The sequence below is a fragment of the Triturus cristatus genome, chromosome 12, assembly GCF_964204655.1.
Source record: "Triturus cristatus chromosome 12, aTriCri1.1, whole genome shotgun sequence".
Classification (NCBI taxonomy): Eukaryota; Metazoa; Chordata; class Amphibia; order Caudata; family Salamandridae; genus Triturus; species Triturus cristatus.
Genome location: NC_140595.1, coordinates 398,344,774 through 398,416,862, shown reverse-complemented (window position 1 = coordinate 398,416,862; position 72,089 = coordinate 398,344,774). Strand labels below are relative to the sequence as shown.

The 72,089-nt window shown below is 44.0% G+C and overlaps 1 long non-coding RNA gene across 1 annotated transcript; it reads left to right on the top strand.

Moving 5' to 3' along the window:
* Positions 1–16,368: 16,368 nt before the first annotated feature.
* Positions 16,369–68,046, top strand: LOC146776011 (uncharacterized). Its single transcript, XR_014972155.1, has 3 exons — positions 16,369–17,700; positions 59,439–59,529; positions 67,911–68,046. It is a non-coding gene; the product is annotated as an uncharacterized LOC146776011 (long non-coding RNA).
* Positions 68,047–72,089: the final 4,043 nt, after the last annotated feature.

Genomic DNA, 72,089 nt, shown 5'->3' with positions numbered 1-72,089 from the left:
GGTCCAAATGGCGCATTTCTGCCACCGACCTGCGGCCTTGATCACATAAATATATATATATATATATATTCACTGAAAAAACCATAGGTTTTACAGACGTTATAGTTAGGAATTAGCATTTAAAAAACCTTAGAAATTCACAAAAAAAACATAGGTTTCAGGGACATTATAGTTACTTGGACATTAGACTCATATAAAACCAGAGAAATTCGCCTGTTATAGTTAGTTGAGCTAACTATAACTCGCGCGCCCGCAATGCACTGGTGATGACGTCACATATTACATCACTCATGACATGGTCAGTGACATCACTCATGACATCACTGATGACATCTCAAATGACATCACTGATGACATCATCCACGTGATAGTCTGACACACCTCCTCACAGTTTAATATAACCTTTAAAACAAGTACTCTAAAATACAGACTACTATTTTCGAAACCATAGACACATCAATAGCAGATACTATATACCCATCCACTGATTCCTATCTATATATTGTGAGCTAGACATACTCTGAGGTAATTCAGTTTTCCGATCCCGTTCATATTTAGCCACCATTTTGTGTCTTTCCGCCATTTTGTGTTGCCCTCACTCAGGCAGCACGGTGAACGAGGTGTTGTTTTCCCTCTTCCTACTGCAACGTGTCAAATAACCTCCTGCCTCTGTTTAAAGCTGGTGTCAGGGTCCGGCCGACTCCACTAATCCTCGTCTGGTTGACTGATCCCTGTTTCAACTATCTGTTGGTTCACACCATTCTTTCCTGACTTTATCTTATCCTCTGGCCTTCGCTATTCTTTACCTGTATTCTCTTATTTCACAACTGTCCCCTAGGGCATACAAATGTGTCCTGCCACCTGCAAGTCGACTTTTAAACACTACCACTGATTAACTTATGGGGAAGGATGACAAACACAGTTGGAAGAGAGGCTTATTTGAGTTACTTAATATCTTGTTTTCACATTCTTCTCATTGGTTAACCCTGTATGCATTGGGAGTGTTCTTTGTGAATATGTGTGTTATAAAAGATTGTGCGCCACAAAGTAAAGTGGCAGTCGCCTAAGAACATACAGAGTGTACTTCTGGGACAACTGTACTTAGCTGCAGCTAATAAACCTTATCTTCTACGTCTAACAGAGTGTCCCGTGTCTCTGTTCGACAAAGCAGGTGAACTCAGGAGATTAAGGCGTACCCTGCGCCGCCAGGCCCATAAGGTCTTGGTTCTTCAATTGGCACCCTAACGTGGGCCGGCTTCAGAGGTAGCAGTTCTGCCCGAGGATTGTGAGGAGCCCCGCAAGAAAATTCTGGAGGAATCGCGAACCACGTGAAGCAACCCCTGTATGTCGAAGTGGTTCGAAGGTCTTTTGCAGCGCGGTTTCTCCTTTCTGACGGCTGCTGACGACTGCTGCCCTGACTGCCGCCCTGCTTTGGTCCCTTTGATGATGTTTGGTATCGCGAGACATTAGACGGGCCTCTGTTGGCGTAAGAAGACACTTACTTAAGTATTGGTGGGTAGCTCCCACTATTTTGTTTTGATTTGGGTCTTTGATTCGGCTATTGCAAAAGCCGAAGCCGAGGGGTGAGTACGTTTGTGCTGTATTATTTGATTTAACCCCTTGATGTTTGTGAACAGTCCAGTGAAATAACGATGCCTGGTCTGAGTAAGTTTAGGAAGTTCTGTTGCCTTGGTTGTAATAGGCATTCCCGGCTGGAGGACTCTTGTCCGATTCCTCCGGTTGGAACTCCCACCTATGAGCTTTATTCAAAACATGGTGTCGGCCCCATTGCCTTTAATAAGGCATGGATCCGATACACGAAGAACGATGGCGTTCTACAGTGGCCACAAAATGGTAGTTTTGAGCCTGACATATTAGACAATTTGGAAGCGATAATGTTCAAAAGACAAGCCCGGCCGGCAATGTTTGACTCTTTCCGCCTCTGGCGTAAGGAAGCCAAACAGAAAGAAATTAAACAGGCAAAACGAGATAAGAAAGCACAAAATGTGACAATTATACAGGCTGCCCAGCAGTTTAAAGATAATGAGATTGATAATGCAATGGAAATTTCAGAGAGACAGCATCGTATGGCAATAGATAGATGCTATCCGGTGTTGCCTAATTCCCCTTCTGATAAAAGTAAGGATCTAGAGGAAGACCCTTTGATGTCTCACCTATTGAGATTGCCTCCACCCTATGTACAAGGTGCTAATGCACCCCCGATGTTACAACCTGTTCAGTTGCCTGTTGTCCCCCCACCTGTCCAGTTCTTCCACATTTGCCCCTTCCGGTATTGCCACTTCCACCTCCTGTGCCACCGATTCCTTTGTCTCCATCTCCTGAACACCAATCTCCTTTGCCTTTGGCTCCCCTTATAACTGCCAGTTCCTCTCCTGTATCGCCTAATACCTTGTCCCCTGTCCTTATGTCTAATTCTCCTATTGTGCGCAAACGAATAACAGATACTGTCTCTGGTTTCTTTTCCCCTTTCTTTGGGACTCTAAACATGTCTCCGGCTTTTTCTCGAAGACAGTCTCGTATTCAACTTCCAGGTTCTGACAAACGGGTAGTGTTGGACTCTCTCGCTCGCAAATGGATCAAGAAGGGTCCCCAGTATAGTGTGAGAGATATCATGATCACCTTTCATCAGTGGGATGCGCCCACGCAGAGATATGTATTTAATGTTATGTGTGACACTCTTGCTAAAGGATGGGAGGATATGGATTTGGGTTTACTTCCCCAGGGTCTGCTGGATGTTCAGGCTAATTTCGATAAAGGACTCATTGTGGATTCTAAGGTTGAGGACGCCGTAAGGACACTTGTTACTTTTAGGTCCTTATTTTCTTCACAAACTTTTCTTGATTCTGATCCTGCTGTTCGGCAGACATTGAAACATTACCCAATGAGAGAGGTTCCTCCGATATGGAGGGAAGAGGTTGCGCAAGCAGGTAATAATCCAGCTATTCCCGCTCACTTCCAGCGTATATGGGTACATGTCCCCTGGAAGAGATCTGATGTTTTGGCCCTCAAACAATCTTTACCGGATCCCCGTAAAAACCCTGCTGGTTACTATAAAGAATTGTCCCAGACTGTTGATGCCTGTATTATGAATTTAGTCGATATTGACATGTTAATGGGAAATGTAGTCCCACAAGCGTTATGGGCTCGGATTCGTAGAGAGGATCACGTTCAAGAATTGGGTGGTACATGGGATGCTATAACTGCCTCGGATAGAGCACAAGTGGGTGGTGCTAAGCCTGATGTTTTGATCACAGAACTCCCTGGTAGGATTATTACTTTAATGAAAACAATGATGCCCGCCTTATGAGTTAATTGGGATAAATTAGCTGCGTGTAAACAGAAGAAAGATGAGAGTGTCTCCGATTTCTTCACTCGTTTTGAGGAGACGTTTATTGATCACAGTGGTCAGGATATGACTACGGAGGGTGGACAGCGATTATTTGTAGATAAATTCGTATTTAATTTGCTCCCCGAGTTGTCACATAAATTAAAAGACTCTGAAAGTTCATGGGCTGTTTCTTCTTCTGCTCAGATATTGGCTACTGCACAATATTACGAGAACAGGGACAAAGAGGAAAAAGATAAGCAAGAGAAAAAGACTAAAGAATTAAAAACAAAGGTTCTTCTGCAACAAGCTTATCCTCCTCGCTCTGCTCAGCGCCAGTTTCAACAGCCTCCCCAGTTTCAGAGGGTGTTTCAAAAGCCTGAGCCCTATATTCCGTGGCCTTTGTTAGGTCCTAACCAATGCGCCTATTGTAGGGAGGACGGTCATTTTAAGAATGGCTGCCCGGTTTTATTACAGCGTAATGGAGGACTATCTACTCCACGAGGTCGTGGTGGTTCCCAGTTAGCGCCCAGGGGTAGAGATTGAGGTATGTCGCCCCATACACAGCGTTCCCTTCCACCTCCACATTCTATGAACTACTTTGACCAGCAAAATACTCAGTCTACACAGTATTACAATGATGATTACTATGTTGAAGGTGAGAATGACGGTCTTCACGCTAACTAGGACAACCATAGACAAAGTGAGGGAGTTGTATCGATTCCAGTAGATCAGAATGGGCCTTATGTTAATGTCACTACAATGGGTGTTTCAGAGCCATTTCTTTTAGATACTGGTGCGATGAGAAGTTCTATTATTCACTCCAAACTCCCTGGGGCACCTTTGTCTGGCTTAACAAACGTATCCGTAGGATTTTCTGGCGCCCCAGTTCATAGCCCGGTCTCTTGTCCTCTGCCTATTTCAATTGGTTCTCATGATTTGGAAGCTCCGCTTCTTTTAACGACAGTTGCGGCGAAAATCTGCTGGGTTTGGATTTATTGAAAAGATTGCATGCAACGATATATTGTTCTCCTTCTGGTGTACATCTCGTTTTGGGGCAGAAACTGACTTCTCCAATGTATTTGTCTAAAGATCAATTTCCACCTGAATTGCTCTCTCTCCCCGCAACACTTTGGGCTACGGGTCCAAATGATGTTGGTTGTCTTGAGATCCCACCCTATGTCGTTACCCTCAAGCCCAATGCTAAATTGCCACGCATCCCTCAATACAAAATTCCCAATGATGGTGAAAGAGCACTTTTTGCTATTATTTATGATTTAGTTCAGAAGGGTGTGGTCGAGGAGACGAGGGGAAATGTATGCAATAGTCCTGTTCTCCTGGTTCTTAAACGCTGTGATCCTTCTCAGCCTCCTGTTTATCGCTTTGTTGTTGATCTCTGGGAGGTTGATAAAATTGTTGTACCACAGTTTCCTATTGTTCCAGATATTACTGCCCTGTTAACTATGATACCTGCCTCGGCAGCTTGGTTTTCTGATATTGATCTGAAAAATGCTTTCTTCAGCATCCCCATTGCTGAAGAGAGTAGGGATATTTTTGGCTTCTCTTTAGGAGGCCGAAGTTTCCGGTTCAAGTGCGCACCCCAAGGCTATTGTGAAAGTCCCTCCATCTATAGCCAAGCTCTGAAATGCCAGCTTGATGCTTTTCCTTTGCCGCCAGGTGCTACCCTTATTCAGTATGTGGATGATTTATTGATTGCTGCTGATTCAGAGGATATTTGCAAGAACGTGACTATTGCACTATTGCGTCACTTGTCTGACCTTCACCATAAGGTTTCACCTTCTAAATTACAATATGCCCGCCAAGAGGTTACCTATCTAGGTCATCTCTTGTCGAAGGAGGGAAGGCGACTGACCCCAGAACGTATTCAAGCAATTGCACAAATGTCTGTGCCATCCACACAAAGAGAAGTGCGTGCCTTTCTGGGCATTACCTCTTATTGTAGACAGTGGATTACAAATTTTTCTTTGTTGGCTAAACCTTTGTTGGCACTCACTTTGAAAGACACACCCCAACCCCTTCCTTGGACTGACAAATGTCAGAAGAGTTTTTCTGATTTACGTACTGCTCTGTGCTCTGCTCCTGTGTTGGGTACTCCGGATTACAGTAAGCCCTTCACGCTCTATGTCCATGAAAGAGAGGGTTGGGCGTTGTCAGTCTTAACACAACGATTTGGAGACAAGCAGCGGCCATGTGCCTACTTTTCGGCTACATTAGATCCAGTAGCCAAGGCATTGCCTAGTTGTCTTAAAGCTACAGCAGCAGCAGCAATCTCTATTCGTCAGTCTGCTGGAGTGGTGCTAGATAACACTCTTATTGTTATGGTACCACATGCTGTGGATACCTTGCTAAATAGGACAAAAACGTAACATCTTACAAGCGCTCGCTTGTCTGGGTATGAGCTGACGCTCTTGGCTAGTCATGTGCACATCAAACGATGTAACACTTTAAATCCAGCGAACATTGTTACCTCTTCCAGAAGAGAAAGGTATTCAGGAACAACATGATTGTTTTCTCCGTACTGAGGAGGAGACAAAAGGTAGGATTGACTTGAAAGATACACCACTAATGAACCCGGATGGGATCCTATGGGTGGATGGTTCTTGTTTTAAACTCCCTAATGGTGAAACAAACTTCAGCTTATGCTGTTACCACCTTGCATACAATCGTGGAGACAGCACGCATCAGACATAGTTCAGCTCAGGCAGCTGAACTGATAGCTTTGACCAGAGCGTGTGTGTTATCTAAGGGGAAGAGAGTGAATGTATATACCGACAGCCAGTATGCGTTTGGTGTGGCACATAGTTTTGGTCGTTTGTGGAAGGAAAGAGGATTCTTTACCTCCCACGGTACTAAAATACAGCATGGTCAGTTGGTAACTGATCTTCTTGAGTTACTTGCTTTGCCTACCCAGATAGCAATCATAAAGTGTAGTGCACATAAGAGGATTACTGATGATGTTGGTCGCGGGAATGCTTTTGTGGATGAGGTAGCGAAAGAAACAGCCAGAGATGCTATAAGTCGCATGTATGTTGCGGGCCCTGCAAATTGGGTCAAGGAAAAAGGAATGTGTGAGGATACAATAGAAAGTGTGAGATCGATTCAAGGAGAGGCTACAGAGAAAGAGTTGAGTAAGTGGAAAGAGTACAGGAATGTTAGACGCGAAGGGATGTTGGATAGAATTGTCAGAACATCAGCGTTGGCTGTTACCAGATGCCTATGTACTGCCTGTAGTTGCTATGGCACATGGCCCAGCCCACATCAGTGCTAAAGGAATATGCAAGCTTCTGGCTCCAATGTGGCTGAACGAAGGGATTCCAAAATGTGCAGATAATTTAGTAAAGCATTGTATCGTTTGCTTGATGCATAATCCAGGAAAGGGAACCCCAACTCCAGCAGGTCATTTTGCTCCCCAACATATCCTTTTGAGGTGTTGCAAATTGATTATATTCACATGGAACGATGCAACAATCTCAAATATGTTTTGGTGGTGGTGTGTGCCTTCTCTAGATGGATAGAGGACTACCCCCTGAAAGACAACACTGCTTTGTCCACTGCCAAAGTTCTACTGAAAGAGTTCTTCCCTAGGTTTGGTTTGCCACGTATTGTCTGGAGTGACAATGGAAGTGAATTTGTGGGCCAAATTATGAAAAAGGTGTGTGCCGGTCTTGGTATCAGGCAGAAAATCCATGCGGCAAACCATCCCCAATCAGCGGGTTTGGTAGAGTGCTACAACGGCACTCTCAAACTTAAGCTTGCAAAGGTACAGGCTAGCACGGGACTTGCCTGGCCCGATGCTTTACCTTTGGCTCTCCTATCCACTAGAACAGCTGTACATTCTCGTTTGGGACTCAGCCCATACGAGGTTGTTTTTGGGCGCCCGGCTAATGTTTGGGGAGTCCCTCGCCCTAAAAAGTATTCTGACATACAGTATCCAATGCTGATTGACTACTTACATGACCTCACCACTAAATTACGTGTTCTCCACCAACAGGTTCAAAACGCTTTACCAGAGGCCTCCACAGACCCAGGTCATTCTATCCAACCGGGAGACTGGGTCTGTGTGAAAATTTTTCAGAGGACAAGGAATTTGGAACCTCGTTGGAAGGCGCCTCGTAAAGTTCTTCTGGTGACACGTACAGCAGTGAAAGTCGAAGGGAAAAAGAACTGGATCCATGGCGTGCACTGCAAAAAGGTGCCCTTGCCCTTGCCTTTTGACCGGTGGGTCCATAAGGGTGTAGGTGATTTTGAAGGCGAAAGGGTCCCCCGATTTGTACCTTTCAGTAGTGCACACCTATAAGGAGCTCGGTCGGAGAAAGAAGATGACGACGTTTTACAAAAAGCCGTACCGCCACATCTTCAATTGAACACTACAGATCCACAGACACTATTTCAGGACCAAACTGTACTGAACAGAACTCAATATAATTTAAGGCCTAGACTGGTCAAGGACACCTGAGATTTTCTTCTCTTTCGTGACATGTATCATCTGTCCAGGTTGCAGGGTCACGGTAGGAGTCTTGATTTGTGACCTGTATAGTGGCTAGGCCCCCAGGACTTGCAGTGTCATAGGACGGCTAATAATCACAGCCAAGTGAGTAAGGAAGATTGCCGTGAGCAACAATTTTAGAGGATGGATGTCAAATTAGGAAGGAATAACAAGAAGGAAGAGATGAAAAAAAAATATTGTAAATTAGTGTACAGTCAATGTGGCATAACATTGTGTGTTCTTATGTTTTTTAGTACCTTATTGGCTTGTGTAGGTTGGATTGTTCATGCTATGCAGCACAAATCTGTCCCTACTTCTATTTCCTTGCCTCTTCATTCTACTATCTCCCCACATCAATTATATACGCTTCCCCAACACGAACTAACCAGGAGAACAGAATATTTTAACAATTCATTTGTCCAGTTGCTGCATCAACACCATTTGGTAGTCAACACAACCGACTGTTGGGTGTGTGGACTTATGCCTCATACCACAGACAAAAGGATGCCATATTTAGCCCTCCCATTTTCTTATGAAGGTTCCGCTTGGGCCTATTTTGTGATGTTTTCAAATGCATATCAGAACCGATTTAGACGTCCAGCTGGTTCATATGGTAGTGGACAAGATTTTAGTCATAGTTCTCTGATAAAAGGTATAGTGGCTATGGCTAGAATTGTGGAGAATAGTAGGGTTCCTGTTGATGAGAAACGGGCATACGATGGTTGGAACGTGACTCGTTACGCTACGAGCCTTACAGATAGAGTTAAGCAGGGAAAATCTCCACCAATTTGGACTGTGCCTCATCGAGGTAACTTTTGCTTACAAATGAATGGCCAGACTACTGACACTGGACAAGGAAAGAGTTTTTGTTCCCATACATACATTGACACATCTCAGAATTCACCACCGTTAGTGCCATCCCAGGGAACGTATTTTGTCTGCCACGATAGAGCCTACACGTGGCTACCGATGGATTTTTCAGGAACATGCTTTATAGCCTTTCTTCTCCCTCCTACATACACTGCTCCTTCGGGACATCACAGAAACAGATATGGCAGAGGGATTATTGATTCTAAAGACACGGCAGGACAAGAGGGAGGTGATTTCCTTAAAGGATTTCTCCCTTTCTGGGGCCCAATGGCCAACAGTAGAAACATGAGACAATTGGTTCGTGTTGTTGAGACTACCATAGATGTCACTGTGGGAGCCTTGAGTAATCTCACAGCTGAACTTCAGGCGGATCGTCTCATGACATTGCAGAACCAGATTGCTTTGGATGTTATTCTTGCGGATCGTGGTGGAGTTTGTAAATTGATCGGATCTAGCTGTTGCATTTATATACCTGACGACGCCCCTACGGTATACCAAGCCATCTCCAAATTACATGTGATCTCCGAGTCGATTCATCAGGATGAAGGAGATTGGTCCTTATTGGAGTGGTTTTGGGGATTACTGTCCAAATGGGGATGGAAGGTATTAACATTCCTTGGAGTGGTTTTGGCCATCATTTTTTCCTGTTGTCTCTGTATGCAGTGTGGCCCCGCCATCTGTGGTCTTTGTACCACTATATGTGTCCCAAGGCCTGTGCCACGGAAGACGGAGAGCATTAAAATGTTGTTGCAGCAACAGCTTGATGACCTCATGGCCATTGACGTCGACTCAGATTAAAATGAGTCTGCGTGTCTTGCCTGAGTAATGGCAAAAGGAGGGTCTGAGGTAATTCAGTTTTCCGATCCCGTTCATATTTAGCCACCATTTTGTGTCTTTCCACCATTTTGTGTTGCCCTCACTCAGGCAGCACGGTGAACGAGGTGTTGTTTTCCCTCTTCCTACTGCAACGTGTCAAATAACCTCCTGCCTCTGTTTAAAGCTGGTGTCAGGGTCCGGCCGACTCCACTAATCCTCGTCTGGTTGACTGATCCCTGTTTCAACTATCTGTTGGTTCACACACCATTCTTTCCTGACTTTATCTTTTCTTCTGGCCTTCGCTATTCTTTACCTGTATTCTCTTATTTCACAACTGTCCTCCGGGGCATACAAATGTGTCCTGCCACCTGCAAGTCGACTTATAAACACTACCACTGATTAACTTGTGGGGAAGGATGACAAACACAGTTGGAAGAGAGGCTTATTTGAGTTAATTAATATCTTGTTTTCACATTCTTCTCATTGGTTAACCCTGTATGCATTGGGAGTGTTCTTTGTGAATATGTGTGTTATAAAAGATTGTGCGCCACAAAGTAAAGTGGCAGTCTCCTAAGAACATACCAAGTGTACTTCTGGGACAACTGTACTTAGCTGCAGCTAATAAACCTTATCTTCTATGTCTAACGGAGTGTCCCGTGTCTCTGTTCGACAAAGCAGGTGAACTCAGGAGATTAAGGCGTACCCTGTGCCACCAGGCCCTAAAGGTCTTGGTTCCTCAACACTCATACAGTCACTCATACATGCTGTCACTCATCATTACATCAGTATAATATCCACTCATACACATATACATACATTAACACAGTGCTACTGATCCATAGAGTAACTCACACATCTACTCAGTCATGCCAAAAATCAATCATACACCCATGTACTCACTTATGCAGATATATACACACCACATGACTTATTTATACACACACCACTTCCCTTATTTATATAGATGCTAACACATACTTACTCTCTTATACAATCACTAATACAAGTACACATTCATGTATGTAGACACTCTTGCAATCTCTCTCTCATGTATAGTCAATTATACACCCCAACGCTCACATACTCTGTCTAAAAACATATGTAGTTACTCACATATATACAACTGAGATATCAATTCACTAATCAACACACCTGTACACACAGTCAGCTACTCATTCAGCCCTTCTGAGATGCACTTTTGAATCTATACAACCAGTGAATCAGCCATTCACACATGTATGCACAGTCAGACTCCCCCCACCCACCCACATAGACACTCAGACACCCATACAGATACTCATACAGTCAATCAATAACCCATATAGACACTGATGCAGCTACTCACCAACCCATGCACCTGCTTACACACCAACTGAGAGACTAATATAGACATTCACACAGTTTAGTCACTAACCCATACATTCAGAACATACGTTCAATCAGTGATTTATACAGTCAGTCATCTACTAAATAATCCATTCAGGCACTTCTACATCCACTCATTCTTCAATAGACCTTGGCATAGATATATATGAAAAATATTTAAACTTTACAGAAACACACATTCACTGGATGATGTCATCAGTGATGTCATTTGAGATGTCATGAGTGATGTCACTGACCATGTCATGAGTGATGTAATATGTGACGTCATCAGCAGTGCATTGCGGGTGCGCAAGTTATAGTTAGCTCAACTAACTATAACGGGCGAATTTCTCTGGTTTTATATGAGTGCAATGTCCAAGTAACTATAACGTCCCTGAAACCTATGTTTTTTTCAGTGAATTTCTAAGGTTTTTTAAATGCTAATTTCTAACTATAACGTCTGTAAAACCTATGGTTTTTGCAGTGAATTTCAAAGGTTTTTTAAATGTTAATTTCATATTTTAATATCTATAAAACCTATATTTTGTCTATTTTTTTGTGTAATATTTTGGAAATCTATTATCCTTTTTTTAAAGATTTGAAAAATTATGTAATTTTAAATAGGCCGAAAGATATAAGGGGGGATTGTATTATAATTAACTTTGATGATCCTAGTGTTGCCAGCTATGTGTGTAGTTTTTCCACCAGAGAGGGCAGTATAATTGGAGATAGCAGAGGTATTGGCACGTATGACCTCAGCTACTTTAATCCCCGAAATACCTTTGTTAGGCCAGCCAAAATCCCCATTTGGGGAGGATGGACCGGTAGACAAGTCCACCAAAACCTGTCACAATTTAGCCTGTTTCGTAAAAATCCATGTCCGGTGCCTGATTGGTCATGGCATGGCTACTGACACGCTGTCAGCCAATCAACAGTGAAGCCAATTGTAGTGCTGGGGGAGGACGATTGCGGTAGTCTAGTTACAAGAATGGAAGTAGTGAGGCCATCTACTTACCATCTTTCACCTCCTCTTATTAATGTTGGCCTTTTAGATTGGGAGTGTACTGAATATCCTGAGCCTGATATGCCTATCTTGGTGGTCCCTAGCGGGGAGGGCCTAGTTACAGGAGTGTCATCTAACCCTGGCCCTCAGGATAGCTCTTTTGTAAAAGGGTTATCACCGGGGCAGGCTGTAGATGGCAACAGGGCCCTGAAGGTTGTCAGCTGGAACATAGCCGGTTTGGCACGTAATATTGACATACCCGAATGGAACTCATTTATTGAATCATTCGCGATATGCATGTTCCAGGAAACCTGGTGCTTGGAGCCCGACACAAAGTGGGCTATACTAGTTACTTTGTACCGGCTATCCCATCGCCTGGAGGGAGAGGTCGCCCCTCTGGCGGCCTACTAATCTGGGTAAACATCTTCTTGGGCTATTCTATTCGGTGCATAGATACTAAGTCCCTGGACTTGCAGAGACTAATAGTTAGAGGGACACGTGGGGGGAGGGCGCTTGAGATTCTTAACATTTATGTTAGAGGTACTAGGGGTGGTATGCCGACATTTTCCCTTACGGGCGTTGATGACGAGCTTAGATCTTGCGGTGCTGACTCGTTCGTCATGCTCGCTGGGGATTTCAATTGCACTTATGAACCCTTAGCAGTGGAAGATATACTGGGCACTCAGGAGGATGACGCTAGGAGAGGCATTCCCCATCTCTCAGTATCACCAATTAAGAGATGGACTCAAAGCGCCATTGATCTTAATGCCCTCTCCTTGGAACACGGAGTAAGGGCTGCAAATGGCAGGACAAGGTCAGATTCTTGTGGGGCACATACGTTCAATAGGGTAGGTCAATCCTCCAGAATTGATTATATCCTGTTGAACTATAAACTTTGGGGTCACTTGCTGGATATGGTGGTTCTCCCCTCTACTGATAGTGACCACAATCCCCTGTCCTTGTCACTGTCCCCTTTGTGGACGGCAGGGACCAATGAACAAATTCCACATGATTGGAAGTCAACACGTGAAGTATGTCCTTCAAATTGTGGGAGGCGGCTAAAATGGAGGAATATTTTTGGCCATGAGGACAAGATGCTGGAAGTAAGATCAACCATGGCAAACGTCCTGTCCAGTTTGGACCTTGCCACAATTAGTGCCCACGAGATCTCCACGTTGTTTGTTCAAACTACTAAAGCCCTAGGCGATCTCTTTTCAGTTCATAATGTAAGTACTAGGGCCAACAACAGATGTCGCCTTAAGGGCAACCCTGGTTGTATTCGCCTGCCTGTCGTAACGCCAAAAGGGACCTAATTAATGCAGTTAAACTTAAGGACGGTGGTTTGATTAGTACTACTAGGAAAAGTTATAGAGGTGCCATCTCTAGGGCAAAGCTAGAGTGGGAGAACCAGTTTTGGTGTGATCTGAAACTGGCAAGCGCCGCTAGGGATTCGAGAGGCTTTTGGGAACTGATTAGAGCTAGAGACAAACCTGTGAACTCGCTTATAACATGTAATATCCCTGAGACCTCGTGGTTTGACCACTTTTCCCATTTATACAATGTGGTAACGGGTAATGGGGAAGTTTCCTCTGATGCCCTTTTATTAGACCACCTTGAGCTGAGTGTAGACTCTTTGTTTACGGTTAAGGAAGTGGTGGACGCAATTAAGTGTCTTGTCCCAAACAAAGCTGCGGGGCCGGATGGCCTACCAGGGGACTTGTTACGCATCAACCCGATGGAATGGGGGAAACGTATTGCCTCATTCCTAAATGCTAGTTTTGCAGACGCAGCTCTTCCAGAATCCTGGAGGGGTGCTGAGGTCGTCCCGATCTTTAAGAAAGGGTGTCGGGACGACCCAGCAAACTATCGCCCTATAAATCTATTAGACTCCACACAGAAGGTGGCAGGAAAGGTGGTCCTGGGGAGAGTTTTGCAGTGGGCAGAGGAGAAGCGATCCTGTCCGATTTCCAGGCAGGTTTTAGAACAGGTACTGGGACCATAGAGCAAACATTCCGGTTGATAATGCTCTACTGGAAAGTGGTTGTAATGGGCAAAGGCAGTCTATATCTTGCATTTATAGATTTGCGGACTGCCTTTGACCTGGTCCCCGTAGCCATCTCTGGAGGGTGTTATCTGGGCTGGGTTTGCCCCCATATTTACTGTCTCTGTTAATTAAGTTGCACGCTGAAAATTTTGCGCAGATCAGGTGGGGAAACCAGGGTCAAAAGACATCACGAATACCGGTAAATAGAGGTGTCCATCAGGGATGCGTTTTAGCCCCCACTCTGTTTTCATTGTATGTTAACGGAGTGGTGGACCACCTTTTACAAATCCCTTCAGATGCTCCATCGTTGGCAGGCAGGAGGGTACCTACCCTTCTGTTTGCAGACGATACCCTCCTGATTTCCAAGACCCCGGTAGGGCTACAGAGCCTTTTAACTAGCTTCCAGTCTTTTTGTGACTCAAGGGGACTGGAAATGAATACTGGAAAGACCAAGTATTTGGTCCTGAATCCCCCAAAGAAGACTGGTAGGCCTCCCATACTAAAATCAGTTCCCCTAGAAAGGGTCAAAGAATATGACTACCTAGGAATTCGCCTCTGTGACACTATGAGATGGAATTGCCACCTCCATAAGATGCTGTTGAGCCATAAGAGGGTGGCGGGGGCACTACTTAAAGAACAACGGGCCTCCTCCCTTAAAGCAATTGCTCCGGTACTTGATATTTATAGGGCAAGAGGTGTGAGTGCGGCGCTCTACGGGGCGGAACTTTGGGGTGCGCAGAATGTGGACCAGTTGTCTTGCTCAGAAAATAAATTTCTCAAGGACTTAATGGGGCTTCCATACAGTACTCCAACCTTACCACTATTGCTTGACATGGGTAGTTGTCCCATTAGTGATCAGGCAAGGTTGCGTCCTCTTCTTCTTTGGGCTCGTATTTGGAGAGTCCCCGAACTGTCCAGCTACGCAGACGGTCTGAAAGAGGTCTTATCGATGCCAGGTTGGCCCAAAATTAGTTGGTTGAGGGAAGTTAAGCGACTCCTGGTAGAATTGGGTCTGGAAGAAGCTTGGCAGTTAAGGACCGCTCCCCCCAAGTCTGTTTTGAAAAAACTGTATTGGAGATGGGTGTTAGACGGGAGAAACACTAATCCTAAACAATGTAGGTCCACTGCGGAATTTCTTTTAGTGAAGGAGGTCCCATTTTGCGAGCCCTACCTTCATATTATATCAAAACCTAGAGACAGGGCATTGTATTTTAAATTTAGAGTAGGATCACTTCCTGTGGGTGAGCTAACTGCTAGGTGGAAGGCCCCGGCCCAGACGATTCCTTTTTGTCCGCATTGTATGACACGGATAGAGTCAGTTCCCCACCTCCTATTCGAATGCCCTGCTTACGAAGCTCCACGTTGTAGGTGGTTGAAACCTCTTTGTTAAAGAGTTAGGCACCAGACACCACAGGGAGGCCTTGCGAATTTTATAAACAGATTCACTGCCCCTTTTTGCCTGTGGCTTGGCAAAGTTTTTAAGCTGGGCATGGCTGATCAGAGCAAATAGGCTTTTGTATCTTGTTTAATTCTGATTTTACAATGTATCTTTTTACATAATTTATCGGCGCCTTCATATTATGAATTGCATGCATTTTTTGCTATGAACTGGCTGCTTTTATCTTTTTAAAAAAAAATGTGTATTTATGTACTACTTTTTCAGACATGCTCTTTGTCGAAATAAAGCCTTGACTTGACTTGTAATTTTTTATATCTTTCAAAAAAAGGATGTATATATATATATATATCATTCATTTTCCGATTGCTCCTTCTGTCTCCCCACGCCCCAGGCAGGCAGGTCGTTCGGTGTCGGCGGAGCGCGCCGACTTCAAGATTATCAAATATAGCAAGTATAACGACCACCACCGAGCTTTTCAATCACCAGATCTAGTTTATTAGGTAACGCGTTTCGCTTGACACAGCAGGCTTGATCACACACGGAGTCGTGGGATGAATACACGTTTATACTGTCAGGGAAACAAAGCAGAAAACGGACAACATTCAAACTGTTATCAACCAAGTGTGTTACTGTGGTGGCCATTTTGAGCTAGTCAAAATTATACATGAAACATATATTCAGTCTAGTGCTCTATATGGTCTAATACATGTAATTTCTAGTTTTTTGAACTATTGTATTCATAGTTTCAAACAATTATTTCCTCTTATTTTACATGTTGATATCCTTTATACATAGTACCTAAAACGAAATATTCTGTATACAGTCTAGTGCTGTTTTTAATATATGCACATAATGTTTACTATTCATAAAGCATAGTGCTCTTCTAGTGAATCCTGTTGCCATTACTAGTCCTTTTCAGTGTGCCTCTTCGAACCGAGGTTCCATTGTTTTCAAAATTAATTACGGCAGGCCAGCCGTGAAGAGTGCACCGCCCTTGAACTGTGAGGGGCCACGGAGACACAGAACTGTGCTAAGTCTCCGAGTGGTGAAATGGACGGCCTAATTCGAGGATGATCGGAAACTTTGGAGGCCCACTGCAGGGTTAAATTCATAACTGAAAGCCATGTTAAGCGCAGGACACACTGTTGGCTATATTTATAAAGGAACACTTTGAAACCTACGAAGGAATAAAAGTACAAACTACATATACCAGGATGCCGCACTTGTGAATCTCACCTGTTAGCCATTGAAAGGCAGAATAAATTGCATGCTGGTCGAAGTGTTCTTTTCATTTACCTGCGCCGAGAAATGGAATGCCTGTGAACAAGGAGCATAACCAAGCTCCGAAACGCGTAAGGCTTTTTTCTTTTTTACTCCGAAGTCAAGTGAATCCTGTTGCCATTACTAGTCCTTTTCAGTGTGCCTCTTCGAACCGAGGTTCCATTGTTTTCAAAATTAATCACGGCAGGCCAGCCGTGAAGAGTGCACCGCCCTTGAACTGTGAGGGGCCACGGAGACACAGAACTGTGCTAAGTCTCCGAGTGGTGAAATGGACGGCCTAATTCGAGGATGATCGGAAACTTTAGAGGCCCACTGCAGGGTTAAATTCATAACTGAAAGCCATGTTAAGCGCAGGACACACTGTTGGCTATATTTATAAAGGAACACTTTGAAACCTACGAAGGAATAAAAGTACAAACTACATATACCAGGATGCCGCACTTGTGAATCTCACCTGTTAGCCATTGAAAGGCAGAATAAATTGCATGCTGGTCGAAGTGTTCTTTTCATTTACCTGCGCCGAGAAATGGAATGCCTGTGAACAAGGAGCATAACCAAGCTCCGAAACGCGTAAGGCTTTTTTCTTTTTTACTCCGAAGTCAAGTGAATCCTGTTGCCATTACTAGTCCTTTTCAGTGTGCCTCTTCGAACCGAGGTTCCATTGTTTTCAAAATTAATCACGGCAGGCCAGCCGTGAAGAGTGCACCGCCCTTGAACTGTGAGGGGCCACGGAGACACAGAACTGTGCTAAGTCTCCGAGTGGTGAAATGGACGGCCTAATTCGAGGATGATCGGAAACTTTAGAGGCCCACTGCAGGGTTAAATTCATAACTGAAAGCCATGTTAAGCGCAGGACACACTGTTGGCTATATTTATAAAGGAACACTTTGAAACCTACGAAGGAATAAAAGTACAAACTACATATACCAGGATGCCGCACTTGCGAATCTCACCTGTTAGCCATTGAAAGGCAGAATAAATTGCATGCTGGTCGAAGTGTTCTTTTCATTTACCTGCGCCGAGAAATGGAATGCCTGTGAACAAGGAGCATAACCAAGCTCCGAAACGCGTAAGGCTTTTTTCTTTTTTACTCCGAAGTCAAGTGAATCCTGTTGCCATTACTAGTCCTTTTCAGTGTGCCTCTTCGAACCGAGGTTCCATTGTTTTCAAAATATATATATATATATATATATGTTTTTTAAACTAGACTCCCGTAGAGGTAGTGTACCAAGCTCCATCACCACGCAAATCCTATTCGCGATATTGCGAAACTCGTTAAGGATGTGCATTTCGTATCCAACGGCTTCGTAGCACTGTGTCCTGCCTAACATCATATACGTATAAGGTCACGCCAGCTCCTAGTTTGGCATGCGACGGCTGCGCGGTACCAATACGTGCGTTAAGTCAGCTACGTATAGGGTCGCGCCGGGTGCGCGTTCCGTATGCGACGAGTGCACGCTACCACGCCCTGTGTTATGTCATATGGTATTGCGCCGGGTACGCCATTCCGACATTTATTTTTTTATATTTTCAAAACTATATCTAAATAAGTTTAAAGTGTATATGAGAGCAAGCAATAATCTACTATATTTTCCACATTTATATATTTCTAACTGTAATAAACTTGTATTATGGTAAATATATTTTCTCAAAATCGCGTCGGGTGCGGCCTCCTAGCGCGCTCGGTGCGCGATTGCCATGTGACCTTAAAAAAAAGCTTTTAATTGGTTCATAACATTTCCCATTGTAACAGTTGGAGGACCCCACCCATTTTAGTCATTCTCTCTACACCGTTTGATGAGAGACACGTCTTCTGCTTACAAAGCTTTTTTAAAAACGTTTTTGCTGTGTAAACATATATTATAGTACACACAACATGCAACAATCATCTTGATCAATAATCATGCTCTGTACAGTAGCTTTCCACGTGTGATGGCCATGCATCTGAAACGTTACATCAAAAAACAAATGTGTGTTACACGATGCCCCTGGTGTGTGTGTGTGTGCGCGCATTATTGTGCTGCCTTGCGGCCTGGGTATTGGTGGCTCGAAGGGGTATCATCAGCCACGGGCAGAGTGCACATCCTAGGTCACATGTGACAAACAGTAAAGAGTAATGTGTAGATTTGTGTTGCAGTATGCTCTGTTGTCAGGCTTTAACAGTATAATGCTGTGTCATATGTGAGACTTTCAGATTCACGTTTGACATGCATTGCTTGACTGTAATGAGCGTTATCACTGTGTATGACGTAGCCTCACTGCTGATGCTCCCTCCATCCGAGCACATTCACATGTGTGCGCTTCGCGATAGCAACACTTTCAATAATACCGCACACCATTGGCATGCGTGTCTGCACATATCCACAAGCTTGACAACGACATGTGATGTTGTCCATTCAATGTTTTTGGACAGCATCTCATTAGCTATAGTTGCCGCCCTCCTGGTACATGCTACATTAATGTAAATTGCGGATTGTGCGACTTCAAAACTGCAGCAGGGACACACACATAAGTACACTTCCTGGCCAGGCAGGAACTGAACAATGCCCAGGTCCCTGGAATAATTATTAAAACCCCTACGCTGGCATGCCGTACACAAGCCCAGCCCACTTTGCGTATGTATAAATAGGATAACGACGACGCCACATGTCCCAGTTCTTCTACACTGCTTCAGGTGATATGGCCGCATCCACCTCGCATATCTCAATGTGCAATAAAAAAAAGGGATCCATGAGGTGTACATCATCCGGGCAATCAAAACTCCATCTAAATTGTGAACTCTGCTGGCCGTCGTGTTTGGACACAAACCAATGACAGCAGGTGAGCAGTGGGGCCTGGGTGCACTGTGCGGCGGGAGGGATGGGGTGCATCAGCCTGGGTGCACAGGTGCAAACAAGCGATGTTGCCGCGTGTAATGATGTGATCTCTGAACTCATTCAGTCACATCTCTGTCTCATTTTAAGGACCTGCTGGACTGTACTGTAGGCCTGAGCCAGCGGGCAGTGCTGCCCTACAGACTCGTGGCGTTGGCTTTTGGGGCACTGTAGTGAGCTGATTACTAAGTGTACATGCACACAGGCTTGCGGCACTGCATTGCACGCGCACATTATGCTTCTAGCATGCGGCCTGTTCCTTTGTATGTGAACGTTGGCATAACATATTATTTACCCTAGTCTATTCTCATGCACTCCAACTCCTCTTTGAACCACGATTACCACTAACAGTTGGTAGATCGTACTTAAAGAAGGAAGGATGCACTCAACTGGTGTTCTCTCATAAGCTTGAAATAAACCTTCATTTACCTTAAGACGTTTCCCCCATTATATTATTTCTCCCTTTTCAGACACTGAGTTAGTTGCATGAAAAAGCACGCAGCAGGTGCTCAACCAGTGCTGATGCTCTGGCCTTTCTGATGCCTTCCATCGTGATATCAAGACACCGTCCCAAACCGGAGACCTGCTGTGCCACCCTGAGAGGCACCCCGGATTCCGGAGCTCGCAACGGCACGTCGTTGGACACACCGGTTGTGGCAGGTGAGCAGTGAAGCCTCGGTGCGCAGGAGCTGCATTTGAGCACAGTGTGGGGGAAGGGCCTGGGGTCCAGCAACCTGAGTGCACAGGTGCAGGCAAGCGATGTTGCTGTAGCTAATAATATAATCTCTGGCCTCATTCATATCTCTGTTTCATTTTAAAGACTTGCTGGACCGCACTGTTTCTCGCTGACCCCATCATCCCAGACACATGGGTGACGGGAAGTGAACAGTGAGGGCTGGGTGCAGTAGGCCGACGCTCTGTCTCCTCCTCCCTCTGTTCTTTTGACTCTCCCTCCCCTTCGCCCTTCCACCCACTCGCTCACTGTCCCATTCTCACTTTCTTCCCTTCATTCTGACTACCTTTCTTTTTCTCTTGGAAATGGCACACATACTTATGTTTCTTTTCTCTCTTGCAGGTTTTGTTCGCTGCTTCCGGAGGAATCCCACCCACTTCTTTCATGTTTTACTGTTGTTCGAATAAAGTTACGTTTCCATTTATTTGTGTTGTTTTAATAAAAGTTATTTGTTTTACCAATAAATAAGTGAGTGTACAGGTCTTCTTTTTCTGACAACACTTGTCTGTAGTTTATTGTGAAAATCGGCGGTTGATAAGGAGGTTATGAGGGAAAACATTTGTAATTGTGCGGTGCACCTACCAAATATAAACCAACAGACTATTACATAAATGAAGCCTGGGTAATTCTACACCAGCAAGGGTTCTATGTGTGTATCACTTTATAACACCATGAGTACTGCCCGTGTGATTACAGAACCAATAAGGCACTGCCTAGGGCCACCGAGGCTTCAAGGACTGGCGAGGCCCACCCTGCATATTTAGGTAAAGTCCCGGAGGTTGCCGATCCCCGGTCTTGAGTTGGCCGTGAAGCCCCCCGAACAATTCGTAAACCATACCCGGGGAGGTGTCGATCCCCTAGTCTGCAAAACGTCTCTGTGCCCTCCAGCACCTAATTTACATGTGAGATTAAGGTCCCCAGTGCTGCTGAGACCCCGCAATATGATAATAGGATTGGCCCCGGAACATTACCCACCAGTGGGCTCATTTAAATGAATGGGTGAGACCCTGCTTCATTTTTTTCCCGCCATTTTTACCATCCGTCTCCGCTTTATTAAAGCAATACGAGGTTTTCCTCCTCTCGCTTTTCAATGCTCCTGCCCTGTAATAGCAAACATAAATTTCCTGCGGATGCACACCCCGGGACATTGTATGACCTGCACCTGGAAGGTGGTGCTCCATAGAGCCATGATGCATTGGTTAATGCATAACTACAGAATTAGTATAATTGGCTGGGACCGTGGTGGCATTGGGGCTCCCCCCACAGTCCCCAACGAGGTGGCCAGGGCCCGGGGGATGGGGTCCCTGGGGCCAGAAGTGGTTATGAAGGGAGGCCACGCGGCCCCCCTCTCCAATATTATTTCTGGCCCAGAGCACTGGTCCATTCCTATCCTGAAAGTTTCGGGGTGAGTCATCAAGCGGGGGCCGAGAAAAAAGGGGGTCACAAAATGTGTTTTCCCAATGCAATTTTCCATAGGAACCTTTAATCGCAGCTACAGCCCGAACTGCTGAACGGAATTACACCAAATTTGACCAAAAGGTAGCCCTTGGTTCAGAGTCATGCCTTTTGGTTAAATGGTGTAAATCCGTTCAGTAGTTCCTGAGAAAATCAAAAGATTTTTTTTTTTAAACTGAAAAGAAGGCCCTGTGGGATGGGGCCCCCGGGACTATAAATGGCCTTAGGAGGGGGGCCATGCAGCCCCCCTCCAAAATAATATTATTTAAAAAAAGCCCATGCCCAGGGGGATGAGGTCCCTGGGGCCCGGAATTGGGCACGGGAGGGGGGCCCACGCGTCCATCTTCCCGGTAATCATTTTTTGGTTTTGACATTGGGGGTCAGGCCCTGGGGAATGGGGTCCCCAGGGCCACAAAAAAGAAAAAAGAAGGTGGGGCAACACAGACCCCCTTCCAAAAAAATTAATAAAATAAAAAAGACGCAATCATGCCTAGGCCCCACCCCCTCATGGACCACTCTGCAAACGCGCGTTTTAGATTGGGGAATTAAATCCCCTTCAATACTGGGGGTTCCTGGGGGCCAACTAGCCCACCAGGAACCTCCAGTATGTGCCAGGGAGCTGCGTTGCAGAGAGGTGCTCTGAGGCCACGCCCCTTTTTACAACACTCTGCAACGCAGATCCGTGACACTTACTGGAGGGACCTGGTGGGCTAGTTGGACCCCAGGGACCCTCAGGATTCAAGGGGAGTTCATTCCCCAACTTAAAATGCGCCACGGGGCACGTTTGCACAGTGGTGAAGGGAGGGGGTGGAGCCTGAGTTGACATGTGTGCAAACACACCCTATGGCGCGGTTTAAGTTACCTCCAGTAAGGTACCTCCAGTAAGCGCCACGGAGCTGAGTTGCAGAGTGTTATAAAAAGGGGCGTGTCCTCTGAACACCTCTCTGCAATGCAGCTCTCTGGCGCATACTGGAGGTACTTGGTGGCCTAGTTGGCCCCCAGGGACTCGCAGGATTGAGGAGGAATTAAATTTCCAACTTACAACGCACAACAGGGCATGTTTGCAGACATGACAACTCAGGACAAGCCCCCTTCCTTCACCATTGTGCAAACGCGCCTGTGACGAGTTGTAAGTTGGGGAATTCATTCTCTTTCAATACTGAGGGTCCCTGAGGGCCAACTAGCCAAAGAGGTATCTCCAGTATGCGCCAGGGAGCTGCGGTGCAGACAGGTGTTCATAGGCCACGCCCCTTTTTACACCTCTCTGCAACGCAGTTCTGTGGCGCTTACTGGAGGTACCTAGTGGGCTAGTTTGACCCTAGGGACCCTTAGGATTCAAGGGGACTTAATCTCTCAACTTAGAACGGCCACAGGGCGCGTTTACACAGTGGTGAAGGGAGGGGACGGGGCCTGAGGTGACGTCTGCAAACACGCCCTATGGCGCGTTTTCTGTTGGGGAAATAATTCCCCTTCAATCCTGAGGGACCCTGGGGGCTAACTAGCCCACCAGGTGCTTGCAGTAAGTGCCACTGCGCTGCGTTTCAGAGAGGTGGTCCAGGCCAGTACACTTTTTACACCTCTCTGCAATGCAGCTCTGTGGCGCTTACCGGAGGTACCTAGAGGGCTAGTTGGACCCTAGGGACCCTCAGAATTCAAATGAACTTAATCTCCCAAGTTAAAATGGCCACAGGACGTATTTACACTGTGGTGAAGGGAAGGGACGGGGCCTGAGGTGACGTGTGCAAACACGCCCTGTGGCGCGGTTTAAGTTGGGGAAATAAATCCCCTTCAATCGTGAGGGACCCTGGGGGCTAACTAGCCCACCAGGTGCTTGCAGTAAGCGCCACTGCGCCTCGTTGCAGAGAGGTGGTCCAGGACAGTACACTTTTTACACCTCTCTGCAATGCAGCTCTGTGGCGCTTACTGGAGGTACCTAGTGGGCTAGTTGGACCCTAGGGACCCTCAGAATTCAAATGAACTTAATCTCCCAAGTTAAAATGACCACAGGACGTATTTACACAGTGGGGAAGGGACGGGGCCTGAGGTGACGTGTGCAAACACGCCCTGTGGCGCGGTTTAAGTTGGGGAAAAATTTCCCCTTCAATCGTGAGGGACCCTGGGGGCTAACTAGCCCACCAGGTGCTTGCAGTAAGTGCCACTGCGCTGCGTTGCAGAGAGGTGGTCCAGGACAGTACACTTTTTACACCTCTCTGCAATGCAGCTCTGTGGCGCTTACTGGAGGTACCTAGTGGGCTAGTTGGACCCTAGGGACCCTCAGAATTCAAATGAACTTAATCTCCCAAATTAAAATGGCCACAGGACGTATTTACACAGTGGTGAAGGGAAGGGACGGGGCCTGAGGTGACGTGTGCAAACACGCCCTGTGGCGCGGTTTAAGTTGGGGAAATAATTCCCCTTCAATCGTGAGGGCTCCAGGGGTCCAACTAGCCCACCAGGTGCTTCCAGTAAGCACCACGGAGCTGCGTTGCAGAGAGGTGGACTAGGCCGTGCCCCTTTTTACACCTCTCAGCAACGCAGCTATGTGGCGCTTACTGGAGGTACCTGGTGGGCTAGTTGGTCATGATTCAAGGGGACTTTATCCCCCAAATTAAAACAGCTACAGGCGTGTTTGCACACGTCAGCTCAGTCCCCCCTCACTTCACCAGTGTGCAAAAACACCCTGTGGCGCATTTTAAGAGGTAGTTTTAATCCCCTTGCCCTATTATATACCAGGGGCTTACAGTATCCGTCTGAAAAAAGTTGAGGGTACAGGATGATTTTGCAACAAGGCTTCTTTCTGCTCCTCTGTTTGTTCTTTCTGCACGTTTTCCTTCTTCCTGTACTTTTCTTCAACTTTGAGGACTTCGGTTGCCCCTTTCTGCATTTCTTTTATTTCTTACTGTGCGTTTTCTCATCTTTCTTCACATGTCCTATCTCTGTAGGCATATTTAGAAATTATCATTTAAAAAACCTTTGAAATTCACTGAAAAAACCATAGGTTTCAGGCACGTTATAGTTAGGAATTAGCATTTAAAAAACCTTAGCAATTCACTGAAAAAACTATAGGTTTCAGGGGCGTTATAGTTAGCTGGACATTGCACTCGTACAAAACCCGTGAAATTCCCCCGTTATAGTTAGTTCAGCTAACTATAACTCGGGCGCCCACAATGCACTGCTGATGATGTCACATATTACAGCACTCATGACATCACTGATGACATCATCCTTGTGATAGAGTGGCAGACCTCCTCTCACCTTAATATAACCTTTGATACACACACTCAAAAATAGAAACTAACATTTTCTAAACAATGGTCATACCAATACCAGTTACAACAACCTATTCAGTAATTCTAAGTACTACATACACATCCACTCACATGCCAACAGTCCTATATAGTCACTCATACATGTACGCACTCATCATATGTACTCATACACCTATACATACTGTCACACACCGTCACTCATCCATAGAGTTACTCCCACACATAGTCAATCCTGCTAATAAAGAATCAAACATCCATTTACTTGCATATACAGTTATACACACACCAGCACACTTACTTCTACAGAAAGTTACACATACTTACTCTTTTAAAAAATCACTTACTTATTCATACAGGAACTCTTCCAATCACTCACTCTCACATATAGTCACTTATATACAGCAATACTCACATATACTAGTTTAAAACATATGTAGTTACTTATAAAGACACTATTGAGACAGTCATTCACTCACTAACACACCCATACACACACTCATCCACCCATACAGTCCTGCACACATACTGTCTTCAACACATACACACAGTGACGCATTCATTCATGCATCTATGCACTAGTAATACCCTCCACTGAACCATACAGACACTCAGTCATACTGATACTCGAAAAACCAAGTAATAACCCATTTAGACACTCATGTAGCTACTCACCAACCCATGCAGTCACTTATACACAAAGTGAGAGACTGATACAGATATTTACATATTTAAACATTACTCAGTAACCCATGTATTCACTAAGATACACTTAATCAGTCCGTTATACAATTAATTTTACAAAAAGAAAATCATCCATTTAGACAATATATACCCATTTATTCTTCCATCGACCTTGAGATATACATATATAAAAAATATTAAATTTTCAGAAAAACACACATTCACTGGATGATGTCATCAGTGATGTCATCAATGATGTAATTTGAGATGTCATGAGTGACGTCATGAGTAATGTAATATGTGACGTCATCAGCAGTGCATTGCGGGCGCGCGAGTTATAATTAGCTGAAGTAACTATAACGGGGGAATTTCATGGGTTTTGTACGAGTGCAATGTCCAGCTAACTATAACACCCCTGAAACCTATGGTTTTTTGCAGTGAATATATATATATATAGATATATATGTATATATTTATATATATATATATATATATTCACTGGAAAAAACCATAGGTTTCAGGCCTGATATAGTTAGGAATTAGCATTTTAAAAACCTTAGAAATTCACTGAAAAAACAATAGGTTTTAAGGGTGTTATAGTTAGCTGGACATTTCACTCGAACAAAACCATTGAAATTCCTCCGATATAGTTAGTTGTACTAACTACATCTCGCGCGCCCGCAATCCACTGCTGATGATGTCAAATATTAAATCATTCATGACATGGTCAGTGACATCACTGATGACATCTCAAATGACATCACTGATGAAATCACTGATGACATCATCCAGTGAATGTGGTTTGTTTTGAAATTTAAATATGTATGATATATATATATATATATATATATATATATATATATATATAGCAATTTGCATTGAAGAATGGGTGGATATATAAATATAGATATCTGGATGAAGGACTGTTTACTTGACTAATTTATAGTGTCTCACTAAATATAGTGGATAGTGACAAAACTATGTGAATATCTGTATCACTTTGTCAGTTGTGGTGTAAACTGCTGCACCAGTTGGTTACTAGCTACGTGAAAGTCTATATTATTTATTGATTAGTTAACTGAGTATTTGTATGGGAGAGTGAATGTGTGTGTGGTTCGGTGGGGGGTGTGTGACTGCCGAAAGATGTGTGAATAGTTGATTCAGTAGGTATCTGAAGTTAAAACTACATGTTATAACAGTTCTTTGGGTGAGTGAATATCTTTATGGGTGTGGCGATGAGCCAATATATGTCTCAATGGTACATGTCCAACAAACTAGAAAAATAAAAGCCAGTGTATGTGTCAGTTGTTGTATATAAATAAGTATACATAAGACTCAGTGATTGTATGAGTGACTGTATGGATAACTGTATACTTGTAATATTGTTTTTATACCACACTAAGTAGCAGTTATTATCTATATGAATAGATGAAGTGGTGTTTTTACAAGTATATAGCTAAGTAAAAGTAAGTATGATCCATTGTTTGCATAAGTGAGTAGGATGACTTCATAAGTGATTAGGATGTGTGCTGGTGTGTAATGTCGATATAGGTGTATAAGTATATTTGATAGTGTTCTATTGATCATTGACAGCATGTATGAGTGAATCTATAGGTAAGTGATTAGATGTGTGTATAGATCTAGGAATCACTGAGTGGTTGTTCAGAAACTTGTATTGGTGTGTCAATGGTTTTAAATCTGGCAGTCTCTATTTTACAGTGAGTGATGAAAGGTTATACTAGTGTATGATGAGGTGTATCTGATTGTCACGTGGATGATGTCATCAGTGATGTCACTGACCATGACATGAATGATGTAATATGTGACATCATCAGCAGTGGATTGCGGGCGCGCGACATGTAGTTAGTACAACTAACTATATCGGAGGAATTTCAATGGTTTTGTTCGAGTGAAATGTCCAGCTAACTATAACACCCCTAAAACCTATTGTTTTTTCAGTGAATTTCTAAGGTTTTTTAAATGCTAATTCCTAACTATATCAGGCCTGAAACCTATGGTTTTTTCATTGAATTTCAAAGGTTTTTTAAATGCTAATTCCTAGCTATATCAGGCCTGAAACCTATGGTTTTTTCAGTGAATTTCAAAGGTTTTTTAAATGCTAATTCCTAACTATATCAGGCCTGAAACCTATGTTTTTTTCAGTGAATTTCAAAGGTTTTTTAAATGCTAATTCCTAACTATATCAGGCCTGAAACCGATCATTTTTTCAGTGAATTAAAAAGGTTTTGTAAATGACAATTTTTAATGTATTAATTGTAATACTGATTTTTTTATACTGATTTCCTACATTTTTTAAACTATTTATTTTTAGATTTCTTTTTTAAATTACATTATAATTACATTATACATTACAATACAAAATATACTTTCTCAGAATGAATTACTTTAGTTTAAATCTTTGGCAAATAGGCAACAGACTTTTAAGTACAGTAGTTACAGTTGTTGCAATGGGCAACACAATTTCAAACACAAAGCAACATTGAGCTCAATGTGAATTTCTAGTTAAATGCAATTAGTTACTTTATGGATTACTTTTCTAACCACAGGACTGGATCCTAGATTCAGTCCTTGGAAATCTCCTGTAAACAGTTGAGTAAAAGCATTTTGGTTACAGTAGTTATTTTTAAGGAATATTATTGTATTTTAAAAGTTGACACTTAGAAAATGTTTCACATAGAATCACCAATGTTATCCTATGACAGAAAATTCACTTAGCAGGTAAGTAGTGTTATCGTTACTTTTTCTTACTCAGTGGTGGATCCTGGATCCAGCACAGGTGAATCTCCTGTAAACAGTTGAAAGAATGTGTTTAAGTCATACAGACGATTTTTTACGAATATTTTTAGTTTGTGAAAATAGACACTTCGAAACTTTTCTACTTAAAAGCACACAATGGATTCCTATGGAAGGAAATACAAGTTACTGGTAAGTATGCTTAGAATTACTTTTCAGGGTCAGTGCTGGTCTAAAAGATGCAGCCCTGGGTTCTCTCCTGATAACAGGTGAGTAAATCGTAATTCGTAGTTCGGCTGATTTTAGAGGAATATTTGTACGTTTCATAATTGGACACTTAGAAACTTTTCTGCTGAAAACCACACAATGGATTCCTATGGAAGGAAATACAAGTTACTGGTAAGTACGCTTAGAATTATTTTTCAGGGTCAGTGCTGGGCTAAAAGATGAAGTCCTGGGTTCTCTCCTGAGAACAGGTGAGTAAATCGTAATTCGGCTGATTTTAGAGGAATATTTGTACGTTTCATAATTGGACACTTAGAAACTTTTCTGCTGAAAACCACACAATGGATTCCTATGGAAGGAAATACAAGTTACTGGTAAGTACGCTTAGAATTATTTTCCAGGGTCAGTGCTGGGCTAAAAGATGCAGCTCTGGGTTCTCTCCTGATAACAGGTGAGTAAATCGGAATTCCTGGTTTGGCTGATTTTGGAGGAAAATTTGTACAATGGTAAAGGAAGGGGGCGGGGCCTGAGGTGACGTGTGCAAACACGCCCTGTGGCGTGTTTTAAGTTGGGGAATTAATTCCTCTTCAATCCTGCAGTCCCCTGGGAGCCAACTAGCCCACCAGGTACCTCCAGTATGCGTCAGGGAGCTGCGTTGCAGAGCGGTGTTCAGAGGCCACGCCCCTTTTTACAACACTCTGCAACGCAGCTCCGTGGCGCTTCCTGGAGGTACCTGGTGGGCCAGTTGGCCCCTAGGGGACCTCCGGATTGAAGAGGAATTAATTCCCTAATTTAAAATGTGCCACAGGGCGTGTTTGCACACATATCACCTCAGGCCCCGCCCCCTACCTTTACCACTGTGCAAACGCACCCTGTGGCGTGTTTTAAGTTGGGGGATTAAGTCCCCTTGAATCCTGAGGTCCCCTGGCGGCCAACTTGCCCACCAGGTACCTCCAGTATGCACCAGGGAGCTGCGTTGCAGAGAGGTGTTCAGAGGCCACGCCCCTTTTTACAACACTCTGCAACGCAGCTCCGTGGCACTTACTGGAGGTACCTTGTGGGCTAGTTGGCCCCTAGGGGACCTCTCGATTGAAGAGGAATGAATTCCCCAACTTAAAACGCGCCACAGGGCGTGTTTGCACAGTATCACCTCAGGCCCCGCCCCCTACCTTCACCACAGTGCAAACGCGCCCCGTGGTGCGTTTTAAGTTGGAGGATTAAGTCCCCTTGAATCCTGAGGTCCCTTAGCGGCCAACTAGGCCACCAGGTACCTCCAGTAAGCGCCACCGAGCTGCGTTGCAGAGAGCTGTAAAAAGGGGTGTGGCCTCATTACACCTCTCTGCAATGCAGCCCCCTGGCACATACTGGAGGTTCCTGGTGGGCTAGTTGGCCCTCAGGGACCCCCAGTATTCAAGGGGAATTAGTTCCCCCTCTGCAAACGCACCAGGGGGCGCGTTTGCAGAGTGGTGTAAGGAGGTGGCGTGGCCTCCGGCCCGATCCGGTCTTTTCTTCTTTTTTTTTAGAAGGGGGGCTACCATTTTTTTGGCCCTGGGGACCGCATCCCCCAGGGTCTGCCCCCAAGTTTTTGATTATAAAAATCAAAAAACTGGAAGGGGGCCGCGTGGCCCCCCTCCCAAGGCCACAATTTGCCCCGGGGACCCCATCCCTCGGGGCATGGCCCTTTTTTTTTTAATGGAGGGGGACTGTGTAGCCCCCCTCCTCTGGCCACTTTAAGGCCCCGGGGACCCCATCCCCTGGGGCCGGCCATTGTTTTTAAATTTTTTTTAAATTTTTAAGTAGGGAGGGGGGCCGCGTGGCCCCCCTCCCGGGCCACTTATGGCCCCGAGGACCCCATCCCCTGGGGCCTGGCCTCTGTTGGGGGCTGTGGGGGGTCCCCAATCCCCCACGGTCCCAGTCGGCTCCCCGCATCCTGCGGGAGCCGGCATTGCTTCATTGAAGCGAGAGCAGGTTTCCCTGCTCTCGCTTCAATGAAGCAAAGCAGTTTGCAATGACAGGGTGGGAGCCACGAGGCTCCCGCCCTGTCATTGCAAACTACAGTGTCCCGGGGTGGGCACCCCGGGACACTGCAGGAGCCGGCCCTGGGGAGTGGCGGTCCCCAGGGCCTATTCAAGGCTCCAGGAGGGGGGCCGTGTGGCCCCCCTCCCACACGGACAAGTTGCCCCAGGGGTGGCGGTCCCCGGGGCTGGGGGTGCCTGAGAGCCCCCATCCCAAATAATTTCAAGCCCTGGTCCCACCCATTTTCTATAAGCCCCAGGGCTGGTGGTCCCCGGGGCTGCGGTGGGGCAGTGAGCTCCCCGCATATAGTATCTCTGAGCCCCGGGGGGCGGCAGTCCCCTGGGCAGTGTGGGGGGGATTGGGACCCCCCACACTTTTTTATTTCTGCCCCCGGGAGCCAATTACCAAACAAACGCGGGAGCCCCGCGCTTCTTTTTTTTTATTTCGGCCGAAATTCGCGCTGGGTGCGCGAATCTCGCCGATTTTTTTTTAAAAAAAAATGCTTTTTTTGGCCCTGGGGGTCCTTGTGGGACCCCCTGAGCAGGCCTAGGGGGTCAGGGTGTTTCTACCCTGCCCCCTTGTCGCGTTTCTCACATTTGTTTTATAGGTTTCTTGTGCCTCGGTTCTACCGAGGCACAAGATGGCTGCCAACACTTCCTGATCTGGAGTGTTGACAGCCAATTAGAATACAGCTCGTGCACGGCAGGGTGCCCACTGGGTGCGGGGAGGGTGCGCGGATCCTCCGAGGCCATAGATATATCTATCTTTTTAACTCTAATTTTCTCAGGAATTACTGAACAAATTTACACCATTTAAGCAAAAGGCACGAGTCTGAACTGAGGAATACATCTTTGCCAAATGTGGTGTAATTCCGTTCAGCAGTTCGGGCTGTAGCTGCATCAACAGGTCCTATGGGAAAATGCATGGGGAAAACACGTTTTGGGACCCCCCCTTTTTTCTCGGCCCCCGCTTGATGAATCACCGTGAAATTTTCAGGATAGGAGCGGACCGGAGCTGGCCAAAAGTTTGGAAAATTTCACGAAGATTTGTCAATCAGCGCCAACGTTATTCCAAATAGAATATTGCGGATTTCCTATGGAATATAGGTCCTAACTATATCTACCTCCTTGCGACTGCCAGTAGGTAATATATATTTATATATATATATACATTTATATTTATATTTATATATATATCAGAGTTAGTCCTCTATAATATATACAGAGTTAGTTTGGGTTACCAGATATAGGGATTTTTGTCCCTTAAAAACTTTGCACCCATTTGACAAATGTCTGTGAAACTTTGCAGATCTGTTGCACCCATTTCATTGTGAGAGGACTGAATGTTTTGTGGCATTGGTCAAGGAGGTGCAAATAAGAAAGCCGGGTCCCAAAACAGGCTTGTAAAACAATGCATTTTACATAGACTTTTGTGTTTCACGAGGCACACAAACCGGCAATCGAATTTTAATGAAATTTGACTGCATTAGATAATAGGATACGTAGATGATTCTTTTGGTTATTGTAGGTAAGTAGAGTAAGTTAAGTTTAAGTTATCTGTTGTTCAAAATAGTGAAATCTGTTGCTGCAGCATTTTTGCAAAATGTTGCCGTGTTCCACAGTAGTACCTCAGTATATAGCGATGACAAGTCATTAGGTGAGTGGCTAATGAGTACCTTTACAAAAGTTATAAGCAGCCATGTTGTTTTTAGGTCAAGTTTGCCTGTGTTTTGCGTTAGGCCTTCCGATCTAGGTACTTATCAGGTTTGATAGATTTCCCATACCTATTACCCCTTTAGTAAACTGTTAAAAGGAAGCGGAAAATATTTATACGTTTCTGTATATTTTTTTAAAAATAATACCAGAGAATCACAGTACTACCATGGACCCCAAAAAAAAAAGTTTGGTAAAAAAATCAAAATACACTGTAAAACACTGTATTTTACAAATATTGTTTGCTAAAGTGTATTTTTTATTTTTAATATATTGAAATATGCACAAACAATTGTACAGAGTAGCACGTTAATCACTGCAAATTGCTGCACTACTTAAAAAAAAGCAGTTCACCCTAGACTGCTATAAAAATATATAGAAATGTATAAATGAAAAAGTTAAGCTATTACAACTTAAATAAAGTGATAATAGGTTGTCAATGACAATAAAACGTAATACTTACCTATGTGTAGGACCCTAACCCAGAACACAGCCAAACAGAGACCGCAGAACACAGCAGCTAAAGTGTGATAAAAACGGCATGGCTGCCTTTTACCTTTGGTAAACTCAACCATTGCCACTCACATAATCACTTCTCAGCTACATGCACCATTTCATAGCATCAACCTAAGATGGCATACTGTGGCACAATATATAACTACGTTTTTTAAAACATATAACTTTACTACTATGTACACTATTTATTCATACTATAAAAAATTAACATTTGCACATTATAAAGTATATTCTGACCACATAACATTTACATTCTTTCACACACTTTCACTGTACGTTCTCTTCAATGTAGACACTCCATTCCATGCCACTCTACTCTATAGTACTTCATTTTAGTCTACTTCACTCTATGCTACTCCACTCCACTTTACGTCATATCACTACACAGTATGCTAATCCACTGTGCGCATTCTCCTGTACTTCACACCGCTCCACTCGGCAGTACTGTACGCTGTTATACTGTTCACCACTCTAATCTATGACACTACAGTGTATGCTACTTAATTGTCCGTCCCTCCACAGTATGCCTCGCAACTGTACGGTATTCCACTGTATGCAACTCTACTCTACGCTGCTGTACTATATGCCATTCCACTCAGTGCCACTTCAAAGTACATGACTGTACTCTGTGCTATTACACTGCATGCTACTCCATTTTGCGGCCCTCCATTGTACTCAACGTCAGTATACTTCACTACACTCTACCAGAATCCACTGTATCTATTACACTTTACAACACTATATTCTACACCACTCAATTAAACGCCAATCCACTCTATGTCACTACACTCTATGCTTCTACAGTTAACCCTATTCCACTGTACACCACTGAACTCTCCACTTCTCCACTACATACAAGTCCACTGTACATCACTAGACGTAATGCCACAAAACTGAACAGTATTCCACTCAACACCACTCCACTGCATGCTACTCCACTGTAGGCCACTACACTCTATGCTATTACAGTCTACCACACTCCACTGTCCGCTATTCCGCTGTACGCCACTCAACTGTACACTACTGGTCTGTATACTATTCCACTGAACACCATTAGACTTTAAGCCACTACAGTCTATCTCACTCAACTCTGCACAAGTCCACTTTACAGCACTCGACTAAATACTACTCCACTGTATGCCACTGCAGTCTACTCTATTCCAATTTACAGCAATCCACTATAACATACACCACTGTACGTAATTCTAGGATAGACGATATTCAAATGTATACCTCTACGCTGTACAACCCTCCAGTCAATGGCACTTAACTGTATACCACTACACTCTATGCCAATCCACTGTAGACTATTCCACTGTACGTAACTCCACTCTACGCTATTCCACTGCACGTCACTCCCTCTATGGCCCTCCATTGTACTCAACATCAGTATACGCCACTACACTCTACCATTATCCACAGTATGCTATTAAACTTTACAACACTACATTCTACCCCACTCCACTAAACGCCAATTCACTGTATGTGACTCCACTCTACACTTCTACAGTTAACCCTATTCTACTGTATGACAATGTACTCTACACTACTCCACTATATGCCACTCCACTGTAAGTATCAAGACTGAACACCATAATGATTTACTCCACTGCATGGCCTTTCACTCTATGGTACTTCGCTATATACCTCTGCACTAAACCCTAAACCCTATCAAATTCCACCCGACTCCAGTGTACGCTATTCCCCTGTGCGGCACTCCAGTGTATGTTATATTAACATAATATATGCCACTCTACTCTATGCTATTTGATTTTATGGACCTCCACTGTACCACACTCCACTCTACTCAAGTCCACTGTACACCACTCAACTGTATGCAACTCCACTGTATGTCAGTCCACTCTACCGCACTTCCGCCTACAGTATTTCACTTTACCCCACTCCAACTTACCACACTGTACTGCACTGCACTGCACGCTATTTCAGTATACAATATTCCAAAATATGCTGCTAAACTGTGCAACACTCCAGTATATGCCACACCACTGCACACCACTCCACTTCAAGCCAGTACACTCTGCAATATTCAGAGGAAGTAACTCTACTGTACCACACTCCACTGTATGATATCACAATTTATACCACTATCCTGTGAGCTACTCCACTCTACTATATGATCTTCCTTTGTACACCACTCCATTATATGCCATTTCACTGTACGCCACTCTACTGTATCCGACTTGACTGTACACCACTCCACTATATGCTTCTCCACTCTATGCCACTCCAATGTAGGCCATTTCAGTGTACGCCACTCTTATCTACCTCATTCCACTCTACTCCACTGTACAGTACCACACTATACTTTAGAGCATTATCCTCCACTATATTCTACCACACTCCATTTAATGACACGCCACTCAACAACAGTAAACTAAACCATTTTAAAAAATTTGCAATTACATTTTATAAAACGCTTTGTAATTCTGAAAAACCCCAAAGATTAAAGCTAACTTATAGTCATTAGAAATTCTACACTTATTGTTATCTTTTACATTCGTCATTTACGCACGACTTTCAAATTATTATAAGCCATACTTATAGCTCACATTTATATGCATGCAGCACCTTCAGATAAATATAACTCGCGCACCACTGTACACAGTCTTATCACCTCACTCACCACACTAGGACTGCAAACAGACTTTTTGGTCCATATGACCCATGATAAGCGATAAAGTGTTGCCCCTTACAAAAGAGCCCCTTAAAGAAAATCTCTGCCTTTTCTACTTAAAATAAATTTCAATGGGAGAGACCCACAAATTGAGTGAGGTTCAAATTTACTGGGTGCACAATTTACACCACATTTCCTTTTTCAAAATGCAGAATGTGGTATATCACCATAAAAGTGCATGTTATTCTCCATTCAGTAGTGCCTAATGGCTGCCAAATTTGCTGCAGGTCTTAACTGGTAAAAGTCCACTAAGAAATATCTCTTTGTAGCCAATATTTGCACCCAAATCATAATACCGATTTGGGCACAAATAGGAGTTTGTGACTGAACCAATCAAAGTGAGGGTGTAAGGGTCCCTTTAAGACCATGGAGTGGGAGCAGTAACTATTATAATATACTCTAGCCTGCTAACAAATACACTTTATTTAGTGAGGTGTCAATAAGTTGCTTCCCTCGCATCACAGCTCTGCCTGGTAGCAGTTGCCCTCTGACCCTTCCAGGTCCTCTGTTCGATCCCTCCTGCACCCGCAGGCACCCACCTGCACCTCATCCCTCGTGGTTCTGTGGGGAGCATCTCTGCTCTGCTGCTGCTCTATCCTCGGTCTTCTGCTTTCTGCCTTTTTTGCTCCTCTGCTCCTTTTTCACCTTCTTTTTGTCTATTTCTGCTTTCTTGTCACATTCCCTCGTTTCTCCTTATTTGTGCCTTTTTTTGCCTTTCCTTTGCCACTCATCCCCCACAGCCCCATCCCGCTCCAGTGCCATTTTCCCACCTCCCAGCTGTCCAGCCCTCCCCAAACACTATTTAATGGTGGCACGCCAAGGGCAAGCCCGTCTGTACCCGCTGTGTCTGGACCACTCCCAGCACCACAGACACAGGTCCCTGGACCATCCAGCTACCACTCTAGCACCCTCCACGCTTTCAACACTGGACTTTCAACCACCTGGCACCATGCGTCACTGAAGAACACACAAAGCCCGCTCACCTACTGCACCTCCAACTACACCGGCCTCCGCACACCAGACCTACCGACTGCGCGACCTTCAAGACCTGGACACGACCATCTCAGATGCATCCTACTCAACACTGCTCCCTCAAAAGACATGTCATGGAGATCTGGGACCTGCTAGACGCCATCGCCCCTGATGTCACCTTCTTCACAAAAACCTGGATGAAGTACAGCTCAGCCGTGGACATCGCAACCACCATTCCTAACGGCTACAAAATCATCCACTAGGACCGCGTCAAACGGCTGGGAGGAGGCATAGCCATCGTATACAAAGACACCCTCTGCCTCACAACCAGCTTTGACAACCACTCACCGGACATGGAGCACCTCCACTTACAGATACAGACCAACCCGAATGCCATCCTCCATGGCACCCTCATCTACAGATCTCCCAGACCCCGTAGCCCTTCAGCGAAGCCATAACATACTTCATCGCACATTACGTTCTCGCCTCGATGGACAACATCCTCCTTGGCTACCTCAATTTCCATCTGGACAACCTTGAAGACCACAACATCTCATCCCTACTGGAGAACCTTGCCACCATCAGACTCAAACAGCTAGTCACAAAGCCAACCCACTCCGCACAACACACGCTCCACCCCATCTTCAACACAAGCAACCACATCTCCATCAGCCACACCGCCGAGCCACACTGGACCTACCATGACTGCGTCCACTTCTCCTTCACCAAACCCACTGTACTCCACCACCCCCACCGTAATCCTCGCAAAAGCTGGAACAAGGTCACCAAAGAGCAGCTCACCACCTCCCTCAGCAAATCACCACACCAACAACCATGGATGCCAACACCTCAGACCAAAACCTCCATAGCTGGATCTCCGACTGTGCCAACACACTGGTCCACCCTCATTATACCCTCAGACAAACAGTCTCCAAGAAAGCAAGCTGGTTCTCCCCCATCCTCCAAGAGTCCAGGTGCACCTGCAGATGGCTCAATTAAAGATGGAGGAGTCGCAAGATCACGGTAGATCACGCAGCCTTCAAATCTGCCGTCACCGCACACCACCTCCTCATCAGAACAACAAAGAAAGCAGCCATCCAGGAATGCATCAACGCCAATGCACACAACAGCAAAGAACTCTTTGCCATGGTCAAAGAATTCGCTAAACCCAGACCAGAGAAAGCAGACATTCCCCCGTCTCAAGACTTCAGCGACAACCTCGCTACCTTCTTCCACCACAAGATTAAGGAGATCTAAGACAGCTTTGCAACCCAAGACCCACTCACCCCCACCCATAACCATTACACACAATTACTCCAAACATCAGCATACATTGACCAACTGGACGCCCCTCATCCGTGACGACAGCCACAGGATCATGAAGAACACCCACTTTGGTGCCCCCTCGGATCCCTGCCCTCACCATATCTTCAACAGAGGCATCACCTCCATTGCACCCAAATTCTACTGCACCATCAAATGCTCCATCAAGTTCGCAACCTTCCCAGAAGACTGGAAGCATGCAGAGCTCAACCCCTGCTGAAGAAACCATCTGCCGACCTGACAGACTTCAAGAACTACAGGCACAGTCTCTCTGCTCACCTTCCCAGCCGAAGTAATTGAGAAAGCCATCAACGCCCAACTCTCTGAGTTCATCGAAACAAACAACATCCTGGACCTCTCCCAATCGGGCATCAGAAGCAACCACAGCACTTAAACCACTCTCCTGCTGAAACAGATGACTCGCAGCGTTCGGAACTCCCCCACACCTACGGACCACGCACAAAACCTCAGCATCATTCTGGACCCCTCGCTCTCTATGAACTGCCAAATCAATGCCGTTTTGTCCTCCTACTCCCACACGCTTTGCCTGCTTCATAACATCTTCAAGTGGATCCCCACTAAGTCCAGTATAACAGACACCCTTGCACTTGTCAGCAGCAGACTCAACTAGGGCAATACATTCTATGCTGGCACCACCCAGAAACTCCCCCCAAAACTGCAGAACATGCAGAACGCCTCCGCCAGACTCATCCTGAACATCCCACACCACAACCACATCACCAGCCACCTGAGAGACCTACAGTGGCTACCTGCCAACAAAGGAATCACCTTCAAGCTTCTCATGCATGCCTACAAAGCCCTCCACAATGCCGGACCTGCATACCTCAACCACCGCCTCTCCTTCCACACTCCCACCAGACATCTCCACTCCGCCCAACTGGCCCTGGCCACTATCCTATGGATTCACAAGACCATGGCTAGAGGACGATCCTTCTACTACCTCGCTGCAAAGACCTGGAACTCCCTGCCTCTGCACCTCAGGCGTTCCCCATCGCTGCCGCAATTCAGGAAGGACCTTAAGACCTGGCTCTTAGACTGAACCACATCCCCCCCACTCACTGCCTTGAGACCCTCACAGGTGAGTTGTTGCACTTTATAAGATTACTGATTGATTGATTGAAGTAGCAATGTGCATCCTAATGATCTGGACATATTGTGTTGCAATAGCACATTGCTATGCACAATTACTATGTATGCTGTACTGCTATATATTTTAATTTCACTTTGATTCCTGGGAGTGCAAAAATATGTGCAAAACAATTCTGTCTCAGTCTGCATTACAAACATCAGCACTGCAAATCCACTTTACCAACACACTCACCACTCCACCACTAAACCACTACAACCTCATAGCACCATACTTGCAATTCCTATCACTCCTTACTACTTAATAATTTTTAATGCAATTGAGGACTTTATTTTCATTGTAGGCTGCTCCAGTTTCTAGCTGTTTAATGAGTGTAGGAAGATCAGTAATACTATGTGAGCTCGGCTAATACATTAAAGGTTAAAGTATGTTATCGTGTAGGAATAGATTGCAAACATGAGACTGAAAGCATAAACCAAGTTTACTGCCAGGGTGACATATCCATGTTTTCTTTTCACAATGCTCTACTGAAAGTTACAACATCGTCCTTAATATGCCATGAATGGTGCAGCTTCTTGAATTATCAATATAAATAATTTATTCTTGCATGATAATTGTGATGTACTAAAGTGCATTTTTTATGACACTTAATCAGAGGTCACTAGTGTGTATATACATTTTTGTAACATAAAAACATTGGGTAGCCCAGTAACCCATAAGGAAGATACCCATCATTTCTGGTTTAATACCGTCTGTAGGAAAGTGAACACACAGCTGCACTTTCCCCTTCATGGGTGATTTATATGTAGTAAAAGCAGAATTTAAGGATTGGGAAGGGGGTTTTAATGCCATGTCGACATGGCAGTTTACAAAATGCATACAGAGGCTCTACAATGGCAGGCCTGAGGCATTTTCAAAGGGCTACTGAAGTGGTTGGCACAATCGGTGCTGCAGGTGAACTAGTTGCATTTCATTTACAGGCCATGGGTGCATGTAGTGCTACTCTGCTAGGGACATACAAGTAAATTAAATATGCCAATTGTGTATAAGCAAATGCTACATGTTTTAGGGAAAGAGCACAAGCATTTTAGCACTGCTTAGCAGTGGTAAAGTGTACACAGTCCTGAGGCCAACAAAGACAAATTCAGCAAAAAATAGGAGGAAGGCAAAAAGTTTGAGGATCACACTGTCATGCCCCGCGGTCATGCCCCTGAGAGCGGATAGGTATTTAAGGGGCGAAGGGCGTGCAAACGCTGCTTAGCGTTCTTGCACTTAGCCCCATTTCCGTCCCATTGGTGTTTGCCTGACTTCCGGTTGGGTTGAGTTTCCTGTTTCCGGTTGCAGACGAGTTGTAGTGAACGAGTGCTGGCGTACTCGTTGTTCCTTGTGTAGCGTGGCGTTGGCGTTTTCGAGCTTGCAGAAGCGGCATCACTGGCTGCGCAATTCCTTCTGGTTGGTGTGGCTGTACCCGAGTGATATTCCCGTTACCAAGTAAGGTCAAAGAGTCTGTGTCTATTCCGTGGGTCCCGTTCCACACGCTGTTCCTTTAAGTGGATTCCTGGGATTGAACCTTGCATTGGCAGTTTTTTTGTTCTAAATAGTGGAGCCTGCAGTTAAGGCGACTCTCGGTCTTTGTCAAGCCGGAGTATCATTTGGTTCTGGTGTTGTTAATCCTATTATATTACTTATCCTTTGATATTACGACCTTTCAGCGAATGAGAAAGGCATTTCCAAATCTTTTCCCTGCACTACGTTCCCTTAAAACGTTTAATAGGTGGTGTTGACTGGCGTGGACCATTGAGCACTGATTTAGGTTTCAGTATTGCAGTATAGAAAACATGGTAATCTTTATTCGTAACACTTGAGTTAAGGTGGGGGACATTAGCCTTTATTTATTCCTGACCCATGACTATCTGTTCCCTTCAGCCCTAAGGTAAATCAATCACCTGCAGAGAGTAGTAGAAGAAGACGTTATTTAGCCTCCCTCCCAGGTCACTTGGATACTTACGGGGTGAGCCAGGTACCTTCGCTGTTTAAGCTCATTCTCTGAGGGATTGTTTGGTATTACACTTGTGTCTCATCATGGGGTCTTCTTGTAGAGTGAGGCACAGATACTCATGCTGAAAGTTACCAGAGAGGCTGAAGATAATCGTGGTAGGTTTCCGTAATCTTGAGGGTTCAAACAATCGAGGTTAGTGGAAAATTGATGTACCTTAATAAGACTGTGTTTTACAGCTGGGAGTCCTTGCCTTCAACCCTGACGTGATCCACCAATCAAGACCTGCCTTTCTCCCCGCCTATCCTTGTTTTGTTTCCCTGTTTTCCCCTAGCGTGTCCTCCGTACTCTAGAGTCTGATAGAGTCGGAGGGACGTGGGGGACGACTGTGGACTTTTCTCCAAGATTCCAGACGCTCCTGTAGAACATCCTCAGCGATCCTTACACACCCTGCCAGAGGGCCAGGTCCAACAGAGTCCAAATAGACCTCTATAGATTCAACCTTGATCGGTGGGCCCCACTTCCCACCAATTGTATTAATCATGCAGTAAATCTGTCTTGCAGTATAGGCAATATCGTGTCTATTTTTTAAAAAGGTGAGTCGCCATGCTCCTAGGTGTTATCATCAAATTTCACTCTTAGACAGCACAGTGAAAATCATTGGCTGAGTTGTTTTACAACGGCCGGCTCAGTAGATTTAAGATACTGGCATACTTTCAATAGTGCAGTACAGTTTCAGGGCTGGGCAAAAGACAATGGAACAATGCCTAAATCTCCTTCCTTTGGTTGGCAAATGTACCGTTGCTAAACAGAGTTCCATCTATAGAATTTATGGATCTTAATGTGTGCCTTTGATAGTGTAGTTAGGTCGAAGCTCGGGCACTACTGGAGTTTATGGGAGTCGAGAATGGGTTGGTATAGGATTTATATGCCCTCCGTTATAACCTTGCTGCTTCTTGTCAGATATGGGCCAAATGGAGAACGTACTGAGGGCCAGATATACATAGACTATAGTTTGCAATTTCCTAATAGAGAATGTTTGTGATTTGCTAATAGGAAATCGCAAACAGCTATGTACAACAGTGTGTTTTACATTGTTTGAGATTCCCAAGGGTTTGCAAGGGACTGGCCTCATTAATATTCATGAGGCAGGTCGCAATTTGTGACCCCTTGGGAATGGCCAGCACTCACATGGATGGACGGCCTGCTGGGACCAGCAGGCCACCATGTCTGTGACTACTTTTCCTCACTGATACCACCTGTGTGCCGATTCATTACGTGTTGCCCTATTCAAGTCCCTGGGTTATCTCGGCAAAATGGTTAGCCCACCATGGTTTGGTCACCAGGTCCGTGACCCATACTCCTAACCTTACACTTCCTAATAGGTCCAGTCACCCCTCAATAAATGGTTTTAACTTCTCCCTGCTTTACCTAGCACCCCTTTATGTTTTCAGGACCCAATTGGAGTCCATTTTACCCGCCGGCAACTGTTGCAAGCAAATACTTGACAACAGTGTAGTTGAGTTTCATTCTCGTCCGCACTACTCTTGGTTTTAATGACAATCAAAGTCTCCAGAACACGATATTGGTAATCTTTGCATATTACTCACTGATATACAGTAGGATATGGTGTTTTTATTGTGTTTCTTCTTCGTTCAAACATGCTCTCTGGGACATTTTCTTATTGAAGATTGTTTCACTATAGATTAGTCTATATACTGTGTGAGTGCACCTGAATTGCATTGCTTATATTTGTTTCTTATTTTTTATCATTACAGGTTATCAACCAGACATAGTGGTATGTAGATTTTTCACTTATCCACTCAGTGTAGATAGAAAATTTTATCGATCCTGAAGAAGTGCCCAGATCTCTACGACATTCAAGACATGAAACATGTCGATCACTCGAGAGCAGAGTATACACAGCTAGATACATTACTCCTAGCCTCATTAACCCTCTTGCCCCCTTTTTAACCAGGTGGTTTACCTTCATAATAAATGGATTGTTAGGACTAACTGACCTTTTTTAGATTCACTCCACCTTCATTTACATCTACACATACTAGGCCTCTCACCCCCACTGCACCCACCAGCAGGAACAAAAGATCCCCGACAAAGAGCCCCGGTTTGGGTGCCCATCGGGTATTGCAGCGCCGGCCTGACGAGGGGCAAGCTCATATGTTGAAGCATGACACCTAGCTTGCTGGGTGTGTGAGAGCCCTAGTTCCGACAAGGGGAATTCTCCCCCCCTTCCGTTGCACCACCAGTGGGTTTATTTTTACCCCGTCACACTCGACAGTATCTCTTCTTCTCTTCCTTATGATCCTAGAGGAACTTTGTACCACTTTTTGTACACTGCTTTTTAAATAAAGCAGGTCTTTATTTTAAAATGCAGCCCGTTTTCCTTAACAGAGTTGGTAAAGTATGAATATTTTGTGACAGTTATTAGGAAGGGACACCCTTGGCACCCCCTTCCTAATAGCAACTCACAAACCCACTTTGTGATTCGGTAATAGCTTACGGAATCACAAATAGGGCTTTGTACATTTAAATATCTTGATATCAAAGGGAGCATGATATACCAGTTGTTAAGAATAGGCTTATCCCCATTCTACTGTATGCGAACGCGCCGTCCTGTTCTCCAGAATGCCCAATGGACTTGAAATACTGTTGGACACGCTTAGAGGCTGCAAAGGCTTGTTGAATTTAGTCACTAATTTACGCAAAACATTTATAATGGCCTGTGGTCCTAGGAGCTTAAAATCTTGATGTCTGACCCTCCAAGGAAAACCTATTGCTTCTACTCATAAGTTCCCATACCTTAGGGTAATTTTTGAATCACAGAGCACGTGTTTCTCTTGCCTTGCTAGGAAAAAACAACATTTTATGAATTCAGTTGGCTTTATTTTTAATTTAGCCTCGACAATAGGCAAGAAACCAATCGTGTCTGCCAGTTTTAAAGTATGGTTCTGGTTTATGGGGTTAGAAGAATGCTAATGGCCATCAAGCTGAGGAAAACAGATTTTGTAGGCGATTGTTTGGCCTTCACCCTAATTGTTCCACCTATGTGGCACACCAAGAGCCGGGTTTGGAATATGTGGGAGACATGATCAACTTGCCCCTCTTGCTTTTGTGGTGTTTAATTTGGACTAACCCCACACAGCATTTAAAAGAGAAATCATTGATGATTGTCTATCCTGTGATCTGTGTCACAAGATCCTGTGGCATGCTATATTAAGAAGATTTGTAAGATTTTAGATATATCCTCTCTGTGTTTCCAACAATTTGAGCTTACTAAATTGGATGGGTCCTGGGTGTGTATGTGTTTCTTTGATCTAAAACAGAGAGACAGGGAGGAGTCAGAGCTCACTATGCTCAAGTAAGAGTGTGTGTTTTGATCCTGATAGCAGCTGGCCTGGAACCATCCCTGGAGCAGGTCTGTAATATTTGGGATAGAATGCCTTTGACCAAATTAGACTGGGTATTATTAGATCTCTTTTAGGCTTGCTTCTGGGACAATATGACCCTGGTTCCATCCTCACCTGTTCGTGTGATAAGGTGTCCCCACTTCATATTTTTGGTAAATTTTACAGCCAATGGACTAAGGATGTTGCAAACTGTTCATTGTGGCTAGGTACTATCATTCCTTGCCTCAAGGACCACTTGGAGGGAGGAGGAGGAAAGTCCAATTAGCACTATGAAGTGCCTTCGTAACTCCGTCATGCATGGGTGTTGGCGACTAGATTGTGGCTGGGGACTATAAGTCCCACAGTTCCTTGCCTCAAGGACCCCATACAGGGAGGAGGAAGAAAGTATAATTAGTGCTATAAAGTGCCTTCCCAAGTCTCACATCGTGGGTGTTAGTGACTGTGGATTGTGCCTGAGGACTACGAGTTCTATCATTATTTGCCTCAAGGACCACATGGAGGGAGGACAGGAAGATACAACTAGTGCTTTGAAGCATCATTGCAAAGTCCTGCAGCACAGGTGTTGGTGACTGAGGATTGTGGCTGGGGATTACTAATCCCATCATTCCTTGCCTCAAGGACCACGTGGAGGGAGGAGGAGGAAGGTTCAACTAGCGCTTAAAGAGCCTTCCTAAGTCCCGCAGTGTGAATGTTGATGATTGTGGATCGTGGCTGGGGACTACGAGTCCCACCATTCCTTGCATTAAAGACCATGTGGCGGAAGCAGGAGGAAGGTTCAACTATAAAGTACCTTTGCAACTCTCACAGAGTGGGTGGTGGTGAATGTGGATTGTGGCTGGGGACTATGAGCCACATCATTACTTGCCTAAAGGACCACATGAATGGAGGAGGAGGAAGGTCCGAATTGTGTTAGAAAGCACCTTTGTAAGTCCCGCAGCATGGGTGTTGGTGACTGTAGATTGTGGCTGGGGACTACAAGTCCCACAGTTCCTTGCCTCAAGGACTACTTGCATGCAGGAGGAAAATGGTCCAATTAGCCCTATAAAGCACCTTTGCAAGTGTGCAGAGTGGTTGTTGGTGATTATGGATTGTGGCTGGGGATTATGAGTCTCATCATCCTTGCCTCAAGGACCTCGTAGAGGGAGGAGGAAGGTTCAACCAGCACTACAAAGCACCTTCGCAAACCCTGCAGTGAGGGTGTTGGTGACTGTGGATTGAGGCTGGGGACTATGAGTCCCACAATTCTTTGCCTCAAGGACCATGTGGAGGAGGAGGTGGAAGGTCCACTAGCACTATACAGTGCCTTCACAAGTTCTGCAGAGTGGGTGTTGGTGACTATGAATTGTGGCAGGGGATTATGAGTCCCATCATTCTTTGCCTCAAGGACCATGTAGAGGGAGGAGGAGGAAGGTCCAACTAGCACAATAAAGCATCTTCACAAGGTGTTTGTGGCTGTGGATTGTGTCTTGGGACTATGAGTCCCATCATTCCTTGCCTCAAGGTCTATGTGGAGGGAAGAGGTGGAAGAAACAACTAGTGCCATAAAGCGCCTTTTGCAAGTCCCACAGTGCAGGTGTTGGCGAATGTGGATTGTGGTTGGGGATTAAACATCCCATCATTCAATGCCTCAAGCACCACGTGAAAGGAGGAGGAGGAAGGTCCAACTAGCACTAAAAATCTCCTCTGCAAGTCCTGTGTCAAGGCCGATTCTGTCTGCACTCATCACAGCTCAGAGGAGGCTGGGCTGAGCTACTCCTCTAACGTCCACACTTCTGTCATTTGAGGCTTGTCTTTCCTCCCTTTTTTCTCTTTGGGTATATACAACTATACCGCCCATGGGTAAGGGCAAATTAACTTCTTCAGTAAACACTATGATGAAAGGGGGGCATGTGCGCTCTTCTATAGCTACATTTTTTACCACTACTATGGGCATCATTAACTCAGAAATAGAATCAATCAAGGGGCTGTTAACTTCTTAAAGCATAATGTAGCTAATGAGCCACTGCCTAATAAAAATAAATACTGCGAGCCCACTAATAAGCCATCACTTTCAAAGGGGAATCCATTTGTGCTATCTGAGAAAATATGTAACTTTATCAATCTAAGTCTCGTCTCTACTGCTATTTCGAGCTCCCACACCACCAAGAAGAAAGAGAAAGAATGACCCAAAATAGATGGCATCTGCCGGGATTACTGTTTGCATGGTTCTTTGACTCCACCCACTGGCTAAACAAATAATGTCCTGGACAATCATTTGATGATCAAATCCTCTTCAACCACCCATTATCCTACACATAAATGGGATCATCATCTTTTGAAGTTGGAAAATCTTATAAAGGCAAACTGACATTGTATTGGCTAAAGATAAATCCCTGAAAAGTTGCATTTCTTCTTTGCTTGAGCTTATGAACACTCAAATTACTTATATCTCTAACCCTATTGAGCCATCTGCTATTAAGGATAAATATGATGATATTATTGTTTTGTTCGCTTCTGTCTCTGATAGGTCTATGATACCACCACTTGTCCTACAATACATATGATTCCACTTGAAGAGGGAAGGAGGGCTGTACAAAAAAATACATAATGGCAGGGTACAGGATAGTAACACCTCTACAGGAGCATTGTTAAATATCTCCTTTAGAAATAAGGCCACCAAACAGAGTAAGGAGAATAATTATGTTAATCAAAATTCCACCCAACATCTGGCCCCGCAGGCAACCTCTCACATGCTAATACAAAAAATGCCCAGTGCCTCCTTCTTAATCATGTTGAGACTCAAGTAGGTTTGAAGAATAAAACTGTTAACTGGCTTTCGATAGTGTCGGCAATACTGACTGGCTCTATAAAGAGATTTTGACAGTTTGAAGAGTTAATTGGATTGGAACCTTGAAAAACTCATGTGGCTGGGACAGTATTGTTGTTCATTTTAGAAATCCGGACTGAATTTCATTTTCCCAAAAAGATACCACCATGGCTTACAGTTTAGCCACATTTCAGCTATTCACTTGGGCTTTTTTTATAGACCTGATTATTTTAACCATTGGCTGGATGCATCAATACAGCTTAGGACTGAAAGGTAAAGTGATGTGACATATAATGTTAAAACTCATAATTGTTTGAATTAATAAATTCTATTAATAGTTTGGACTGACTTTATGAGTCATGCCCAGACAGTAGTTTCCTTTCCTGTGTTGTCTTGGATGGGGGATAGTAGGGACACTAATCCGGCAGTGGGTATGCTTTCAAATCTTAGCCCAACCCAGCGCAACATCATAAGGAAAACATATATGGGGGTATTATTAATGTGGGCACTAGGAACCTGGCAGGAATAGCTATTCAATGAAGTAATCCTGATTGACTGACTGCCACTGTAAGATTACATTTTATCTGCCTCCAAGAGCCGTAGGCCCTAGATACTTTCCAAGTGAATAGTATGGCTACGTATGTTATTCCTGCTCAGCCTTCTAGAGCTGGGTGAGCAGATGGAGGACCAGATACTCTAGTCTTCTACAAGGCCAGTAAAATGTTGGTCATTCATTGATGACACTCCTCATTTTTATCCACTTTGTTTAGGAATTACTTTAGGAATTGAAGTATTAATTAAGTATTATAACAACCTTTTTTAATCAAATAATACAAATGTGCTGGATGCCTTAGACTCAGCCTCTTGGGAAACATTATTCCAATTAAGCAAAACGTACCTTGTCTGGCCAGGGGATTTCAACACTCACTTGTGTAGTTATGAGTCAAAGTCAGTGTGTGGCTTTGAAAACAACCAACATGAGGGAAAGACTAACACATTTTTTACACTCACCTTATGGACATGCTTTAAATGCCTTATTTTTCTCAGTTAATCTGAGGTTTGCAAGAGGTTTAACCGTAGCTCTCAGGAGATTTTACCAATCTTTACAGGAAGGGGAGCCCATGTTTCATTGACAATATAATAATTTCAGGCACTATAATACCACTTGTAAGAGATTTTAAAGTTACCCGAGTAAGCTTGAGCAATCATAATACAGCTGAAGTAAAGCTCAACTTGGGGATCCCTGGAAAAGCTGACCTCCTATAGTAAGTAATCTAACCATAGTCAGGACTATCGGACTCTGTATCAAATGGTTTTGGATGAAACCCAAGAAATATTTTTCAATTTCTCAGAACGAGGAAAGTTTCAATATTTGCCTAGCAGATATTTGTACCCCAAGTCAGGTAGTTAAGTCATTTGAAGATATTTCTTCTGAGGCTAATGTAAAACTATTCATAAATACAACCCTGGTTGCATAAACTGAGTCTTTGGCTCAGCTCTATACAATTTATTTTCACACCCACAAGTGACACAAATGAACATAGTTCAATGCACCGGCTCGGAAGGTGACAATGCAGCCTCCCGAAGCCGTACCCAATATGTCTATGAGGTGGTGTTAATGCTTTTGGGTTACTAACATGGAACGGTGGTAAACCAAATGACCATTCATTAATGATTTACACACAGAAGATTGCTAGCAACTGAATATGTATTTCAACATATTTATTTTAAAATAGTTATTTACAAATGCCAAGATCTAGTGCTTGTATTGTTGCTAATAACACAGAAGATAACAAAAAGCAGCTAAGGCAGGGATAAATCAGAACATCACAATTTATAGTCCTTACACCCTCACTGTGCTATCTCGAGTGCTATGCTAGTTCTAGCAGATGAAGAGATAATAAACCTGAGTGAGTTTCAGAGATGGTGCATGTACCTGAACAACAGGCTTTGTTGTCTCCTTGCAATAGCGTGTCAGCTAATTTGAGCACAAGGTCAAGAGCTGGGGGATGCATCTGTGTGAGGACACAAGCCTGGCACCAGTTCATGAAGGTAGAATGGAAGGCTTTGCAGCACCTTGGGGCGTCTTGCTGAAGGCTTCTTCTGTCAAGACGGAATCTGGTGATGTGTTCACCTTTATATGTGATCTGCATCTGTGACATCAGTGAAGCTTCATTTCCTAACTAAGTGGTCAAGTGGTAGTCCTTGTATACTGTATCTTTTCAAAGATGGAATTTGCAATGACACCTTTGCAATGTTTTGACATAATCATATACATCAGTCGATGTACTAATAGGTAAAAATAAGTAAATGTAGACTTCACTGTTTGGATCATGAATATCATTTGACCTTGAAAAATGCAGCTCTCCCAGACGGATGTCACACTTGAGGTTTTGTTGATGTCTATATCTGAATGACTTGACACTTTTACAGTTCTTGGAAAGAGAGGAACAGACATCTGCTTCAAAGGAAGACATGTTGATGATTCTGCAGAAATTGAGGAAAATGGCAACTCCCATTACCTAAATTTGAGAAGATGTCGACTTTCATTACCTAAGATTGATTCAGGGCCTACTTAAAAATGAAGTCAAACCATAAGACTTTTTTTTACACATTTTTATTTATCATTGTCAAAAGTAACAACAATAAACATTTATGGTAAATAGACTTCATTGGGTGCTATAAGGAGGAGGAAAAGTCATATTACAGAGTATAACGAATCACAGTACAATATTAATTACTGCATTTTGGAGACAAAGATTACAATATTTAACCATTAGTAGAAATAGCGACGGGATATCTGGTTAAAGGTTCATTTATGCATTTGGAACATCAGGAGGGAGAGGGCACTGTCTGCGTCATCAGATATTCTTGAAACGGTCACCCCATATCATTGGGTCTACTGGAAGGTGGAAACATTAATTAGTATACTGTGAGCCGTGCCTGAATACCACATGTAGCAAGCAATCACCAACAGTGGGCACACGACCCCATGAGCAGGCCACTCTACGCATAGCAAGAAGCAACAGCACAGCTAGGAGCAGCTTATTATCATCATCATCATCAAAAAGCTTTATTTCGGTTATTTGCTAACCATAAAAGACACACATAAAATATACAATACATTATCACAGAAACACCAACCATTTCATCATAAGAAAGTGCATGAAGAGAGTGCTTAGAAAGTATGGACACAAACGTGGGACATGGTTTCACTGGTCCAGGCAGTTTCTCAGTCTAATACATAATTTTAAAAACTCCTTAATTTGGAGAATACTGTCACTGTGCAAAAGCTGCAAGTACAAAAGTGCCGGTCTGATTTGTTTAAAACTAAGTTTTTTTAAAAGAGTCACTAAATATAGTTTGCGTGGAAATTCATAAAATTTACATAAAAAGATAAAATGCAGCATATCCTGCGGAGACTTTCCGTCGCAGCCGCAGGGCGCTGCCAATTTATTAAAAATATCACACTTAGGTCGAATAAGCAGGTGATGGAACTGGTTGAACCTAAATCTGGTCAGTAAAAATTTCTCATGTGAGGACAAAGACCCTTCCAAATATGGTTCGATGGCCGCAGTAGTCTTAAGCATAACAAACTTTCTCACACTTGGTTTCTGAAGCTCCACTTCTTCTCTCATAATCCTCTTGTCCATCAGAAATGTTTGTTTGATGAGCTCCAGATCTCCCCTTGTAATTAATTGTGGGTTGGCAAAGAGTTCAGGGCGACCAAGATTATCGAAATTTGATTTTAGGTAGCTTAGCCAAGGAGAGCTCAGTGCTTTATCCAGCGACAAGAAATCCTTTATGATTAAATGTGTTAGGGGTATGTTCTCATTTAGCCAAATTTTAAGCCAAAACATCAAAGGGCGTAAGGAAAGCAGATCACATAAATATTGAGACCCCAACTCCTCGTGTACAGCGAGGTTAGCCGTACCAGGAGGGACACACAAAAGGCGCTTCATAAATCGATTTTCAGCAATTTGTAATTGCTCTCCATTGACATACCCCCAAATTTCACTGCCATAGGATACAGTAGCCACAGACTTAGCATTGTACAATTTCAACATAGCACAAATTGGCTTTTTCCCCAGTTTAGTGGCAAAATTAAATATTGATGCGTTAACCCTCACCATTTCACCTTTTTTCTTTGCAAGATGAGGTTCCCAATTTATTTTTGTATCGAAAAGGACTCCTAAGTAAGAAAATGTTTTAGTTAGAGGGATTATTTCTTCACCAATCCTAAAAGGGAAGGGTTTTTTTGGTTGCTGACCAATTTGTAATACAAAAGATTTAGTGTTATTTACCAAGAGGTCTCTATCTCTCATAAATGTATTAAACGCTGTTAACAATGATTGAAGTCCCCTCTCTGTTCTAGATATAAGTACTGCATCATCTGCATAAAGAAGTATTGGAATTCCACGCCTGCCAACTCTTGGACAGTCGGCACGAACATCCTGTAACACCCCATCTAGGTCATTAATATAAAAATTAAAAAGAAAGGGGGCCAGGATACAACCCTGCCGGACACCCTTTCCAATACTAAAATTATTTGATACACTCAAATCCAGGGAATATCTCACATTGGCACTGGTATTACAGTGTAGGGCAACCAAAAAATCAACCAAACCGCTATCAACCCCTTTCAACCTCATGGACTGCCACAGCTTACCCCGGTTGACGCAGTCAAACGCGGAAGACAAGTCCATAAAGGCAAGATGAATGGTACCTTTCTGTATTATAGTATATTTGCTTAAGATCAGGAAGAGGTTAAGGCATTGAGTAATTGTCGATCGGCCTTTACAAAATCCGTACTGCGAAGGAGACATAATATTCTTTTCCTCCACCCATTCTAACAATCTTTGCAGTACTATTCTTCCTACAATCTTAACCATAGAATCTATTAAAGAAATCGGTCGATAGCAGTGTGGGCTACCCTTGTCACCCTTTTTAAAAACCGGGACAATTGTAGAAACACCCCATGATCGTGGGCATCCTTCTTTTGCAGCTGCATTAAAAACAGACTCTAGAATGGGTGCCCAAAAACTAGGATCAGATTTAAATAAATCAGGGGGAATCCCATCCGGGCCGGGAGCTTTTCCGCCTGTGATACCCTGTATGCCCTCCAAAACTTCACCTCTATTAAAAACAATCTGTACACCAGTATTGCTACAGACAGAAATTGTATCCATGTCCCCTGTGCAGCAGTACAACTTCTTAAAGTGCACTTCCCACTCCTCCTTAGATATATAGCTTTCAGTACCATTTCCCGGGTCCTGTGTCAGAAATGGTTTCCTCATCAAGGCCCAGAAAGCTGTGCTACTTCCAAGGGTGGCAGGATCTAAGATCTCTAACCACGCCTCTTCCCTGAGAGATTCCTTATGTCTTGTAATAGTTTTTTTGTAGATCTTTCTACACTGCTGAACATCAGCTTTTATCCTAGGCTTAGATGTCAATGCTACTCTTAAATTTCTGGCTGCTTTTGAACAATCCTGATTAAACCACCTAGGACCTTTTATGGAATCTGATTTTTTTATAGGTACTGATAGTAACTGAGATACCTTCACCGCTAAACAGCATTTAGGACAGTGTTTGGGAGTGCACCCTCTTGTGTGCATAACGTAATTTCGTCAGCACAAGTGGTTTTAATTTCGTTGTACAGAAGATCAGGGGTTACCATGGACCATCTCAGTCGACGTCTGCCATCTGTGGTGTTCACCCTACCAATAGGGGGTTCCACTCTTTCTTTAGCTATCAGTGGACCCTTCATAAGAGCAGTGAGGGGATTGTGGTCACTAAATTCACTGACTTCAATAGAGAAGAATCCCACAAAAGACTGCATTACGGGTGTTAACAAAATAAAATCTATGAAAGTTGCCCTACCGTTCCCCTTAAATGTTGGGGTATCAAAGCACTCATTCGGGGCCATTAATGCCATCATAGGAGTTAATTCTAACTCATTAAGCATATCATTGAGGTGTTCCCCCTCAGTTGAGTGCTCAAAGTGGAAATTCTCACAGTACGGGCAATTAAGTTCCGTAATCATTTTAAAAAGAGGGTCTCCACAGGGATGAACATTAAAATCCCCGACCACCATGAGGTTATGAATACAATCCTTCATGGAGTTACTAATAAAAGAATTCAGTGTAACTATCTGACTAGAGTTAGTACTACAATTAGTGGCATTATAAAAATTTATCAGACCGGCCATACAGTTATCTCCAATTAAAACTAACCCAATAATGCCAGTGTGGTTTGTTATAATTCTCCGTACCTTACAACATAGTACTATAGAGATAAACACAACCATGCCCCCTTTAGGTCTACCCCTAGTAGTTGCTACTGCCGGGACATAATAGGCCTTATACCCTTCCAGGAAGTAATTACAATCGATTGACCAAGTTTCCTGTAGACAGATGACTTGGTACTTTTTAATGTACTCAATCCAGTTGCAATCCTCCATTTTGGTACCTAGACCCGCAATATTCCAAGAAATTATATTATTAGAGTTTTTGACAGCCGAGATACATTCCGTACATTCCAGATCCACTGAGCCCTGAATTGCCTGCCCAACGGATACCTCCTGTCAGTCACAAAACTCTAATCCCGAGAGGGCATCAAATCTGTTGTGAGTTACAATGTTAAAACCATTACCTCTCTGTACTCCCACATTGTGTACATATTCCCCATTGGGAGGCAGTGACTGTGAGAGTATACGTGATCTAAAGGGGCCAGGGGTTGGTGGATTTCTAATCAAATGGGAGTAAAAAAACCCCAGTGGACGTATGCAAATACTATTGGGTATATTGGCCAATGCAGCAGCTCTAAGTAAAACTGTGGCAGCATGTTGAGGATGCCTAAAATTGATGATAATGCAGTCACCATTTGTAGCCTTACTAGATGATCCGATCCAGCTCACCCTTCTTGTTGTTAATATTTGATCAGCAAATTTAACAGGAAACCCACAATTCTTATTAAGCCAAAAGACCGTCCTATTCTTTAAAGAATCATGATTTTCTTCAGACACCTGATATGCTTGAGGCTGAATAGGTGGGACATTTGTAAGTACAGCCACATAAGGTGCACATTCAGGAGGAAGATTTACATGACGACATTTCTTTACATGGCTATAGGGCAAATTTCCCTCAAAAGTTCCAGTATCAGTGGTATTCTGCATTGTTAATGTCGTGGGGTCCGATAGGACAGGGTCAGCAACAACCACTGTATTCTGCCTACTAATCTGCCTGTTTGATAGAATATTAGGTACATTTCCTTTATATGTTCCCGGATCATCCACAGTTAATTTATTATTTACTGCATCTGATTTACTTGACTCTCCAGCCAGGTGCGATTTTATCAGGCCACCTAATCTTTCTACTTCTAAGGCCATAGTATCTAGTTTGGCTAGCAAAGGTTGCATCAACTCAGCAATTTTTGCCTCTATTTTTCCCTCCAGTGAGTGAAATAGAAGTGTTAATGGTTCTGGGGCGATGTTAGAACTGGTTCCGCCCATACCACTACCCTCTTCTAGATTCTTTTGCAATGCCCCACTATTAGAGATTCTATTACCCCTTCCTGTTTTACTCTTGCAATGCTTGCCCCCACGCTTAGCTTGTACCTTCCTGCACAGTCTCACTGGTCTATGCTGGGGCGATAAGAGTGATGGCTCTTCCTCTGTTAATTCAGATGCTAATTCTAGGTCATCTACAATCTGGTCAGCGTGTATTAGTGCTGCAGTAATTACAGCAGCCCCACTTCCCCAATCCTCTCCATCTGTAGGAACTGTGAATACCAAAGGAGACGATAGTTCTGCACATACGTCAGGATCATTGCCTCGCCCTAGGGAAGCTCTACGGGTATTATTAATTTGGGTCACCTTTTGCACAAGATAGTTATCCATAGAACCATCCCCCATAGTGGGTTTGTTCTTCTTAACCTTAGACATATTAACAGCCCTAACAGTGAGCCTTAGGTCCGGGCACGTTTACCGGGGGCTATACCTAAACAGCTAACTTCAAGTATCGCCTACAGATAACCACGATACACAACACCGTATAATAACTGCACGAGTTCTGCATTACATACGTACAAAGTCCGTGGCCCAGTCCTGTCTCTTCTGTCCTCTGAGGGCCTCAGAGGGCCCGCCCTTTGCCCGGGCTTAGCCCGGCGCCGCCCGCGCGCGTCCCGCGATGCGGAGGGCAGAGTCAGTTTTGTAGCGCCTTCTGGCGCGAAAAAGCGGCACTTCCGGGGTGGCAAGGATCTCGGGAAATGTAGTTCCACTACTCTCCCCCCACACGGCGGTCGCGTTTGTCCGGCGACGGCGGGAGGGAGACTCGCAATCCACAAAAGGCAGCTCCAAGGATCAAAGGCACCGCAGGTAAGAGCACACCGAGGCACCCTCTGGCTCGCAGCAACAGCCCCCGCTCAGCCGAGGGCAGAGTCAGTTTTGTAGCGCCTTCTGGCGCGAAAAAGCGACACTTCCGGGGTGGCAAGGATCTCGGGAAATGTAGTTCCACTACTCTCCCCCCACACGGCGGTCGCGTTTGTCCGGCGACGGCGGGAGGGAGACTCGCAATCCACAAAAGGCAGCTCCAAGGATCAAAGGCACCGCAGGTAAGAGCACACCGAGGCACCCTCTGGCTCGCAGCAACAGCCCTCGCTCAGCCGAGGGCAGAGTCAGTTTTGTAGCGCCTTCTGGCGCGAAAAAGCGGCACTTCCGGGGTGGCAAGGATCTCGGGAAATGTAGTTCCACTACTCTCCCCCCACACGGCGGTCGCGTTTGTCCGGCGACGGCGGGAGGGAGACTCGCAATCCACAAAAGGCAGCTCCAAGGATCAAAGGCACCGCAGGTAAGAGCACACCGAGGCACCCTCTGGCTCGCAGCAACAGCCCCCCTTATTATCATCTGGCATTTCCAAATGGAGATATAACAGTGCCAGCCATGGTAATGAATTCAAAGGTAGGTGCATAATATGTGAAAGGGCAAAGAAGAGGACCCACCAGTAGGCCAGTAGTGGAGGACATGAACAGGCAAGAGGAATGAAATCAGCCCCCCACCATGGCATCTAGAACTTTTTTCGTGATCATGCAGCTTATAATGATTCAGCTTAGTTGTGGTGTAATATGTCTGGTTCAAAAATCAATTATGTATCAGACGGACAAGAGGTTGTCAGGCCACTTTCAGCCACCCAGCTCTTATCTGATATGGGTCTGCCAAGGGCCGTCTCCCATGTCAAATGAGCTCGTTGTGCACTTCTGTTTGCCTTAGATTGCACAGTGCCATTGAGACAAAAGAGAAGGTGTTTGAGGGATGACCCCGTAAGGAGATGGGTGAAGGTCTTACAGTATCTGGGGCATCAGGGAAGTATCAATGGGAAATCTGGAGTTTCACACGTATGCGAAAGAAGGTAAATAAGTCTAGCAAGTCAGCAGCTCAGTAGTGTTGGTGACTAATTTGTCACAGAAGTGATCATGATATAGGTGACCCACCTCTGTCTTCCCAGTCTTGACACCTTCTAGGCTGCTGTCCGCTCCTGCAATATTTGATGCAAATGGGAGTGAATAATCAGCTGCTTGGGAGAGTAGAGCATTTCATGGCCCAGCTTGGTCCATGCCTGCTCCATCAGGCAACCGTGTCTATGTCAGACTGAGATTGTCGTAAGGGCTGCCCAATCAATGAGAAGAAAAGGAGGGGATAAATCAGATCACATGGAGTCCCAAACCTCTTTACATTCCTCACAGTCAGGGTTCAGAGCGGGACAGAGTACTTAATCTGCCCTTCTAGGAGTCTGATTTTACTCAACCTGAGCACTGCCCTTGACACTGCTTCACACGCCAGCTGCGAGAGGCTGGCCATTCTAGATCTCCAAGGAATGGTCTTATCCTGGATAGCATCCTTCTTGAAATAATAAACTTTCCAGGTCTCCTCAGCAAATGCCTCTTCCACAAGGTTAAGTCTTAAGTCCGGCTCTATTCAACATCTGTGTTGACCCTCTGGCTGATGTGGTAGAAAGCTACGGCCTGACCTTATTCTCCTTCGTGAAAGTCACACAACTCATCTCTCTGTCATCCGCTCAAGACCACAATTCCGAGGCCTTGCACTGTTGCCTGAGTCTGGTTGCCTCGTTGATGAGTATTAATTCTCTTAAACATAATGGAGAAAAGACCAAGGTACTTATGCTAGGAAAGAGCCTATCCTTATGGGGCTTACAGCACTGGCCCGAAAACTTTGGCATTCTTCTGCTCCGGCCCTCAAAAGTGAAGAATCTTGGCTTCTTGCTTGACGAAAAGCTGTCCATGAAGCCTCTGGTTGGGAAGGTGGCTGCCATCTGTTTCACCGTCCTGTAATGGCTGCGGAGAATCATATGGATACTTCCATTTTTAGACCAAAGGAAAGTCACCCAGGCACTCATTTTATTGAGATTGGGCTATGGTAATGTCTAGGCGTGGGCGGAGCTTGTGGAGTCCCACCACGCAGAATTCCACGGAGTTGCAAAAAAAAGTCTGCCGCGCTACACAGAGTTCCGCTTACGGGTGAAGATTGCCGAAGCGCCCCTTCACTTAGCGTTGGGAACGCGGACTGTGTCCGCATGCTCGAATATCATAGGGGAACGGCACTACGCAGTCCTGCAGTGTGCTTGCATTCTAAATTACGCACGAACAGCACCATGCGGTCCATCTTGTTTTTCTGCTCTCTGTTGTGGTGCTGGACCTCATTTTTCATATCTTGTTTATCTTTGTCATCCTCCTTAATTACTTTTCTACCCCTAATGTTTACTTTTTACAATAGTGTGAGTCTTTGTGTTTGCGTATTTTACATGTTTGTGTAATTTTTTTCATGTTTTTGTGACTTTTTGACTTATTTCTTTCTCCTTTACTTACCCTTCCTTTCCCTTCTTAGTTTCTTTCCTCACCCAGTGCCATGGCGGAGGAGCGTCTTCCAGGCAGGCCCTGATTCCGCCTAGGGTTGCAGCCCCTGGCGATCTCTGGAGAGGAAGAGGTGCCAGCACTAGGTTTTTATTGTGCAGCACCATCTCCCCTCTATGCTGGCAGCAGGTGGCAGGCCTGGTAGTGACTACTCCCTGTGGGAGCATCAGTGGCTCTGGGGGTATGGTGCACCAGTGCGTGCGGTGCACCAGCAAGGTTTGGCACACTGCCCAGCAGCTGAGGCACCGATGGGCTGGCATTGTCGACCGGGAGCAGGACCTGCTCGACCTGTAGGCATTGAGATTCTGGGGATTGGTGAGCATTAATTAATTATCTGTTGTGTTTGTGTTCTGCAATGCTAAAAAAAAATCTGAATAGCATGCTGCTCACACTGAGAGGTAAGCTATGTTAGTAAAGTTTACACTGGTATATTATAGTGTGATCCAGTTTCTAGTTTCTGCTAAGCAGGTGCTGCTACCTAATCGCATTCATCAGGTGCTCGCTTTTCCTGATTAATTAAGAAGCCATTGCAGACTGTTTCTTCTGTCACTATAGTGAATCACTGAGTAGCTCGTTCTCTCTGTGGCTTTGTTTATGTAGCTCGTACAGTGCCAGGTTAATTAAATTCACAGTGATGATGTGAAGTATGCATCTATTCATTGCAAAAAAGGGAGACTGAGTTGACTCATTAAGGGTGTTGAAAAATGGGAATAGAATACAATCAAAGATCATTAATTGCGGAGGAGTAAATATGTCACTGATTTAGCACCACTCACTCTCAACCCTGGGCGAACGCACAGAGGGGGGGATTGGGAAAACACAGGTGGGGATGGAGGTCGCTGCAATGCCTCATTATATCCAAATTACTGGTACTGGGTGGATCTGCAATGGGGGAGGGTAACTGGGAGTTGAGATTTCTGGCGATAGCTGGGGATAGATAAACAACTGTAGCTGCATGGAACCAACTGCTGATAGAACAAAGCTTGGGCTCATGTGTTGGCGATACCATGAAGAGGTGAAACAGAGAATTCACTGATAATTTAAAGCATATTTGATATTGCATTAAATTCCCAATTAAATGTGTTTAAAAAAATAGATAATTAATTGCAATAGATTGGTTCCAAATGTAGTTTTTGTGAAGGAGATTTGGAATATGGATTTAACGACAGTCGATAGGCTCAAGTCGAAAGAAATTAGTAGTACTTTAGGTGATCTGTTTTAGTGACTGCGTTTGCTTTTCAGAAAACATTTTGTGGAGATTATTAAAAGAATCACTAATCTATTTTTATTTATCTTCTTAATTTCGTTCATCGACACCCAAGGAGAAGAAAAGGGAGGATTCAGAGGGTCTGGGGCAAGCTGGTCAGCCGCCCCTGACCACCAGTGTGGCTGCAGAGTGCTCTGCAGATCCCAGTAAGTGCTTTGTACAATTGTTGTGAACTTCTTAAGGTAGAACCGTAGAATCTTGGGGTATTTTATCTATTGGAATGTTGGTGCAATCTATCGTGATTCGTGAAGATTCCAATAGCAGGCCCAAGTAATCTGGTATTTTAAATAAAAAAAAAACACCATATCTGTTTGTTCAGAAGGCTTTCCTTTTCCTTTTTATGCCTACATCTAACACAGTTTGGTTCACAATACAGTCGCCATGGTCATTATGGACCACCCCAGTGTAATGTGCTGCAGACCCGTTCATTTATAGTTACAGTACACCAATTTTCAATGACAGTGCAGCAAGGTTGCAAATAAAAGTATGAGGTCCCACTCGCTTTGCATTGGCCACCCAACACCATATGTTTTTCATTGAGCGTTAGTCCATGCCTGTCTAACTTTGTGAACCAACCAATCAAATTCCAAGAGTGATATTTGGAAGATACGTGCTAACTGAGCTGGAATGCTGCAATGCTATTGTATTTAGGGCTGCGTGTCTGGGATCTAAATGATGTGTACTATTTTATATTCTAGCCGAGGACGGGCACTGGTAAGTCACATATTTCTTGCAATTAACATGCTCACTAGCTATTGCCATAGCAACGCTTGTCGTCGTCATCAAAAATTACTGTTAGGTTAACCCCCCAGCTTTACCTGCCACAGCGGTGGTTGAGTTATTATGTGTCAGGATCGCGTGACCGGCAGTACACTGACTGCCGTGTCTATACGCAAAGCGGCTCGGAACACAGCCTTGCCGAAACTACCCGTCCCGGCAGGCTTTGCGAGACTCGCCTCACGTGACCAGCGTAGCGCCCGTTGTGGAAGTAAAAGGGCAAAGGTAGACTTCTTCGGAGCCGATAATTCTTCCCGGAGTCGCTGGCAGCTGGATTTCTTCGACCCCAAGGTACCGGATGGTAACAGGGCAACGCACCCCTAGATGCATCGCCGTTCATCGAGGTAGGCGGACTTAGCTGGTACCTCACTTCGCTCCTCTGTTGGCAGAAATCCGGTTTGGACGGTCTCATGCAGAGGGGCGTTCTTGTTTCAAATCCCTCAAAGCAACCTCGCTCCTCTGTTGGTGGAGACCAGATTGGGAGGTCTTGTGCAGAGTAGTGTTTTGTACGGAGCCCCCCACCCAAAGAAGGGCCTCATAACTCCTCCGTTGAAAGAGATCCATTTTGGTTATCTCGTACAGGGGGACATTTCATACTTGGTGATTCTCAGTCTTGGCATTCCGTGTGTTGACAGAGATTATGTTGACAACACCATTATTGGCAACTGTTATTTCCTGCAAATATCGTCACTGAGCAGTAGAGAATTACTGCAATTTTATGTGGATTGCTTTACATGTGGTACTGGCGATGCATGACTAATTTTGGCAAACGCATACTCTGGCAGAGGCAAGGCGTGTATGGCCTCACGGTCCAGCAGCCAGTCTTCACTATTGTTTTTCTTGTGTCCTATATATATAGGAGAGAGCTTCCAGAGAGAAGGTGGTGCCACACCGGCTAGGCATATGAGTCTCGCTTCAAGTACAAGTTGGTAGGTGCATTAAGAGAGACTGAGTCCTGCATTGTCCGATGTATCACGGTCACTGAAGTGCCTATCCTTTTAAGTTCAAAAGATCTTTATTAGAGAAATAAGGGTGTCATTACATAAGAAAAACTGGAACGTAACATCAATACGAGAGATGAAGTAATAAACATGGCTGTGGAAGTAAACATGAGATTGAGAAATAACAAATAATTGAGGCTCTATAATAAAAAGCAGTATTGGGGACAATATGCATCAAAATGGATTATACAAATGCAACGGAACAAAAAAAGGTCAATCAGGGAGGCTTGGAGACCTCCTGCTGAGAGGGATGCAAGTGAGATGGGCGCTTAGCACAAAAATCAAGATACGATGTCACAGGAAGCCAAAGAGCATGTAGTTTTTTAGCCAGACTAAGAGGGTAGATAAAAACAGTGTCCAGCCTATGATTATGACATACATTGTACCACCATGCTTTAAAGGAAATGTTAGCAAAATTTTTCCAATTAACAGTGATTTGCTGGAATGCAACAGCTAACAACAAATCAACAATCTGCGTATTAAAAACAACATCTGCCCAGCAGGAAGAGAGGCTTCCTAAAAACACGTTGGTGAAGGAGAAGGGAAATGTAGTGTGAAATATAGCATTAATCTGGGCCCAAACCAGTTTCCAAAAATTGTGTACAGCAGTACAGGAAAAAAGCATGTGGAAAAGAGTAGCCTTGGGTGTCGAGCAGGACCAACAATGGTCAGGAAGTAAAGGAAATCTCTTATTCAACATATGGGGAGACAGAAGAAGTCTTTTGTAGATAAAAAATAAGGTTTGCGTGAGGGAGGCAGCCCTGGAAGATTTGCGTAGTTTGGTCCATATTTTATCCCAAAGAGAGGTGGGCCAAGAGGTATCAAAATCAGACTCCCATTGTACCTCTACCGTGGATTTTGGCCTGGGAGTAAGAGTCTGGTGAAAAGAGTGGTAAATTAAGGAGGCAGTAGTATGAGTACGGAGCAAGGCATGAAGGCGTCGAGTGGGATTGGAAGGGTCAGGCTGGACGGGAGAGTTGGAAAGTTGGGCGTAGGTGGACAAAACTGCATTCTTGAGTATGAGGTATTTACGGGCGAAAGAGTGGGGGAGACTGAAATTTTGGCAAAGAACGGAGAAAGATGAAAAATCAGAGCCAGAGAAGAGGTGGTATACCCAAATCAGTCCTCTTTGTCTCCAGGATTTCCAATAAAAGGGCTTGTGATTAATAAGGATACTATTATTGTGCCAAATGGTGGTGTTAAGAAATTCGGCTACTGAGGAAGGAGGGCTTGGGGAGATGGAAAGAAGAAGTTTGGTGGTGAATTTGTGGATGGGAGTGGAAGTGAGTTGGGGTTTGCGAGAAAATGAGAGATATTCAGCGAATGTGAAGGGGGATAGAGATAAACGCTCAATAACAAGCCATAAAGGAGGAGATTCAGCAGGATCTCGCAACCATAAGGAAGCTTGTCTTAGAAGGAAAGCTTTATGATAAGAGGGAAAATTTGGAAAGTTGACCCCACCTTCTGATTTAGGGAGTCGCAGTCTAAACAAGGACATACGCGCCTTTTTGCCGGACCAGAGAAAGGCAGAGAGAATGGTGTTGATTTTCCTAAAAAATTTAGCCGGTATAGGAACTGGAATATTGGAGATAGTATAAAGAACTATTGGGGAAAGCATCATTTTAATCGTGTCTAGGCGACCCCACCAGGAAAGGTAGAGCGGATGCCATCTGGAAGTGAGATCAGACAATCTCTGTGTACACATGTTAAGGCATAACGAAACAGTATCGGGAAGGGAGGGAGCAATTTGCAAACCAAGGTATTTGATGTGTGAAGTATTCCAAGAGAAATTGGATGCAACGAAATCGGGCTTGTAGGTAAACTTATTAAGGGGTAAAATTTCACATTTGTCGTTATTAAGTTTATAGCCAGAGATTTGGGAATATTCATGGACTTCAGTTAAGAATGCAGGAATGGAGATGGTAGGATTGGAAAGAAAAAGAAGGATGTCGTCTGCATAGGCAGCAAGTTTAACGTGTGTTTGGGAAAATTGGAAGCCATGCAAATTAGGATTTTGGCGGAGTTTCGAGAGAAAGGGTTCTAAGGCCAGATTAAAAAGGAAGGGGGAAAGGGGACAACCCTGACGAACTCCCCTACCTAAGTTCAAGAAAGGAGAGACTAGGCCATTGGCACAGACCGCTGCTCTAGGGTTGGAATAAAGAAAAGAAACAAAGGAAATAAAATTAGGACCAAATCCAAACCATCTAAGGGCGGAAAAAAGGAAAGTCCATTCTACCCTGTTAAACGCTTTTTCTGCGTCCAAAGCAATTGCTGCTAGTGAACCTTGGAATCGCGATGACTTGGATAGAACATTGAACAAAAGTCTGGTAGTGTCCGAGATGAAATGACCTTTGACAAATCCAGACTGCTCTGGGCCCAACAATTCAGGAAGAAAGGGGTCTAATCTTATGGCAAGGGATTTAGCATATATCTTATAATCAATGTTAACTAGAGAGATTGGTCTGTAGTTTTTACTGTACTGGGTATATTTTCCTTCTTTGGGTATTATGCAAATGTGGGCGTCTGAAAAAGTGCCAGAGGAGGTACCAGTGAGGATAAAGGAGTCAATAAGAGAGTGTAGTCTAGGTAATAGTAGTTTAGAGAATTGCAGATAAAATTCAACTGTAAATCCATCTGGACCTGGGGCTTTATCCCTCTTAAGAGACTGGAGTGCAATGTGTAATTCGGAACTGGAGATGGGCGTTTCAAGAATGGATAAATCAACAGGAAAATTGGGGGGAGCCTGAATACTAGAGAAAAAGGTATCAAGGGATTGGGTAGTAGGGTGAGTTCCAGAAGAGTAAAGCGTGGAGTAAAAACGGGAAAATTCCTCTAGAATATCAGCATCAGTGTGCCTTAGAACGGAATTAACATCAAAAACAGATTCAATATTCAATTTATGTTGTTTAACTTTCAAATAGTTGGCTAACACCCTCCCCGCTCTATTCTTACCTCCATAAAATTTTGAGCTAGATTTCAACAGGTATAACGAAGCATCATCAGTGGACTGCTTATTGAATAGCATCTTAGCTTCAATAAGGGTAGTCAAACTTTCCTGCGAGTGGGAGGTGTAAAAAGAATGCTCCAATTTTTTGATCGTGAGGAGAAGTTCACTAATACGTTGGCAGGCAATTTTACGCTTTTTAGCCACATAGTCAATGATGAAACCCCTTGCTGCAGCCTTATAAGCATCTCAGATAGTGTGTTTGGGCATGTTGGGCGTATCATTAATGGCAAAAAATTCTAAGGTAAATTCAACAAAGGAAGTTGTGAATTTGGGATCAAGAAGGAGAGTATTATTAAAGCGCCATCTTTTTGGTCTAGTGGATTTGGGTAAGACATCAATATTAACCAAAACAGGGGCGTGGTCGGAGAACAGGATGGGTCCAATATCGGCATGAGTGAGGGATTGAGAAATGTGATGGGAAAGAAAAATATAATCAATGCGGGACTGTGAATGGTGAGATGGGGAGTAAAAGGTAAACTCTTTAGTAGTAGGGTTACATAAACGCCATGCATCAACAAGTTTGTGTTGGGATATCGCCTGACCAAATAATTTGTGAGACTTGTTAGGGATATAGGATATTTTGGAATGCCTGTCTAAAAAGGGGTCCAGGGGCAAGTTGCAATCGCCTGCCAGAATAAAATTATCATCGATGTATTCTGAGATACGGGAAGCCATTGTACGCCAAAAGGCGGTGTCGCCGCCAGTGGGTGCATAAATATTGAGAAGGGACATGGGGACACCCTTCGAGGAAAATTTGACATACAACCATCTGCCATCGGGATCTGAATCAGAGGTCAGGAGCGAAATAGAGAGAGATTTGCGAAGTAACACAGAGACACCATTTCTTTTACCATCTCCGGGAGCAGAGATAACATTACCCACCCATCCCCTTTTGAGCTTAGCAGCTTCGGTATCAGACAAATGTGTTTCTTGCAAAAAGGCAATGTCTGTATTCAGCTTGGCTAGGTGGGAGAGAATTTTTTGCCGCTTAATGGGAGAGTGAAGACCTTTAACGTTCCATGATACAATACGTACTGACATTAAAGATTATTGAAAAAGCAATGTGGAAAGAGATTAGAGCATTGAGAAAAAGCCTCATGAAGAATAGAAAACGCAGAAAGAGAAAGGAAGAAGAAAAAGTAAAGAAGAAATAAAATAAACCAGAGAAAGAGGATTAGGAGAAGATTAAAAGGTACCATAGAGATAGAGGAAAACTAGAGTGCTACTAAAATCAGTGAGACGATAAAATACAGTCTAGAGACAGTAATAAGGAAGGTCCAATAAGAGAGAAAGAAGGACATGCGTAAACAGATCAATATAGAAAAAGGATGAGAGAGAGGACGGCTAAAAGGAGAGGAACATAAGTATGAGTCAAGGGGGAAATGAAGTGGTTGGGGGAAAAAATGGACAAGGAAAGAAAAGCATGACCAAAAGATGCAGTAAAGAGTAAGGAAAAAGAAAGAAAATATGAAAAAGGTCGCAAAGAAGATATTGACACCAATGAACCTGAAAACATAAAAAGACAAATCAAAGTCAAATGAAACAAGGCAAAAACAGACAATCCCATAAGGGTTTGAGGGATACTTACATAGGGTGGACTAGGGGAGAAACAATCAGGAGCAGGAACAAACAAAGACGTACGTGGAGACAAGGAGAGGGGGGTAGAACCAACTGGAGAAGGCAAGGCACTCGGGGTCCGTGAGACGTCCGACCAGAGGAACAAGACGGAACACGGGAGAAGAAGCTATGAGGGAAGGAAGATAACAAAGTTAGGCGAGAACAAATGACAGAAGCACAAACAAACAATGGATAGGGTGAACCGAGAAACTACAACGCGAATAACAAGTAATTCGATAAACAGCAAAAACTCATCAGGAAAAATACATGTCTAAGAACATTTGAGTTAGAAAACTCAGCAATACATAAAACTGGAGCACTGTGCTACAACTTCGGAGAGAGTCACGGTGGGAGAGAAGAGGAAGGTTCAGAAAGCTCCATGTTGGTCTGGCCGCATGAGTTCAGGAAGCTACTAAGTCGTGTGGGTTCTTCGTATGTCGTAGTTTTATTGTTGTAGGTGACTTTGAATAAGCAAGGATGAAAGAGACCGTATCTGGCACCAATGGAGCGAAGGTCAGGTCTCATATCCAAGAAGGCCTTACGGCGATTTGCAGTGGCTCTGGCATAATCTTGCGCAAAAAACAAAGTGGAGCCCGACCATGTGAGGCGGGGAGAGGCTCTGGCAGCTGAAAGAACTTTAAGGAGATCCGTGTATTCCAGGAAATACATTATTACACCTCTGGGCTTTCCTGGCGCAGAAGGAGAGGAGGGAACTCGTCCAAGCCTGTGGGCGCGCTGGATATTGAGCGTTGTGTCCTCGGGCAAGTGTAAAAGCTTGGGAAGAAAAGACTTGAAGAAGTTAATGGAATCACTCCCCTCGCATCCTTCCACCAGGCCATAAAGGCGAAGATTGTGGCGCCTGTTTCGGTTTTCTAAGTCCTCCACCTGCTTCTGGAGAGAGGAGATCTGTGCATGCAGATGGGTGACCTTGGCAGCAGAGTCTTGGAGAGAAGAGACATCACGTTCCACTGACGACACTCTTTCGTCCATCAGAGCCCAACTGTCAGTAAGAACCTGTAGTTTGGCGTTGGTTTCCTCCATAAAAGGACGTAAGGCCCGTATCTCATCAAGAAGTAGCTCCATCGAGACAGTCGAAGAGGACTTGGGAGGCGAAGGTGGATCTTTTTTCAACCTCTTAGGCATCGTTTTCGCTGAAGACTGTGAAGAGGGATCCATCTGCGACGACATCTCAGTGAAGGAAAGGGACTGAGAGGCTTCCAGATGGGCCAGTTCCGTGAAAAGCTTGGAATTTTTAATGTAATTGCGCTTATGGACTTTGGTGGAACAATCAGCCATCGACGCGGCTTTGAAGTGCCGGGTCACTAGGATCACACAGTGCGACTGGAAGTGAAACAGACGCTTCGCAAAGTACCAAGAACACAAAAAAATGAAAATAAAAAGAGAGTAAATATGCCAGGCCAGGGAGGAAAAATATCAAGAGCTGAGAGATGCTAAATGAAATCTCAAAATGGCTGCCGGGCTTGAGGAGGACAAGAAATATCCAGTAAATCACCAGAAAGCCATAGAAATAATAATAAAGTCACCTAAAAATGCAGGAGTGTGCCATCTGCGTCGCTAGTGGAGCTGGAAGCGTTGTGCAGTCATCCAAACAGCCAGAATGCCAATGCGCTGAAAGGCGCGTTGCTGAAGGGAGCCTGGGTATGTAGAAAAAAGAAACAAATTGCTGAGCCGCGACCGGGACAAAAAAGAGCAGCAGAGTCCCAAATAATACCGCCACAGCGGCGGAAATGAATTTAAGGCATTCCCGGCATCTTCAGGGGTTAAAAGCTTCCCTTTACGATTCGCGTGAGACTCGCGAACCGCCTGCAAGCTCCGGCTCGGACGGAGCCCTCACGTCGGCGCCGCCATTCTCTTCGGGCGCTAGCCACGCCCCCTGAAGTGCCTATCCTATTCGTATGCTCTTCTGTTTCTTTTGTTTTACACACTAGTTGCCTGAAGTGGCCTTGCCTCTGCCCCTCGCTCTCCTCTATGTGTTAGGCTACACCTTCTTTGCTTTTCAGGTGAGATGAGGGGGACATTGTGTATAATGTTGGTTTCCGTTTAAACTGTTAGTGCACTAGTATATACAGGCACGGAGCTCATATTGCGTTTGTCTCTTTTTCAGATCTCCCTCCCTGCGGTCCCTACCATTTCCTTCCCCCGCTCGATTCCTCAACAGTCCGTGTTATATTGTAAGTCGGACTTGGGGTCGTCCAGAGGTGGGCCCCATTAGAGCATCAACACAGCCCTGAGGATATCGGAACGGAGGAACCTGACATTATGGACTCTAAAATCTGCAATGCATCAAAATCTCACATGATGAGCTTTGATGGCTTGAGGGAGACATGAAAGAACGGAAGGTAACTTAAAAGAAAGGAAATGGTATAGGAGTGAAAGGGTGGGCGGGCTATTCTTGGCATGTCACATTTAATCATGCAATACCCATGTGAAGTGATTCCAGAACATATATCATGGTTTCCTATAACAGATTATTTATACTTGTCCAGATTTTTCCTTGTGAATTGAACTGTGACTTAATAAGCCAAAGATGATGAATCGATGATCAGTGTAGTGGCCCCTCTCTTATATATAAAAAAGCTCTTCCTTACCTGTCTAATTCCTCTACCCTACCCCCTGCAGTAGAGAAAATCAAGTTTCCTTTCCTTGGTTCTTGCCCAGCAAATGAATTTGTTGGAAAACGTGGTGGCAGTCTAGGCCACAGAGTGAAGTGGGAGTAACTCAGTGACAAATGTGCTGAATATAATCTATATAACCTGTTCCTTTACCTGTAGTGCATTCCATTAGATTCATTTTTCTCAACATCTACTTCACGGCAGACAGGATAATATACTAATATCCCCATTTCATTCATGAGGTGCGTGACTGACATAGTATCTTATTTATTATTCATCAGCCTCTTTGGAGACAGGGTAAAGCGAGAAATGCATTTGGTGAAGAGGATGACCATTGGAATTGGATAATTGTCAACTACAGATGCATCCAGCAGCAAAGAAGCAAAGGTGCTGGCTATCAATGAGCATGGCTTCATTATTTTAGCCCCACACACAACTTGTACTCCATAATAGTGCATAATGCCATACTCATCAATGAGAGGTCATTTGTTTTTCAACTCAAAGTGTCTGACTCTGTTTATAGTTACTTGAAAAGCCTCTAGAAGAAAAAAATATCTAATCACAGTTTTGATAATCCTGTGATGTTATACTCTGCCAGTCTGCCTGTTACTTTTCTGACACACAGTCACTACTTTTTTATGTGTGGTAACATATGGTTAAAAAAAATACATAAAATTGGCATTGTGATTCTCCTTATCATAATCATCACATCAAATAAATTCCAAAGGCCCTAGGGGACGAGCAATGTACTGCTACTGTGCCACGCTGTTATTTAAAACCATTGTTATTTATAATTGTTCTCAAAATAGCTGCTCCTGCTGGTCCATCTTTTACTGTTTTTCAAGCCATTGTTTGTTGTATTGTATATATTGTCGAGTATTAATTTTATGTACCACTATTTGTCATTATGATTGATTTATGTTGTTTTGTTTATGTTTCATGTGACCTTTCTGCAGTACATTTATGTATTCATAGCCAGATTTTTATCTAAAATTAATAAAATGATTTATATATTTTTATCTCTGTGAGAGTACACTGATTCAATTGATTAGGTTCCTATGTTAATTTAAACCTGTAAATTTAAATTCATTGCTACCTAGAAATGTTGTTTTTCCACAAGCCGGACTACCCGACAGGCAGGAGAGAGCGGCCCATTTGTGGAGGCAGAGGCTGAAGCATATCCAGCAGGAACACCGGCGGCTAGTGGTCCTGGAAGAGGAGGGAGAGAAAATCAGCGCACAGTTACCGAGCACCAGTGTAGCCGGTCCCCCTCAGCCTCTAGCCTCTCAACCATCCCATAACCGACAGCACCCAACTGCTGCCACCCCCACCAGAATGGCAACATGCCATTGCTGTGGCACATCCTGCAGCAGCTGGACACTATCGAGGGCCAGCTCACCTTGATGAAGCAGAGCATGGACCAGCTCCGGACCGGTGTCCATAGTGCCCTCTTTTAACTCTTTTTTAATATTTTTTTGGGTGGGAGGGATTTGTTGTTTGTTGGAGCTGGGTGGAAGGGAGTTGGGAGTGGGACTCGAGAGACTTTCTTGAACATTCTGAGTTTTGGGGCTTGGGTCAGTTTTCCTTGGGAGAGGGGTGGGCATTGATGTTTTTTGGGTGGAGAGGGTGGGTTGCATTGTAAATAAATAAAGGGGCTAACTATTTTTTATATTCTACATTTATGCCTAAAGTCATTTATATTACTTTTACTTTGCACTGCTGTCTTCAAGTAGTTTTATGCAGTCTGCTTATGTGCTTGTAACTTAAGACTAGATATAGCGTAGCAGTTAGTTATAGAGTCTAGGCTTATAATTCTCTAACTATCTTGACAATTATGGGGAATGCTGCCATGATGGGATGACCTAGGCTATATTGTGTGAAGGGTCTGAACTATGTAGATTAAAAACAGTAGCAGTTAATTTATTACCTACGAAATTACATTACATCCATAACGGTTGTCTGTCTTACCTGAATATACATGCAGCAATAATCAGGGGAGACTTCGCAACTTCACAAGCGAGGTCCCACTTTCAGTTCCACACATGTGAGCTCCAACTGTAGGATTGTTCTAAAGGATTGATTGATGATTATCCACTGTAGGCAACTAAATGGAAGTAGAAAGACTGAGTAAGTTGGTTATATATTTCTCAAAGAATTACAAACAATTGATACTACCTTAGTAGTACGTGATGATGATGACACAATGAAAGCCTGATTGTGCTAAAATAGAAAAAACTAGCATTACTGGTAAGTTTTGGCTAATGTGGAGCTAGCAGTATTATTTGTAAAATCCCCAAGTTATGAAAATTTGGCTCAAAGTATGGAGTCGACAAGCTTAAGTTAGGCGTTTAAGGTTAGGCAACACAAGACCTTAATGATGATGATGCTGAAAACAGACATTCTTCATTATATATCTAAAAAAACAATGGATCATTTTTGATGCACAGGTTGGTAATGGGCTGGTGTGGGCTACTGCTTCAAAGATTCTCAGTAAGCTGGCATTGCTTTCACCACATATGCCCCACCAAGTGTGTGATTCATTGATGGTGTAATTTAAGCCACACCTCAATAAATTGAACAGCTCGGAGGAAGAGGGCTAGGGGTTTGATGAATGGATGGGTAATGGCATTTGGGAAAAGGTTTGACGAAGACAAACACTATAACACAAGGCCAACATTCATCTGGGTAATAAACAGCAGCATATCATTTATCATCAATCTGTTGTTAGAAGGAAACAAAAGAATGAGTATGACAAGGTACAGATACATGCATTGCAAATAGTCCTTCTGCCCCTGAGTTCCAATTTACCATATATCTAAATGTTCTGTCTCCTAGGTTAGGGAGTAAACCCACCCCCCCATTTCTCTTAGTTAATATGATTGCTAAAAGAAAATTGTACTGTATTGAAGAATTGGGTGGTGCGTCTGCTTTCTCCTCCAGAACGTCCACTCCTTGTGATCTTATTGCACTGGTCCAGTAGTTAAGCAGGAGTGATGTTGAGCTCAGCTAGCTTTCGCCTTTCGTTCGTGAGGGAGCCAGATTTTTATCTAAAATTAATAAAATGATTTATATATTTTTATCTCTGTGAGAGTACACTGATTCAATTGATTAGCCTTCGGATTGTAAAAGAGAAACTGTATTTTATAGCCAAGGAGACGAACAGAAGGAAGGTAAGCTGTGGATGAAACGGAATTGCAGTATTTTGAATTGGTTTTTGTTTGATAAGTAACGTGACTGTTCTGGTATCTGAAGAACTGAGAAAAAATTTAAAACACCTCTGCAATTAAATAAATCTGGCTAACTGTGAAAGGACTGATCATCACCTAAAGGGAAAAAAGAGCGCATTACTCAAACCCTAAACAATTCAAATCAATAATCATCTAAAGAAATGTTCCATATTTCAGTTCAACACACACCCTCCCTGAGTACCTGCCACCACATGAATCATCAATCAACTTAAATCATCACTCACGCAATATGTCATTTACCATTGCAATAGTTGAAGTTACCTCATCCAATCCAAGACAAGCACGGGTAGTTCAGGTGGCATACCTAGTCCGGGAAGTAGAGTTCATCGTCAAACTCAGGTGGTTCAACCAAAAGTTGGTCAGCTAACACTTTTGATTCAATTTTGGGCCAATCACCATCTTCCTCCTCCTGTGCTGCTGTTT